Source organism: Dipodomys spectabilis, unplaced genomic scaffold, assembly GCF_019054845.1.
Source record: "Dipodomys spectabilis isolate Male_0828 unplaced genomic scaffold, ASM1905484v1 ptg000361l, whole genome shotgun sequence".
Lineage (NCBI taxonomy): Eukaryota > Metazoa > Chordata > Mammalia > Rodentia > Heteromyidae > Dipodomys > Dipodomys spectabilis.
The window spans coordinates 2,731,186-2,803,274 of NW_024871038.1; the positions used below are offsets into that span (position 1 = coordinate 2,731,186).

General features: G+C 38.0%; 1 protein-coding gene and 2 non-coding genes across 3 annotated transcripts; 1 reads left to right on the forward strand and 2 right to left on the reverse strand.

Moving 5' to 3' along the window:
- The first annotated feature begins 12,566 nt into the window (after positions 1-12,566).
- On the forward strand, positions 12,567-12,671 carry LOC122095794. Its single transcript, XR_006145203.1, has one exon. It is a non-coding gene; the product is annotated as a U6 spliceosomal RNA (small nuclear RNA).
- Positions 12,672-28,785: 16,114 nt separating this feature from the next.
- LOC122095770 (tripartite motif-containing protein 43-like) lies at positions 28,786-30,060 on the reverse strand. Its single transcript, XM_042666128.1, has one exon. It carries the CDS (start codon positions 30,058-30,060, stop codon positions 28,786-28,788), a length of 1,275 nt encoding a protein of 424 aa, XP_042522062.1.
- A 7,771-nt stretch (positions 30,061-37,831) lies between these two features.
- On the reverse strand, positions 37,832-37,993 carry LOC122095785. The gene has a single exon (XR_006145201.1). It is a non-coding gene; the product is annotated as a U1 spliceosomal RNA (small nuclear RNA).
- Between the last annotated feature and the right edge of the window lie 34,096 nt (positions 37,994-72,089).

Below are 72,089 nucleotides of genomic sequence, written 5' to 3' on the forward strand. Positions count from 1 at the left end.
CCCAGGCAGGAAAGTACATGAGACTCTTATCTCCACTAACCTACTAAAAATATGAAAGTTATTCTTTTTATGCTTAATAAACTATTAATATGAATCAGCATCCTAGGATTATTGCAACCAATTTTAGACTAGACCAATGCAAGAACTACTATTTCAATTGGTATTCCTATGCATAGGAACGAGTCTCTTGTGATCTTCTGCCATTGGGAGGTGTCAGGATCGGGATTTCAACCCGATGTTGACAGGTTGACCTATGGTTTTCCTAATAGCCACCAGCCTTCAGCAATAGAAGGTCAGGTCTACTTGCAGCTGCGTCATTCTGACCCAGGATGGTCACCATGCAAAAAAGGCCCAAGTTACTCGACCTGATATGAAACTTTGGCAAAGTAGCAGGATACAACTGTAACATTATTATGGATGTTGTCTCTGGCATGGAATTCATTTCCTCTTTGATCTGACAAATGAATATGTGAAAGAACATAATTTCTTCAACTAAATATCAAGACCTAACTAAACATATAGTCAGAAAACCATCATGCAAGCCGTATTGCAAACTGGCATATAAGAAAAATCAGTCATGGGGCTGGGAAGTTGCCACAGTGGTAGCATGCTTACCTTGCATGCCTGAGGCCCTGGATTCAATTCCTCAGCACCATATAAGCAAAAAGAAAAAAACCAGAAGTGGTGCTGTGGCTCAAATGGTAGAGCTCTAGCATTGAGCTGAAGAGCGCCCAGGCCCAGGGTTCAGGCCCCACGACCGGACCCCCCCTAAAAAAAAGTAGAAAAATCAGTCATACAGATTCTGTACTTATTATAAAAGATGTTTCAATAATTTATTTCCTTCAGCTTGCGTTTTTAAAACACTTTGTTAAATGGTGTATATCTTGGTAACTAAATTTGGATGACTCCTTAAATTTTGTCTTTCTAAATGAGCAAAACCTATTTCTCCTTTTACTTTATCTGGGAAAAACTGAACAAAAAGGGGAAATTAACATATGAACCTATAACAACTAGAATGAATTTTTGTCTTTTTATTAGCTAATATTAATTTCACAAAGTATTTTATTATGTTATATACATATGTCCATATGATTTAGTTTGCTAAATTTTATTCATTTTATTAATTTCATTATCCTATTTTTATACTTTTATTATGCCATCATACTAAGTTATAAAGTATTTGAACATATATACTCCAAAATATTTCTCTTCATCTCCTCTCTTATTTTATACAAACTTAATCAGTTCCATCTTTTATACCGTGGTCATTCATTTTATTTTCTGGGTCTACAGTCTGCATGTGAGAAATCTAGAATTTATTTTTCACATTATGACATATTGCTTTATGCTGAATTTATGTGAGATATAGGATTCAAATAAAGGTTTTAGACCGTTAAGTTGGTAAATTGTTGTATATGTCCAGTTCGTGGAGTGTGATTTCAAGATCACATTTTGGTAGGTTTTATAACAAGTAAGTAGATGTTTCTAATCCAAAATCATAAGGAATGAAACAGCTACTCTGTTTCATAATCATTCAATCTTAGTACTCCAGACATTGTAATAAGTGGAAAAAATAATTGAAAATATGATGGGTCAGTAGTAAGTCTTTAGAAACTCCAGATTTTCCACAAAATCTTCAGATGTACTCTTTGGATATTAATTACAAATATATTTATAAACATCAGATATAATATGATCTTATATATGTAAATATATTATACATTTAGTATATTTATGTATATCATAAATATTCATTTATATTTAAATGTAATTCATTGCATCATATGTGTGTGTGTGTGTGTGTGTGTGTGTGTATATATATATATATATATTTTTTTTTTTTTTTTGGTCAGTATTGGGGCTTGGACTCTGGGCTTGGGTGCTGTCCCTGTGCTATTCAGCTCAAGACCAGTGCTCTTCCGCTTGAGACATAGCGCCACTTCCAGTTTTCTGGTGGTTTATTGGAGATAAGAATCTCATGGAATTTCCTGCTCAGGCTGGTATTGAACTGTGAACCTCAGATCTCAGCCTCCTGAGTAGCTCGGATTTCAGGCATGAACTACCGGTGCCTGGCTAAATATAATATCTGAGATTTGTTAGTGGAACAAAGGGTACAGAAGTTATTATTCTTATCATAAAAGGACTTCACATTCACAGGCATAATTACAAGAAGTAAAACGATTCACAGTGGCACAAAAATCCCTTAGGTGCCTAGCAAGACAACACGTTTTTCCAGACACCGCATGTGGTGTGAGCAGTTGGCAAACAAAGCTGCCATAGAATATATTGGAACCTAAACAAAACTGACAAGTGCATAAACTCAGCACTCTATGACAGATTTAGCAAGGCCTATCTTGGAGATTATTGTTAGGGACATGATGAAAAATTTAAAGTTTACACCTATCACTCACCCATTAACTATATTTAACATAGTTCCTTTTGCTCTAACTTATATTATTTTGGCTCAGGAAACTCTTTTTTTGTGAAAATTTGGGTGTTCACAACATAGACATGGGTTTTTAAACCTTTTGAAATTGCTGTTCACATAGAGTTCTATGAGATGAGCTTCTTTTTGACATATCATAGGAATAAATTTAACTCTGATTCAAACATGGACAGCAGCTAGCTTGTTCTCTCTCCTAGAAAACCATCTGTATAGACTTCTTTACATGTAAACAGATCCTGATTTACTTATAAATGTCTGTCAGTGAGTGAAATCTAACTCACCCAAGTGAGGTGAATTACTCTCCCATGCTTCCGTTAAATTAAAAATAGTAAGAACTGTTCAACAATGTGCATACTTTTTAATGTGAAGAGTGACTCCTATTTTCATAATGTGAATCAAGCATAAGAATAAGGTTAAGATGTGAAAAAGCCTTTCAAAGAGTCTTTGGCCTTGAAAATAGTCCTGGGTATGAATTTTTGGGAAATATCCATTTTCAAAGACAAAGGACTCATTTTTTTGGGGGGGGGGTCTGGTCCTCGTACCTGACCTCTGGGCCTGGACACTGTCCCTCAGCTCTTCAGCTCAAGGCTAGCACTTTACCACTTGAGACACAGAGCCACTTCCGACTTTTTTCTTTTTGCTTATGTGGTGCTGAGGAATCGAACCCAGGGCCTCATGCATGCAAGGCAAGCGCTCTACCACTGAGCTACCTTCCCAGCCCTCATTTTTTTTTATATTGCGCTGGTACTGGGGTTTGAACTCCTGGCCTTGAGCTCTATCTGTGTAAGATCTACTCCTGGATGGCAAGCAGACTCTACCCTCCTCACAGCAAAGTCTCTGCCCAGTACCTGTGTTTCTTAGGCAACTGGCATACCTAGAAGAGGTCACATCTGCATCTGCTGAGGTCACAACTGAATTTGATGGGGCCACACATTTCTCCACCCATACCCTAGATAAGGCCTAGCCCAGGACCAGATGATCTCTTTCCCAGGTCTTTCCCAGGCCTTTCCCAGATGCGTGGAGGGCCAACATGGCCTGGTGCCAACCATAAAGATGAATAAACCTACCACTTACCTCAATACCACGTGCATGGTGTGGCTTTTACTCGGCAACTTCTTTTTAAAAACCTAACATAAATGGTGGCGGTTGAACCCGGGAAGGGCTTAAAGTCAGGATAGGCAGTGGGATTCCTCTCATTTTTTTTCTTTGTTTTGTTTGTTTTTCCTTTTTTTTGCTCAGAGGAATACCACAGTTCTGATGGCCCTTTGGGAACCGGTCTGTCTGCTGTAGTCAGAGTGCATCAATTCTACTGCTGGCCTCTGTATCCACCATGCTTATACACATTGGTGAGTGAACTACTCTCTAAGGCTTCTCTGTTGCTCAGTCTCTCTCCAGATATGGTACCACACCGGAGAACCTGCTAAGCCTTTAACTGAAAGGCTGGTCACCTCTGGAGCCAAGGACACTTGACTCTGATTGCTTGGCCACTCCTCTTAGAGGGCTAAGTGGTAAGTTGGGGTGCCACTTCCATCTGATAAGCCCACCTTCACTCACTGATTTTCTTTCTCTCTTACGCCTTTAATGGAGAGCTGTGTGTCACTCCAGTGCTTTGAAACCACTCTGAAATGCCTCCTGCGCTCCCTGGAAAGACAGAGCACCTAATTTTTTATGCTCTTCTCAGCTTTAGACTATTTTTGCCTTTGCAATAGTAAATGGTCAGAAGTCTATTCACTTTCAGGTTCTCTTTGCTCTCTGCTAATCATGTCCAACTTTCTCTATCTTTCCATTTCTTTTCAAGAACTTTTTTGATTGTGCCCTAATGTGTGTGAAGCAGCCTGGGTCCCAGGGACTACCTCTAGGTTTCCTACCAAAGGCTAGCCAAACTAGGCTTGATCTATTTGTTCAGGCTTTCTTGCATTTTTTCAGAAATTCGACATCTTGAGTTTGCAATATTGACCTTAACCCACATGGTGGGTTAAGGGTTTGGCCCCATCTGACCCATACCCTTCCACCAAGTTTACTACTACTCCATCATCTGTTCTAACGCACCTTGCTAACAAGTTGCTCTTTTCACAGACCCTGGTAACTGAGGCCCAACCATCTGATGTGCTTTGTTAGCAAAGTTGTCTAAACATTATTTTAAAAAATTTTAGGTTTTGAGTTTTGCCTTTTTTGTTTTATGTTGTATATTCTAATGCTGAGCACGTGATTCTAAAATATTGGGCATATCAATGCTAAAATTCTCACATCTAATGAGTTTTGTCATTACAGAATATTTCTTGGTCAATTCTTGATAACGACAAAGTAAGCTCTAACGACCAAGTAAGCTCTAATTATTCTATTTGATCTCCTTGTTGTTTAATTGGAAATAATAAAGGGTTTTTGTGACAAAGATTGCAATTCAAAGTCAGCCTGGGTTGAAAAATCCCTAAGACTTCACTCCCAACTAAACTGCAAAGAGTCAGGCTGGAAGCATGGCTGAAGACTCTTAACTCTAAGCAGTCAAACACTGCAAGTGGCACTGTAACTCAAAGTGGTAGAGCACCAGCCTTGAGCAGAAGTGCTCAGGGACAGTGTCTAGACCTTGAGTTTAAATCTCTATGAATACTAAATAATACAAGCATCCTAGCAATGAGCACCTAGACTCAGCCAGTCTGGGGAACAAGGGACCATGGAGAGAAGTAAGAGGAGATGATGTAATATCAGCCACATTGTGCCTGCCCTTTCAAAATTAACCAGAGCCGGGAGGTCAATATATTAAGAAGCCTGCCCATCTAATGTCCATACTTGTCTACCTTTTAACTGGAAAACAATTTACATTCTTACCTGGAAAAGAATTTACATTCTTACCTTTGTTACCTGAATTCTCCTCTACCTAGTCACCAGATAGGGACATTTCTACCAACATTTTTCAGCCCCAAATCCTTCCTCTTGCCATTTATTTGCTCTCTAATATTTTTTCCAGACCCTCAAAGCCTCATGAGACTTTCTCCAGACTTCATCCAAGAGACTTGTCTCCTCCAGACTTCATCTATGGACTCACGCCCACCAAGAGACAGCTGCAGCTCACTGCCTTCTCTGGGAGGGAACAAAATTCTAGCCTTTTACTCCTAATTTCCCACCCCTTGTTAACAGGAAGTAGCCAGAGAGAATCCATGCCCTATTTCATGATTACTAAAAGGCTGGAATGTAAGGTCTGCTCCTGGATGGCAAGCAGACTCTACCCTCCTTGCAGCAAAGTCTCTACCTAGTACCTGCATTACCTAGGCAACTGGCACACCTGGAAGAGGTCACATCTGAATTTGATGTCACCATATCTTTTCCACCCATACCCTAGATAAGGCCTACCCCAGGCGTAGTTGCTTTCTTTCCCAGGTCTTGCCCAGGCCTTTCCCATCTGTATGGAGGGCCAACATGGCTTGGTGCCAGCCGAAATGATGAATAAACCTACCCCTTACCTGAATACCACGTGCATGGTGTGGTTCTTACTCAAACTCTCTTTACAAACCTAACAATCTGGGCGTTAATTTTGAATGTTTACTCTATACCACCTAAGCCACACCTTCACTTCTTCCTTTTACTACAAGTGAAGAATCTCTTAGGTTTATCTATTGGGATAGCGTCGAATTGCAATTATCAAATTTGAACCTACCTAGTATCTAGCTGTAAGCCACTGGTGCTCTGCTAGAACTCACTTCTTAAGAATAAATATTCACAAAAAGAGGAGAAAACATATTTTTTCAATTACTTACGTGTTGTCAGATAAACCAAATCACTTGCTACTGGAAGAGAAAAAGAGAGAAGATAGGGATGAATATGGAGGAGAGACCCTCAAAGAAAGAAGAAGGGAAGGGAGGGTAAATGAGGGGAGAGGAGGGGAAGGATGAAGAGGAAAGGAGGGGGGAGCTGAGTAGAATTTTCTACTCCTCACTAAGGTATTGTTGAACAATCAGTGCCTTTATATAAAATATATAATATATAAAATACCAATTTACATGTAATAAAATACCAATTTACATGTATAAATTGGTATAAAATACCAATTTACATGTAATAACCTGTTAGTGTGCTTACTCCTGCACGAAGGAAGCCACAGTTAGGTTTCTGTTACAGAGAAGGCAAAAGTACACAATTTTAAGTGATTCTCAGAAACAATAACTGATATGCCAGGAATGCTACCTTACCCAAGCATTACTCTTGTTCCCTGCTCCAGTCTTCCTCTCAACAAGAATAGCAGAAACAGAAGAGGAAGGAGATATCTGAGTAACGATCATCTTTCTGTTTACCCTCATCAATTTACCCTCATCCTCTCAAACACTAAAGCCAAAGGAGACTTAACCTGAAGTAGTGGGGGAAATTGGAGGGGGGAAAGTTCATTCTAAATGTGAAAGAGTTTAAATAATTGCGACAGCATTCCAAATATTGAAATAAAACCTTTTCAATTATTAATAAAAAGTAATTCTAAATTTATTGAAAATTTAGAAGACTACAGGGCTCACTACATAGTGGGATCTGCATAATTTAAACTGACTCCTGCTTCTATCATCAAAAATTGAAAATCATCCCTAAACTTCCAATGCTAGGTAAATTACACTTAAACTATGTGGATATAATGCAAAAACATGACTTTAAATTTAGACTGTTGAAGTGATAAGTGATGGAAATTAATGATGGATAGCATAGTGTTGAGAGCATGGAAATTATTTTCCTTCCATCTACAGTGTGTAGAGAAGAAAAAAGCTCTATTGGATGGTCCTGAAGGTCCAATTCTAAATTTAGGACAGAAGGTGAATAGTAAAGGAGACCTGTCTCAGCCATTCATAGATTAGAAATATAGAGAAATATCCTCATTTATGTAGTTCAAACATGGAAGTGAGGATGTGGCAAGCACAAAGCCCAATCCCAAAGGCAGAGATATTTAACAAAATACCATGAAGTTGAAATAAGTCTTAAATAAGGAGCTGGGCTTAAAGGGAGTAGAGCAGAAGAATGGAGAAGGAAATGGTGGACTCATATACTCATATCACTCAATGTACATATGTGAGAATATAAGTAGGAAACTTGAAGGGATAGGTGGGGTTGGGTTAACGGAAGGAAGAAAATTGGAAGGACTGTCAATGATCCAGATGTATTGTACATTGAAATGTACATACCCTCTATTCCACACTGACATGATGGATCAAAGCCCATTTGCACAACTAGCTAAAGAGTAAAAAAATTTTGGTTTTAATATTAAGAGACCAGAAGCATAAACATTTAGAGATAAATAAAAGGATATCATTGACATATTGTTGAGGCTAGTGCACTTTTCAATATACAAATTGTCAAGCCTGCTGAAAATGAAATTTTTATTTTGCCAATTCTTTTTGCAAATTGCTTAAAATATAGAGAACCAAATTCCAGCATCCCTTCACTTTCAATAAAAGTGTTATAGGTTTCTCGGTTGTTTCTAAATTTCTTAATGTAATGCATTGGAACTAATTTCATTCCACATTTAAATTTAAATTTTAAATCACTGAAGTCTTTTTAAATCCTCTCACTCAGGCACAGGTATGGATAGATAACTGATGTGTGCAGAATCAGAATTATTCAGAAGGCTGTAAATGGATACTTACCTAGTTTTTTCTCTGCTGTATCATAGAATACAGACTGTTCTAATTGGAAAAAGTTAGCTGTCCCAGGTTTTGTGCATATAAACACTCCATCAACATTTTGTTATTAGAGGATTATTCAAGTTTAGCTATATGTTGATTAGATAATGACTGAGAATGACAGAAAGGTGAGGGAAAACCATTTACACTTCAGTGAGGTGCTGACTTGTGTTTCACAAAGTGTTATGAAAGCTCTCCATGAGGAATCTAGCAGCTGCATTTCTAAAAAGTCCTTGGGTTGTTACACTTTCTGATGATGTATCAATTCAAGTACTTCTCGTTGGAGTTCCAAACTATTCAATGATGCTGAATTAGTTCTTTGTTACATTTTGCAGACCGGTCTTGGTGATGAAATGTGTGCTTTTCAATATTGCTCTCCCAATCCCATTCACAAAACACAGACAAAAACTATGTGAAAAAAGTTGTATTTGTTGACAGTGCATATGCTTTTATTTTTATTACAAACAGAATATAGTAAAAATTTTCATAGCAATTACACTGCACTAGGTTGTGGGCAGATTCTAATGTTAGTAATATACTGTGTTCACTTGGAGAATTTGAGTATCCAAAGTTTTAATATGCCTGTGGTCCTAAAAGCAATACCTTACTGATATTGAGTGACAAATACAACTTCCTATAAGTACAGAAGTTTTCCTTGTATCTTTTTAATATACAGATGGGTTACAGTTACATAAGTTATGAGTACACTTCTTTTTTTTTCTTTATTGTCGGTCGTGGGGCTTGAACTCTGGGCCTCAGTGCTGTCTCTCAGCTCTTCAGCTCAAGGCTAGTGTTCTACTATTTGAGCTACAGCACGACTTCCGGTTTTCTGGTGGTTTATTGGAGATAAGAGTTTCATGGACGTTCTTGCCCGGGCTGGCTTTGAACTGCGACCCTCAGATCTCAGCCTCCTGAGTAGCTAGGATTACAGGCTTGAGCCACCGGCGCCTGGAATAAGTAAATTTCTAATTGAGCGTTTTTACCCCCTCCTTTGTTTTCCCCTTACTATCCCTTCTCTTCAGAACACCCCAACTCATCCCTCCACTCCGTCTCTGATAAAGTGTCTTGTACATCTCATTGTTACAAGGAGTCAAATTGTATCCTTTCCTTGTATCTTAAATGAAGAAATGCTAGCTTGATTTATACTGATTCTACTTGTGTAGACACACCTAAAATCACTCGCTAAGTCCAAGAGCATATAAATGAAATGCACATCATTTATTGTCAGTCGGTATAGTTGTGTTCTACACATTTATTGAGAGGTAACAAATTATTCTCAAACTTTACTACATTAAAAATATTTTCTTCATTTCTTATTTCCTTGGCCAGGAAATCAGCAAGATCTCAGTCAGCATTTCTCTCATAGGAGTTTTCACACAGGTTGGTGAAATGTTGACCTGAGCTCCAGTCTTCTGAGGACTCACTCATCTGCTTAGGAATTGATGCTGGCTGTTGGAAAAGAGTTCAAGGAAGGATGCCTTAAAGTCTTAATATTTTATTCTTTACCTGTCTTTAAGAGCAAGCATTCCGTGGGGAGCAGGGAGACACCATATGATTTTTACATACTGAGATTTCTGAGTGACTTGATATCCCTTGTACTGCATTTTGCAATTCGAATCTACCAGAACCTACCAGTTTTAAGAGATAAGAGGAGTAGTAAAGGAACTCTTAGAGAAAAAGGTATCTTCAACATAATTTGTTCCGAGCGTTCCATCTAAGGCATATTCGACAAATAGTGAAACTTGTGTTGCCTGTAACTATGTATCTTTCTTTATGTGTGCATGTATACATATGTTTACATATGTGTGTATTTCTGTGTATAGTAACATACATGTGTACATATATAAGGGCAAATGAAGACATATATGCATATATAAATATACATATATAAATATATGTACAAGAATATATATATATATATATATATATATAAAGTGTTCAGTGATTTAATCTATAGTTCCCAGCACATTGTCATTCTCACAAAGTGTACATGATAAACTGCTCTGAGGATCTGTGCTCTATGATGGGCATCCTTTGTACTCACTTCCCCCATTACCTTGTTTTTCATCCCTGTGAACAACTTTGGTCTACTTTCCATAGGATAGCTTTGTTTTCATTACATGTAGTTACTTTTGCAGTCTCAACTCTCTAATAATGCTGCTTCAGCCTAGGGCTAAGATTTTAGGTGTGGACATTTAATATCCCTCCTGATTCAGACTGTACTTGATGTTTTTTTTAAATAAATATTTTGTTCTTCAATGAAAAAGGTTGTTTGTCAAAGAAAAAGAACTTTTAGGTCACAAGTTAAAATATCTTATCCATCCCAATGATTCTTATGAGATAAAATTTGTAATAGTATTAAAAATGAACAGGAATTCCAGATCTGTTGTTTTGCCATCTAGAATGGCAAAGAATAACATCACATCACTCTTATAATTCTTAAAGAATGCAAGGGAAACTGTTGGTCCCTATATGTTCCCACAAATTCAGTAGATCTTGAAGGATAATAGTAGACAGCAGAAATTCTAAGTAGCAGACATGGAGAATGAAAGAGAAAGAGAGGAATGAGAGAGTGTGAAAGAGGGAGAGAAATATCATAATACTGAAAGTACATAACAGATAAACAAGAGATGTATGAGAATATTCATACTGCTATCTTTAGATTCTACATGTATATTTGAAAGTATTTCATGTATGATAACCCATCAATATAAAATATAAAATGATTTTGATAAAAAAATAAAAATGATGCAGAAGATATTATAAATGCAAAAACAATCTTCACAGAAGCAAACTCTAAGAAATATCTCAAAACTTTGAAAAGGATAAAGTGGCTGAAAGTAGAATAAATTTAGAAGTATAACAATTCAAAAAAATATAAAAGATATCCATATATTTCAGTATATAACCCAAAGCAGAAAGCAAATGTTGTTTAGCTGATTTTTTTAAAACACAGTCTCTCAGGTGCTGGGAAGGTGGCTCAGTGGTACAGTGCTTGCCTTGCATGCATGAGGCCCTGAGTTTGATTCCTCAGCACCATGTAAGTAGAAAAAGACAGAAGTGGTGCTGTGGCTCAAGTGGTAGCGCTCGCCTTGAGCTCAGGGACAGCACTCAGGCCCCAGTGTTCAAGCCCCATGACCAACAAAATCAAAATAAAAAACAAACCAAAACAAAACACCGTTTCTCACTTTTGTGGCCTCAACTCTGTAATGATGCTGCTTCAGCTTAGGGCTAAGATTTTATGTGTGGATATTTAATATCCCTCCTGATTCAGACTGTACTTGATATTTTTTTAAATGAATATTTTGTTCTTCATTTTCTTTTTTGTAAATTCACATGCACCTATAAAAAATGATTTGGCCATCCCAGTAACCTTCTCAATGTACCCCCGATGACGACTTACAAAAAGTTGTATTATATTACAAGGGAAACAATGCTACAAGTAAGAAAAACAATATCTAAATATTAATGATTAATAAAATTAAAAAACCAAACAGTTACCAGTGTTTTCAGTATTTGAAGTGTACTACATAGCAGATTTTACTATTTTCTCATATTCCTGTACATTTAAAACTGGATAAGATTATGATGTTTAACAAGAGTTTTATAGGCTATAAATAGTCTTTAAAGTTATCCACTAAGATTATTTTATATGACTCATCTCAGCATATGGCTTATATCACCATTTGTTCCTCACTAACATATAAAGTAAGGAAGCCCTAAATTTAACAGAAACTGTGTAATTAACAAAGTTTTAACTCTTCACTCTGCTTCTTTACACAAATACTTTGCAACTTCTCATTAGTAATATTTCTTTTTTTGTTTGTTTGTTTGTTTTTGTTTTTGTTTGGTCCAGTCGTGGGGCCTGAACTCTGGGCCTGGGCGCTGTCCCTCAGCTCTTCAGCTCAAGGCTAGCGTTCTACCACTTGAGCCACAGCGCCACTTCCGGCTTTTTTCTTTTTGCTTATGTGGTGCTGAGGAATCGAACCCAGGGCCTCATGCATGCAAGGCAAGCGCTCTACCACTGAGACCACTTTCCCAGGCCTCAGTAGTAATATTTCTATAAACTGAAATGGACATACTTAGTTGCATATGTCTGCTACTATAAATCTTAAATACTTTATAGAAAAGTTTTATGACCTGCCAAACAGTCCTAATTTTGGCATATGTAAGCAAATTCCCAAAATTAAATACTCTAAAACATTAAAACTTTTTAACAAACCTGAACACTTGCTGCAGTGTTCATTGTGACAGGTGCCTTGTATAGAATAATTGAATTCCTCCTCCTACACATCTCTTGAACAACAAATATCTGGAATTATTTTGTTTTTGACATGTGAATCTTGACTATTCTTAAATGTGTGCTTATGTAAGAAATACATTGTTCTAAAATTTCACAAGAATTCTTTTGAATTTACTTCTTTTGAAGTTTAAGAAAATCAGTTCCAGTTTACATATAAAAATGTACTGTGCACAATTCAGCAGCACATTAAAAAAATGGAACAATACAGAGAAGATTAGCATGGCCTCTGCACAAGGTCGACATGCAAATTCGTGAAGCTTTTCATATTTTTACAACATCAGACGCTGGAGAGGATGTGGCCACAAGGGGACCCTATGGCATTCTTGGTGGGAGTGTAAACTTGTTCTACCATTTTGGAAAGCAGTATGGAGGCTCCTCAAAAGACTCCATATAAAGCTCCTCTGTGACCCAGCAATCCCACTTTTGGGGATTTACAAACAAGACCATACTAAAACTACCAGCACAACTATGTTTACTGCAGCATTATTTACCATAGCTAAGATATGGAGCCCACCCCGTTGGCCCTCTGTAAATAAATGGATCATGAAAATGTGGTATATATACACAATGGAATTCTATGCCTCCATCAGAAAGAATGACATGGCCCAATTTGTTAGGAATTGGAACGACTTGGAAAAAAAATTAAGTGAAGTAAATCAAGTCCAAAGAAACATACGTCCCATGGTTTCCCTTATTTTCAATACCTAATATATGTCTGGGATAAGCAGAAAAGATCAAAAGCTATGTGCATATGACCAGATAAGATGCTATTAAGTGAAATGAACCCCAAGATAGCGACACAAGTGTTTTTATTTTCTTTCTTGCTCTTGTTTCTAACACACTTATAATGTGAGATGTGATTTAACTGTTTCTCTTTATGTTCCCCCCCCTCACGCTATACCCCTGTTTTCACTGTATTTGGAGTTGGTACACCTACATCCTGTGTATACGTTTCTCTAATTTGGTGAGAGGAAGGGAAATACAAAATGCTTAAATAGGGTTACAGGTTGACCCCTTGTAACAATGAGATGTACAAGACACTCTGTTAAAAAATGAACTTAACAATTTAGGCAGGGGAAGGGGGAGGGTAGTGTATTGTGGAGTTTGGAGGGAAGGGATGGTGGGGGAAAACAAAGGAGGAGGTAACAATGCTTGTTAGGAAATGTATTCATTATTTGCTCATGCAAATGTCCTCTGTACAGTATTTTTACAATAAAAAGTATAAAAATGTTCTTAGATGGAAGAGTTTATTTTCTCTATTTTACCCATATAATATCGTTAACAAAGAAATTGATGCAGAACACTGATATGAAGGTATTTTGAATAAATGTGCTGCTTGTGGAATTAAGTTATCTCAGAACAGCCACAAGGCACCACTGGGATGCAGAAGCTTGCTATGTTTTGAGGCTAAGAGCAGGGCTAGGTCTCATCCCTTTTACTACCAGCATTGATAACACACTCAGATTTACATTTACTTTGCCCTGATTGGCTTCCAACAGTTATCCACAGATCTCAGGCTCCTGAATAGATATCCAAAGTAGATAGGATTACAGGTGTGGCCAGCCAGCACAAGGCTTTCAGAATAAATTTAAAAGTAGAAGAAAATTTACTTCATCTTCTTTTGAAGCATTTTGGAGTGATTATATGTGAATTTATTTCGTTTTGGGATTCTTAAATGACATTATGTGAGGGTATTTAAAAGTTTTAGTACTTTTTTAAAAAAGGATACTGGAGCTGTGGGACAGAAGCCCCCTTTTAAAACCAAGAGTCCAGAGTCATTTTTGGAAAACAAGGTAAAATAGATAAAATAATTATTTTTTTTAAAAAAGCATAAAAACAGGTTTGCAAGTGTGGAGATTGCATCTGTCAGAGATAGTTACAAGACTAAGCCTTTTGTGTCTGTTTACAAAAATATCCCGTTAGTTAAAAAAAAAAAAACGTAATTTTGGTAAATTGTCCTGGGCTATTGTCTAAACAGTCTTAAAATCCAAGGGTCCAAAGCCTGCCAAACCTATGCAATGTATCCTTAACCAGTCTGTGTAGGAATTTGCAGCCCAGCATGAGGTGAGACACTCCCTTGGACCCACTGAGAGATTCTGCTGCTGCTGCTGCTGCACACCCTAATGGGTAAAGTTTAAAGACAGCCTGACAGTCACCTGGAGGAAATCTACATTGTCACATAGACCACCCCCACCATGGTAAAAGAAGACTGACCTCCTGCCTGGCTCCATCACCTGAGACTGCATGCCAGTGGAAAACTCAGATCTTGTGGGACCTTCATTTTGGTGAAATCCAAAAACCCTCTCTATTCCCACAGTGGATATTGGGGGCAAAGATATCACTGTCTTGCTTGCCTCAGGCACTTCAGTGCATAGTGACTGGAAATCCACTCTATAGTCACAGCCTTGTTTGGCTCTGGTTTGGTAATACTCTGAGTGTGTTATCAATGCTGGTAGTAAAAGGAATGAGACCCAGCCCTGCTGTTAGCCTCAAAACCTAGCAAGCTTCTGTATCCCAGTGGTGCCTTGTGGCTGTTCTGAGATAACTTAGTTCCACAAGCAACAGGAAAAAATGGTCAGTGTTAAACTCTAGCCACAAACAAGCTCAAGGAATTGTAAAAAAGAGAAGGGTAATAAAGAAAGCTTTAGAAACAACTGGGAAAAATTGGTATCCTCTGGATTAAAAAAAATGTACGGGCCTTTCGTACTGTTAATTTTGTTACTCATAATTGGATCTTGTAAAAAGAGATCAGGACAGTCCATTTTTGGTTCTGAGATCCCAATACCAAACCGTAAATATAAAAGACTGTGCCAATTAGGGGACTAAGATTGGTCCACGATGCTCTAGAAGAGGAGGGAATGAAGAGCTAAAGTGACTCCATTTTAAGATTAACCCCACCGACTTGTAGCTGTGCTGCCCTCAGAATAACCCTGAATGAGGAACAGTTCTCAAAAAAAAAAGCAGGTTACCATCAACCCTGCCCACCCTTAAGGAACAGAACAGTTGCCTAATTGTTCCATCATAAAAAGTTAAGTGGGATCAACCCACTGAACTTGTGAACTTGCTTGTGTGGAAACCCCCTAGACTTGTTTGTTTGATACCATAAAAGCTGTGCTACTTTTGTGCTAGGGGCCTCTTAGAGTCACCGGTTACAGAGTGCGTGGAGGACCAAGCTCAAGCTTTTAATAAACGTCTTTGCTGTTTGCATTGATTGTGATCTCTAGTGGTCTGTGAGAGGGCAACTGAAATCGGGTACTTCATTTCCACTGGAATTTCTTGAATGTCTTCACACTTTTTAAGGAATATTTTCTTATGTATAAAGTATGTAGCTAAAGGATTTTATTTATTTCCTGTTATCAATTTTTATATTTTTTATTTAACCTTTTCTACAATCTCGTTATTGCCTCTTGTTGCTAAAACCTCATGAGTTTCTCACTATTTGAAAGACCTATTTTGTTCTCTGGGTAAATTTCCATTTTATTTGATTTCTGAGCTGCCCAAATAATACTTTTTAAAGTTCATGACATATACTTCTGGCTGCTTTGTCATGTACACTTTTCCATTACAGTCACAGTCCTGTTTGAATTGTGGTAATAAAATGCTTGTGGCTGGATAAATGATGAAACAAAGAAGGATATTCAGCTCACATCATGGTGAATATATAGTCCAAACCACATGGTTCTATCAAGGTAGGTGGCAAAAATAGGGATCAGCCATGTTCACAAAAGGGAAATGGGCTGGGCACCAGTAGCTTATTCCTGTAAATCTAGCCCTGTGAGAAGCTGAAATCCATAAGATCACATATCAAGGCTAGCCTGCACAAATTTTTGCTTGCTTTTTAATCTTGTGCATCATTTTAGTAATTTAACAAATGTTCTGACAGGAAGGAGGCAAGAGGGAAATTAAAATTTAATGGACTGCATTCTAAGGTATGGTTCCATTAACAAGTTTCTTTTGTTGTTGTTTGTATTGCTTTTTAATTATTTTTAATAGTTGTACAAAGGAGTTCCATTTAACAAAGCAGTTTATGAATACAATAAATTTTTGATCAGTGTCACAGCTTTGAACATTCTCACTCATCCCTTCACTACTCACTCCTTCCCGTACTCTTCTTAATTTATGAGGATATATAGTGGAAACTTGACTGTCTTCTCCCCCTCTTCTCCTCTTCATTAGTAGAACCTCTTCTTCTCACTTCCCTTCCCCACCCACTTGAGTATCACTTCCTGGCATTTATTTTGTTGAAATTTAAATTAGCCTTTCAAAGGAACTATATTTTTTGAGATCTCTCATGAATCTACCATACATGTAGAATTTTTATATGTATTTCTGATTTATGAAAACAAAATTATCATTTGTACTATCTTCTATCATAGACAAAGAAAAAAGTTACTGTTTTGTATGGTAATGTCCTTGCAACATTGTTTTTCTTTTCTTTTTTGGGTACAATTTTTATTGTAAAAATGCTGTACAGAAGGATTACAGTTACATAAGCAAAGTAAGTACATTTCTTATTGATCATTGTTGCCTCCTCCTTTGTTTTCCCCCATCATCCCTTTCATCCCACCTGCATAACTTATACTGAACCCCTCCAGGCTGAAGTTGTAAAATTCGTTTTCAACATAGTGTTTTGTACATCTCATTGTTACAAGAGGTCAACCTGTATCCTTATTTAACCATTAGGGACACAAATATCTTTTTTACTTTCTAATATATTGTAATGTACCATGTGATTTTTTGTTGTTGCTTTGTATGTTCCTTCCCCATGTTATACTTCCTATTTTCACTCTATTTGATGTCAGTGTCCTGCATCTTGTATATATGCTTCTCTAATTCAGGGAGGGGAAGAGAAAATACAACATTTTTTATCTTTTGTAATTTTTCATGTGCTTGTTTAAGTTTGTATTTTTAAGGTTTTTAAAATTTTAATTGTAAAAGTGATGTACAGAGGAGTTACAGTTACATGAGTAAGGTAATGGGTGCATTCATTGTTTTTTTTACTTTTTTATTGTAAAGTTACTATAGAGAGGGATTACAGTTACATGAATAAGGTAATGAGTACACTTCATATTGATCATTGTTGTCCTCTCCTTTGTTTTCCCCTGCTATCCCTTCTCGCCCCACCTCCCCAACTCCTCCCTCCCCCAATACCAAAGTTGTAAAGTTTGTTTTCAACATAGTGTCTTGTACATCCCATTGTTACAATAGGTCAACCTGTCTCCTTGTTTCAGCATTTTGTTATTTCCCTTCCCCTTCCCAAATTAGAAAGATGTATTTACAAGAAACAGGGCACTGGAATCAAATACGAGTTATATCATGGGGGAAGAACATACAAAAGAAACAAAAAAATCACATAATACATTGTAAGTACATTAAAAACAACCGCAACAAAGATGAAAACCTCTTGTGTCTCAATTATGGCAACTCTTTTGTTTAACTATTTAAAGATAAAAATATTTTTTAAAAGTCAGAATCATAGCCAGGTGTCAGTGGCTCACGTATGTAATCCTAGCTGAGATCTGAAGATCACTGTTCAATGCCAGCCTTGGCAGGAACATCCATGAGACTCTTATCTCCAATTAATCACCAGAAAATCAGAAGTGGTGCTGTGACTCAAGTGGTAGAGTCCTTGCCTTGAGCTAAGAGCTCAGGGACAACACCCAGGTCCAGTGTTCAAACCCTATGAACAACAACATCAGCAATGACAACAAAGAAGAATCATGATACTTGCAAATAATAGGAACTTAAACATGTATAACCTGTCACACAATAATGAAAACTTTGCATTATACTGTTCAATATTTTTACACACACACACACACACACACACACACACACACACATGGTTCTACGTGTAACCCAAAAGCTAATCAAATACCTTAAACATTAATTATTGTTGAGGTACATTTTATCTCAGATATCCTTTATACAAAAACAGCTGTGCCTTTCAAATTCTAATGAAAATATTTTTGAGGAATAAATACTACAAAAGGCTTTCATATATTCCTGATTATTAATGTCCTTATTAAACTACTTAAATGTGACAAGTTAAAACTTTTTATAATATTTCCTTCATTTTTTATTTACCATAGAAATATACTTTAAAATAATGATTTTTAAAGTACAGTATTTAATGTTCTCTCTTTAATTGTGATAAGAACACAACATAAAATCTATTCTCAGCATTTTTTTTCAATGTGCAGTATCATATTGTACATTAGAAGCAAAATATTAGACCACTGGTTTCTGGAACTTTTTATCTTATGTAACTTAAACTTTATTCTCCTTTCTCAACTTTGTTTGACTTGTGTCTAAAAATATCTGTATGTAACTTAACCTTTTCTTGCTTTAATTATTACTTACTTGCTATATGGGAGGAAGTAGAGAAGTTTGGAGCCATTCCTGTGTTTTTTAAACTTCTGTCTGTAACTTGATCTTTGAGAAGATAGAATGACAAAGTATTTAAAGAGAGTGCATTTTTATGAAAACATTCTTCGGAATTTTAAAACTTTCTTCCCCTAGTTTTGAGTTTTATGTTTTCTTTTTGCTATTACTGGGGTTTGAACTTAGCGCTATATATTCATTTGGTTTGCTTATTTGACTGATACTTCATCCCCTGATCTATACCTCCAGCATAGATTTTGTTGGTTGTTTTGGAGATGGACAACTGAAAGATGTGTCATCAGGGTCTCAAATAGCAATCCTCTCAGTTGTAGCATCTAAGAAGGGATTATGATATGAACTACAAGTGACTCTCCAAATTTTCGATTTTGTGCTCAGGTAAATTTAATAATGTCCAGTTTCAAAGCATATGTTTATTTAAATAGATGCTGTTTTTGAATTGACAGATGAAATTATATTCCATAAAATATTCTATTGGGAATGTCTGTTTCATATTAATTGTATTAACTCTGTCTACTTTTAACATTTCTGACATTTTATTTCCTTGGGAAAAAGTTGATTAAAAAGTAACTTGAAATTAACAGCATTCTTAACCTGGTCCCAAAGCCTTAATCAGACTGTGTATGTCCTTGACTATACTATGGGCACCAATGTTGACAGAACCTTTTTTTCTGAAACAGAAGGTAGGTATATATGATCCGTCTTCAACATTTTCTTGATGCCCTTCCCCCCAGTCCCATCAAGCACAATATTTGAAGCAAAAGAATCCTTGCTCTGGGATTATCCCCTGGGCCAACTGGATAAAATGAGCAACAAAGGCAAAGCTGATTGGTGACACTGTTGAGGTTTGGAAAGAAGGCAATCTTGGATGATAAAATTTGACAAATGCAAGAGACTAGTCTAGGAAGAAGACTTCAAAGGAACATTATCCCACTTCTCAGGTAACTCTCAGGCCAAGGCCACGTCCACTGATACAATTATGTCATCTGCTGGATTAATAAATGATTGCATTGAAGATAGGTGTTAATTTATAAACCTGGTCTTCAACCAGAGTGCCAAGAACAAGGAAATCTCTATCTCTTCAACAATTTTTGCTGGGAAGGTTGGATATCCATTTGATAAAAAAATAAAATTTGATCCTATCACCTATCATAAACACAAGTCAACTCAAAATAAAAACTAACCAAACACAAAACCTGTAAACTCTTAGAGAAAAGCCACATGGAGGAAAAGCTCATTATCATCAATGCTGACAGTGATTTCTTTTGTATGACACTTAAAGCAGAGACAAAAGCAAAATAGTCAGATGGGACTAAGTGGAACTAATGTAACTTCTGCACATCTAAGGCAGCAATCAACATGAAAAATATGACTTACGCAATGATAAAAATATGTATAATTATTTAACACATAATATACATTCATGTCCAATACACATAAACAACTCCTACAACCCAATAGCAAAAAGAATGAAATAATTTGATTAAAAATTACAGATAATACATTTGAACATAATTTCTTACAAGGAGACATTCAAATGCACATTACATATGCAAAACTATTCCTACCATCACTAATCATCATATTAACAAGAATGGGGTTGGGTTTGCAAAATTAAATTTGCAAAAGGAAATTCAATCAAGTGCATGAAAGCATAATATTGGGAAATGTTAGGATGTTACATTAGAAAAGCAGTATAAGAATCATAAAACATGATAAAGCATTTGTAAAAAAACTATAAAGTACATGCATAGACAATAAACATACATGAATTTTCTAGGAAAATGGTCGCTTTCTTCTTTCTTCTTAAAAATAGTGTTCAATATATTGAATCTATGTCAGGTGTAATAAAAACTGAAACACTGAATTTTAAAGAGTAAGAATTTTAAGTGGATAAGTATTAATGAGAGACAAATTAACCAAGAAAATTAACTAGGAAATTAAAAACAACGCACACAGATCCTTGTGGTGTCAACGTGAAAATTCTGTACCATTCTGTGTACTTCCTAGAAATGTCATAGTTGGCCCATATTTTGTAGGTAATCACTAGATTTTTTTTTTATTAATTCTGTTTAGTACCAAGAAATCATCCTTATTGTCCAAGAGGTCCAGGACCTAGACTGAAGTAAAGTCTTAGTATACATCACTTGTTTTAATAAATAAGCAAAACAATGAGCAATTTTCCTCAATAATTTGAGATTAATAATCTATATTCAAGTCATTGTGAGGGGAAGGGCTTTAGTCAAGAGACTTTAGACTTTCTTTAAGGCTTCTTTGTTGAAGAATCTTAAGAAAAATAGTTGAACATAGATGCCATTAAGAAACACCTGAAGCAGACACCCTGAAAACATTACAGAATGGAATAGGAGAAACTCTAGACCTCCTTGGCACAAGCCAAAGAATTTTCTTAGTAAAGACCCAGAAACACAAGTCAATGAAAAATCGAACAATGAGATTGTATTAAATTGCAGAGTTTTTGTATGGCAAAGGACATAGTTAGCAAGATCAGTAGAAAGCCAATGGACTAGGAGAAGATCTTCACTTTCCATACAACAGACAAGGGTCTAATATCTAAAATATACTTGGAACTCAAAAATTTAAATCCCCTCAAAACAAATCCTCAACGAAACAACCACCACAGTAATAAGTGGGCAAATACTTAAAGAGAGACTTAGCTGAAGAAGAAATAAGAATAGACAATAGACACATGAAAAAATGCTAAATTTCTCTGGCCATAGAAGAAATGCAAATCCAAACATTTGGATGAGATTCCACCTCATCCCAGTTAAAATGACTATAATCAAAAATCTCCTAACAACAGATGCTGGAGGGGATGTGGCTAAAAGGGAGCCCTACTGCATTGTTGGTGGGAGTGTAAAGTTGTTCAACCAAGTTGGAAAGTAGTATGGAGTTTCCTCAAAAGACTACACATAGAGCTCCCTTATGATCAGCAATCCCACTCTTGGGCATTTACTCAAATGATCACAAACAAGGCCATACTAAATCTACCATCACAACTATATTTATCACAACATTATTAACCATAGCTAAGATATGGAACCAACACAGATGCCCCTCAGTAGATGAATGGATCAAGAAAATGTGGTATATATATATATATATATATATATATATATATATATATATATATATATATATATATATATATATACATACAATGGAATTATATGCTTCCATCAGAAAGAATGACACTGGAAAAAAAAAGACTTAGAAAAAAAGCATAGTAAGTGAAATTAGCCAGGCCCAAAGAAATATAGAATCCCTTAACATTATTCTCGATGCTCTTTAGAAAGCAAATATATTTCTGTTCCTGAATAAAACAGAGAATTAAAGATTTAGATAAATTACACTGAATGCTGCCAGTGGTGTCTCCTCCAGTGAATGTAAAAATACATTTAGCATGAAAACTAGGACCAGATGTTACCTTAACAATCATCTTTCAAGTGTATCCAGTGAGCTGCCCTGCTCCCCAATGCTCTTTTGACTTCTCATAATGAAGATGGTTTTCTTATGGCTATGAAAGCATAGAAAAGGTGTGACTGGCAGTGGTGATTTAAGACATAATCATGTTATGAACTTCCTTTGTGAAATTGGATAGCAATTCACCAACATACAAAGAAGCTGGAGAATCCTGCAGTAGTAGATTTCTTCTCTTCACCCTGTCGCACAGAGATAGGGGAATTTTCTTGCCATGTATTAGGCAAGAGGAAAACAAGGGACATAAAGAGTGCTTGTGATTCCATTCTACTCCATTTAAAATAAGCAACGAGGCAGAGAATTCTAGGGGGAACACAAGCTCTGGTGACAGGATTTCATCTATAGTTGAAGTGTTAAGGAACCACTCCACTGGGAAGAGTGTCATTCTACAGGACAGACCTGAGGGTCTAATGGATGACTTCATCCTGTCAAGTCAGCCCAGACAAATGGAATTAAAGTGTTTTCACTGATGGAATCCAAATAGTGCAGGTTCACAAGATAGCACCCTTCCAGGACTCAAGCATCAACCAACACAGATAAAAGAAAGAGCTTTGAACCAATCGAATACTACATAGGTGAAGGATTCTGTGTGGACACAATTAATATGGATTTGCTTTCTGAATCAAATTTGCCTCCCTTATATAGTAAACAAAAATATGCTGTCAATTTTAAAATAAGGGGAAAAACTTTTTTAATGAACCACATTTGCGACATAATCAGGCTAAAATGTGAGTTATAATAGGAGTTTGACTTCAGAAATATCCATGATTTAATGTCTCATCCAAGAATTTAACATAAAATTATGTTGAATTCGATGTGTGCTTCCTTGTTGCTCTTTGAATCTTCTCCGCCTTCTCATTTAGAATCTGCTGATATCAACTTCTTTGCAATCTTCCAGATATTTTCTTCAGACTAAAATATATTTCCTACCCTCTGGTTCAAGTGTCCATTTCTTGTAAGTGGTCACCCTAGATTACTCTAGAAATCTAGAGTTACTTCTCTTCAGGAAACCTGTGGATGGGACATCCTTCCAGAACCAGAAATGTCCTGCTGCCTATCACCCACGTCCTTCATGACTAAAACCAATAACAATGGTTTCCTCCCATCACCTCAAAATTAATTGTGTGATGATGAGTGAATGAATGAAGTGCAGATTGAAAATAATTCTTATTCCAAGTCCTTTCAAAAGTGTTCATTCGGGGCTGGGAAGGGGACTCAGTGGTAGGTTGCTTGACTTGCATGCCTGAGGCCTTGGTTTCGATTCATCAGCACTACATAAGCAAAAAGAAAAAAGCCGGAAGTGGCGCTGTGGCTCAAATGGTACAGTGATAGCCTTGAGCTGAAGAGCTGAGGGACAGCGCCCAGACCCAGAGTTCAGCCCCCACTACTGGACCGAAAAAAGAAGTGTTCATTCAAAGTAAGAGGGAATGTATACATTTTTCTTTAAAACAAAAATTACAGCCATTGTTTTTTTCAGCACCTCATGAATACAGCACTGAAGGAATCTGCTGAGGTTAAGTCAATAATTTTGGTGTCACACACACCTGGTGTCCCAGTGACCAGGCTATGTGTTAAAAAAAATCTACTTTGTGTGTCAGCAATTAAAGTTGAAAACTGCAGAAGGGACTGTAATTCAGGGGAAGAATTTAGATTTCCTAAAATAGCGAAATTTCACATGCAGAAAACAAAAACAGATTTTAAAAACTCCCCAAGAGCAGCAAGAATAGGATATGTGATAGGGGAGGAGAGAAGGATTTTACTAAAATTCTGTCCAGAAGTGACTACATAATGTCACAAAATGAACAAGTCTTCACACATCAATACATTCAGAAGTCTGTACCCCCATCTATGATGTGGCTCAGGACTTACATTGCTTTGCCATTACTATTGCACTGAAAGTGCATTTCTTTTACTGCCTTTTAGGTATGCAGGAGAACAACTTAACTTCCTTATTACTTCCACCCTAGCTGGAGGAGCATTTAGAAGAAACATTGAGAAGCTATTCATTGATCTACTTAGTTTTGAATTTACTGTGTGGTTTTGTTGGCAAAAGTGAACATACTTTTATACAAAAATGTATGAACCCCTAGGAAAATGAAAACCACCTTTTTGCCCCCTATCAGCACTCTGACCACTAGCTGTCATGTCCCCACAGGACGGCTAGTGTTATTTAAAAGACTCAAATATTTAGATAATACAATTTTCTCTACTTTAATATTATCCAGTGGCTTTCTGAGGAGCATTATGTTCTATTTTTCTTCCTTGTTAACTCTTCTTCCTTTAATGGCAAGCCCTTTTTGGCCACATACCTCCAGAGCAAGGCTTTTGCGAAGACAGAGATTTTTTTTTTGCCTTTGCTGTTATCTTCAATTTGGATTTTCTCTCCAACATAGGTTGGCTTATCTCCCTTCATTTCCCAACTTAACTAGCACTTCTTCTGGGAGTCCATTTCTTGAACATTTTTTCTGAATATGTAACCATCCATTTTAGTCTCATGTAGGATTGTCCAATTTAATTTCTATCATTAAAAGTTTTTTTCCTCAAATTATTTGCTGAGTTCACTTAAGGCTTCCATTCTTAAGTAACTGAAATTCTATGAATAAAACCATGCACATAATAACTATTTTTAAAAACGAGTTAATAAGCCCCTAAATATACCCTAGAATTTGCAAATATTTTGTTATTTACTTCAGGTAGTTCTGTTCTAGATTTCCCATGGAACAAAAAAATCTACGATCTACCAAGAGCCAAACTGGCATCAACTCTCATCTTTCTTCTTTACCACTAATGGTCCAATCACTCAGATATAAGGCGGAAGGATTCAGGCAGCTGTTTTAAGAAGGTGATTAAGGCCACATTAACATCAACAATATGATGGCTTAAGAGGCAACATTTAATATTTGTAGAAACGATTACGTATAATGGTAACACTCTTAGTCAAAAACACCAGAAATTTTGTGAGAGGAATGAGAACACCACAATAAAAATGTAGACTGAAACAGAAAACAGCATGAAAGTTGAACATTCGTGTTGCCAGATTTCTCTTTATTGACTCATCTTTGATAAAAGTGTAAACAATGCTTTCGTTTGTACCAATTTCTTATAGGTCTCTTAAGTAAATTTCACTCTAGTACCACTAAAACTAACATTTACTTCATGAATACAGAATGTGTTCATTGTGTCCGTACTAAGTAATTATTATGTAATTTAACATTTTCAACAGCTTGTCAAGCTGCAAAGTAGATCCTCATGGAAGATTGTAGCCTCAGAGAACCTGAAATCTCCCAGTTGCTGTCTGGTAAAGCCAGTATTTAATCCCTGGTTAATTTGTCGCCTGATCCCATGGTTAACTAATTTAATTGTTTTATTTACTCTCAAGCTGAAAAATAAATTATGATATGTAAATGGAAAATTGGGCTGTTATCATGTAGAATTAAGTGATAATTCCACTTGTACCTTATATTATTTTCAACCTAAAAATACAATAAAAATTTTCACATTTTGAGCATCTATTAGCCCATAGTACATTATTAATTATATTGTATGTAATCTATTGGCTCATTATGCATGGGCATTCATTTTGATATGTCCATATGTGCATAGAGTGTACCTTGTTTAGCTTTCTCCTTTCCATTTTTTTTTCCTTCATCCATTCTCCCAGCTTTACAAACAAACCTCAATAAGCTTTATTGTTTCATTTTCATACCTGTAGGAAAAGAATATCTACCATATTTATTTAAAATAAATTTCAGACTTACTATGTTGCTATATCCTTGTCTGATTTCTTGGTTGACTGAAACTTTGTTAATGCCTAAACCATTTAGCTTGCATTAGTTTTCAATATAGCTTCTACTTTATGGAGGTATGAGTGGTAAAGATTTCAGAAAAGCATGTAATTTGCACCAAGTGAGCTATCTACTGATTTTTCAAGGTTATAAGAATAATATGTAAATTGGAGAACAAAATTGGTCTTAACATGTACTTGTCTACAGAAAAGCATGAACAGAAAAGCATAGAAGATCAAGTGATTGGAGTCATTCCTTCTAAAGTTATAGATTTAAGTAAGAGACTCAAGAATAATATGTACACAATTTTTAATTACAGGTTAGTGTAGGAATATTTTTAATCAAAATGATCTGATAGAAAAATGAAAATATCTCCAATGTTTGTATAAAAACAGTTTTATAAATTTTGCTGGTTAAATTGATCCATATTCGCATCTTGACAAAGATATAATCACCAAGCAGGGCACTGGTGACTCACACCTGCAGCTATTCATGAGGCTGATATCTGAGGATCTCATTTCAAAGACAGTGGGGTGGAAAAGTCTGTGAGACTCTATTCTCCAATAAACAACTCAGTAAAAGCCAGAAATGGAACTGTGCCTCACGTGCTAGCTTTGAGCACAAAGATGCGCTGTGACAGCACCCAGCCCCTGAGTTCAACCCCAGGGTCAGGAAGATAGATAGATAGATAGATAGATAGATAGATAGATAGATAGATAGATAGATACATCACCATTGAGTGATTTATCCTCCTGTTAATATTATTGTGATCTTGCTTCATTCTGACATCATGGTGTACTAAAATACCAGATTTCTTTCTGTATGGATGTGATAAGATTGCTTTGCTTGAGCCTGGGGTACATCTCAATGGTATGGTGCTTGCTTAGCATGTCTGAGGCCCTGGATTTGAGCACTAGCTTTACAAAAAAAAACAGAGAAAAAAAGAAACAGCAAGGGTGGTCAGGCAGTGTAGCTCAAGTGATGGAATGCTTGCTTAGCAAATGGAAGACCCTGAGTTTATAACCCACTTCTGCCAAAGTGAAACAAATCAATGATGACAAAAATCCTCTAAATAATTTTGTGATGAACATATTTGACAATGTGAGCAAATTTCTTAACACTGTTTGCGGCCTATAGTAATACAAAACATTTTTCCTTAAGTCACCTTCATTCTGAATCTAATATATAAAAAGCTAAATTCAATTTTCTCTAAGATGTAAAAGTAAATAATTCTATAATTTTAAGATAACCAATGAGGAAGACAAACTAGCCAGAAGAAATATTATGGAGTTACTCCACTCTAAAAAATGAATATTTTGGGAAGGGAAAAAACAAATCATTTAAATAAGGATACAGGTAGACCCATTGCAACAATGAGATGTACAAATCGTTATGTTGAAAAACGAATTTACAACTTTGGGGGGGGATAGGGTGTGTGGAGGTGGGGGGAGTATGGGAAGGGATGGGAAAGGGAAACGATACTCTCATACACACATGTAATGTATCCCAATTAAACCCACTCTCTCCATTTCTTTAACTCACAACCCCTCCAAACAGCCTCTATCCATAACCAAAAGGAAAACTTTAAAAAATGATCTCACTACAGGAATCTGGCTTGCCTATAAAAAAAAAAAGTGAACCCTAATAGGCTTGAAGGAGGAAATTAAATATTCCTGGCACTGAGGGGGGTTTTGCCTTTGTTAAACTGAGCACAGTGACACACGATTGGATGTGAAGAGATGCTTTGTAGGTAAGCAAGCTAAATTTAGTATGATTCATTTCTAGTACTGTGTTCGATTTAATCTTGCAAAAATCAATAAGCCAGTTATCTTTTTCATTCCCTCCTGAATATCTGCCTCATGCCATTAATCTGAGTTTTGTGGGCACAGTAGCTTAAATGGATGCTATCTTTAAAGCAATAAGATGGCTCTTCCTTTAACTAATCTCTTTGCTTGGGAAACATCAGAACTTCTTCTTTCTTGAGACATCATGAAGACATAGGTAATGCCTAGTGTCTTATGGCCCAGATTTTCTCTATGGTCTGCAGAAAGATGTCATGCCAACTCTGCTTTTGTTCTTCAGGGAAGTAATATCATTTGTGGAAATGCAGAGGGAATATGGAAACTCCTAGCTACTGGTGTTAGAGATGAAGATGAAACAATTAAGAAATAAGCTACTTATAAGCCAAGTTTCATTGTGCCATCCACTGTTTATTATAGTGTTTATCATATGTCAGAATCAAAATTAAACATGCATGCACTAACATTTTTACATCTTGCATTTTATTTTAACTCTATATTTCATAACAAAAATGTAATTACATTACAAAGACAAATAAGAACAGCATAAGTTATTTGCTTCAGTTGAGAAGGGTTCTCTGGTATAGAGAGTTCCCAACACATAGGAAGTCTCTTTACTAGCTGGTCACAGGTGGCTCATGTCTGTAATCCTAGCTACTCAGAATGCTGAGATCTGAGACTCACAGTTCAAAGCCAGCCCTGTCAGGAAAGTCCGAGAGGCCCTGATCTCCAATAAACCACTAGAAAACCAGAAATGACTCTGTGCCTCAAGCGGTAGAGCACTCACTTTGAGCGGAAGAGCTCAGGGATAGTGCCCAGGCCCAGAATTCAATCTCCACAACCAAGAAAAAAAAAGAAAGAAAAAAAAAGGAAATAAAAGCTCTTTACTTATGATTATGGGTTACCAGGAGAAAAAACAAGGCTTGACAGGATACTGGAAGGAGTTAGTTGGGTATCTCCAGATAAAGGAATTCTTAGTAGCATTCACAAAACTCACATTTCCATTTTCGAGATCAAGAAACACACCAATGCGGCCCACTGGTCTCTCTATAAAGTGAGGAAGCAATGGAGCGGTGGTAAAGATACTATAATGAATGTTCCCCTTGCCAGAGAAAAGAAGAACAATGTCCTCAGATTCATTCAGAAAAAGGTTGCTCCCTATTGCTGAATTTCTGAAGACGCCCACAGCCCAGGTGGAGAAGCCTTGGACACTGAGCTCCCAGTAATGTTTCCCAGAGCTGAACTCTTGGATTCCTGAAAGAGCAACATAGTTGGATTCTTCATGATTCTGAATCAAATGACAATAGGTGATCTCCACTCGATAATGGTTGAGGTTATCCATCAATCTAGGAATGGGAGGAGGGCTGAGCTCTGGCTTCTTCAGCTGGGGCATGAAGAGCAAGGCACTCTCGCATCTTTCCAGGGTGTCTTCTAAATGCCGCAGGAGTTCCAGGTCTAGCTTTTGGTAGGTTTTCATCAGCTCCTGATATATGTTTCTGAGGTTACTGCTTTTCTGAAGCATTTGGGTTTCCATTGTCCTGAGTTGCAGAAAGATGACTCTTCCTTTCTCTTTGAGTATCTCCGAAAGTCGTATTTCCTCCTCCTGGAGACCCAGATGCAGTGCTGAATAAAAATCTTTGGTCATCTCCCTGTGTAGATTCATGTACCAAACCCACTGGTTGATGATGTTCCTCTTCTCGTATATATTGCTCTGGTTTTCTTGTATCTTCTCCCATATAGTGTCCATTTCCTTTAAAATAATCTTCCGTTTGTCTGCAGCAATACAGTCGACAGGTTGGTGTCTGTGAGCCTCATGTTCCCGAGACGGGGAGCAGTGAGGACACAGCAGGCTCTTGTCCACTTCACAAAACATCTGCTTGGTCTCCTTGTGTGTGCAGCATGTATGCTCCTCGGAGCTCAGGAATTGTCGAAGGCTGATTTGTCGGCTGATGGACACCAGACTCTGTAGGGCAATGTTGGTTTTGAGCTCTTCTTGCTGAGAGGGTTGCCTGCACACAGGGCACCTGGCTGGAGTCTCAGCTTCTTCCCAGAGGAGGCGCAGACACGGTCGACACAAACTGTGCCCACAGTGGATGGTGACTGGGTCGATAAAGGTTTCCATGCAGATGGGGCATCTCAACTCTTCCTGGAAGGCTTGGGCAATGTCCCACTCCATCTTTCCAAACAAAGAGGATGGAGAGAGCTGATTCTCCTGCTCTGGTCCTCACCACTGGCAAGCTCTCTCCAAGTGCTGTCCATGGCAAGGCGGTGGGATGTGCGGAATAGCTTGATTCCCTAGTTCCATTTTTTTACACTTGGGGTGGGAGGGCTTAGAGAAGGGTGTGTAGAGAAGGGTGTGCAATTCATTTCCATATCAATTGGAATTGAGATTAAAAACAAGGCCCCACCCTTTTACTGTTGCTTTCAGTGAATTTCTGGTACAAGTTGTGTTTGTCCTTGTTATAACTATGCTCCGAACAACCATTGGAGTATCAAAGTTTATCTGATTTGGAAAAGGGAAGTGGAATCATAGATCAACCAAGGGGGAAGCAATGCAACAGTGATACTCACTAGACACTGTGTTAGAAATGAGCTTTACAACATGGGAGGGGGCAGTCTCGAGAACCGAAAGCAGGAGAAAGGGAGGGGATAACACCTTAGGAAAAGAAATATACTTGGTACCTTTTGTTTGTTACTATAACCTTTCTGTGCATCACCTCTATAATAAAATAAAATAATGGTAAGAAAAGAAAAAGAAAAAGAAAGGAAGAAAAAGAAAGAAATAAAGGACAGGAGAAAGAAAGAAAAAAGAAAAAGAAAGAAAAGAAAGAAAGAGAATAAAGGATTGTCTCAGCAAGACAGAAAATATTTCTAGGTGTACCATCAACCAAAAATCGTCAAGCAAACACATAGAACAGGCAGGCTGCTCCCCTATTTATCCTGACTGCCTCAGGCCCTGCCCCTCTGCTCAGATTGGCCAAGCTCAGGTTCACAATTTGCTCAATATTGGCTAGTTTAAATAGGGTAAAATATATTTACATAAGGTGACTTTGAAATGTGGTGAAGGGTACACAAGAAATCTCAAAATATACCCACACCCTCTGCTATTTCCGGAAGAGTCTAGGGTGTGTCTTACTCCCATCATGTAAAGAAACCTATTTAAGACCAAAGCAGTTCCTCTTTTACTCAACAGGAGCCAAACCACCAGACCAAAGCAGGAAATTTTTAGCAAGGTTCTCTGACAATTCTCTTCTCTCTCTCTCTTTTTTTTTTTTTTTTACTATTTTTTTCTTTTAACTATTTTAATACTAGTCTCCATGTGATTTAATTCACAACACCCAATTAAAAATATTTTCCAATCCCAAGAATGAGAGATTTTAGAACTGATATCTGCACTCTTGCATAGCAAGAAAGCCACTTCTGAACTTTTAATTTGTGGTCCTATACAACGTAGTATTTTTCGAGGTGAAATTACAAGCTTTTTAGAACACATGCTCTTCCCCCCTTTTCCTGCTAGAATAATATCAGGAGCGGTCCAATTTTCCCATGCCATCTTGCTAAATGAATTCAAATGTCCTTGGCCTTAATGTCACCAGGAACTCCTCCTTGAATCCTGAAGACATCTATGTAAACCTGGAGTTCCAGTTGAAGAGTTCCTACTTTTTGAAATACTAGGGTGAAAGGATTGAAGACGCCTTTTTCTCCCAGGTCAAGCAAAACACCAGGTGAGTGCTCTCGTGCTTGACTGTGAGTCATTCCAACCTGGTCTTATCAGAAAAGTTCCCTGCCGGACGCAGAGCGTTCTATTCTGAGCCTGACCAAGAGCACACGCCCTTGGCCCCTCTGGGCCCCCAAGAGACCATATTATGCTTCGTATTTTCTGTTTGCTTGTTAAGACCAAGATAAACCTGAACCCTACTCCACCAACTTGCATAATATTCTATCCTGCTGGACGGTTTGTCTGCCCCTCCTATGTTGAAGACCAAGTTGGGCCTGTCGGTATTTTCTTTTTCCTAACACAGGTTCAGCTCTATTTGTTCAGAAAAGCCTGAAGAAAATGTGCCCCACAATACTACTGGATATCAGCTGTAGCAATTCTGAGAGGTGGAACTTTCACATCTCCTCAAATGCCTGGCTTTCACTCTACCCAGATATATTTCCCAGGGACTCGACTTCTACCCTGCCTAGCAAGGCATGGGGTGAAGTTAACATTATGGGACAGGAACTTAACCAACTGATGTAGCTTTAATTGATCATGGGAGACAACAGTGAGACTGTGCTTCAGGACTTGTTACCCTAAGACATCTTGCCTTGGAAGCAGAGTTTCAGGCACACTGTACTGACAGGATCTGTGGTCCATCATGGAGACAAGGGGGACAATATGAGTTCTTGTCCTACCTGTATTTAAAGGGTAATTAGAATATTTTATGCATTGCAACCAGGCATTTGTTTGACCAGACCCATTTTCAACAGTTATTTTTAGGAAACTGAGTTATGAGGGAGTCAGAATAAAGAAAGAACAGACAAGTAACTCAACACACTAGATGAACTTTTTTTTTTTTTTTTTTTTTTTTTTTTGTCGGTCGTGGGGCTTGAACTCTGGGCCTGGGCGCTGTCCCTCAGCTCTTCAGCTCAAGGCGAGCGCTCTACCACTTGAGCTACAGCGCCACTTCCGGTTTTCTGGTGGTTTATTGGAGATAGGAGTCTCACGGTCTCTCCTGCCCGGGCTGGCTTTGAACCATGATCCTCAGATCTCAGCCTCCTGAGTAGCTAGGATTACAGGCTTGAGCCACCAGAGCCCGGCCACTAGATGAACTTTAATGGAAAGTTGAACAGTAATGCCATGGTCACACACACACACACACACACACACACACACACACACACACGTATAAATATATTAAGAAACTTACATCGTGATTTTCTCCTAAGACTATCCTCTTTTAGGCTCCCTATATTTGAGTGTCTAGAATCCTGTATCATTTGTCATATCCCATTCTGCTTTTGTTTGTTTTTTGGGGGGGGGTACGGTTGTGGGGCCTGAACTCTGGACCTGGGCACTGTCCCTCAGCTCTTCAGCTCAAGGCTAGCACTCTACCATTTTAGCCACAGCTCCAATTCCAGCTTTTTTCTTTTTGCTTATGTGGTGCTGAGGAATCGAACACAGGGCCTCATACATGCAAAGCAAGTGCTCTACCACTGAGACACCTTCCCAGCCCCCCATTCTGTTTTAAGTCTATCTTTCATATATCACGGAGAATATGTGGCATTTCTCTCTCTGATCTTGGCTTTCTTCACTTAATATGATTTGTTCTAGTTCCACGCCATTCCTGATGGATGAGGCTGTGTAAAATTCCATTGCATAGAGCTACCACATTTTTTTTGCATCCATTCATCTATTTTGGGGCATCTGCGTTGTTTCAGTATCCTGGCTCTTTTGAATAGTGTGGCAATGAACATGGGTGTACAGGAGTATTTATCATATTGGGGTTCATGATGCTTAGGGTAGATGCCTAGGAATAGTGTGGCTGGGTCATACAGAAGGTCTGTGTTGAGATTTTGGGGAACCTACTGACTGCTTTCCACAGTGGTTGTATTAATTTACATTCCCATCAACAGTGAAGTAGGGTTCCTTCTCTATCTCCCTGCCAGCATTTGTTGTGGTCAGAGTTCAAAGTTTTCGCCAGTCTAACTGGGGTAAGATGATATCTCAGGGTTCTTTTGATTTGTATTTCCTTTTTGGCCAGGGATGATGAATATTTCGTTATGTGTTTTTTTTGTTTGTTTGTTTTTTGTTTTTATTTTTTTGGCCACACTCACCCCTTCTGAAACGTCTCTCCTTAACTCCATTGCCCATTTAGTGATTTGTTTATTAGGTTTGGGAGGGGTTATTTCTTGAGCAAAATGTATTTGTTGAGTAGTAGGCCTTTGATATATTGCTGGTAATGATGTTTTCCCAATTGGTTGACTGTCTTTCTAGATTATTAGCTATGTCCTTAGCTGGTCAGAAACCTTTTTTTCAATGTAGTCCCACTTGTTGAGTCACTCTCCTATCCATTGTGGCCCTGGGACTCTATTCAGGAAGTTCCTGCCTGTCTGTACCTATGAGTTTTCATGTCATTTTACAGTACTTTAGAGTTTTGGGTCTGACGTAATCCACTTTGAATTGATGTTAGTGTGTGGTGACAACTAGGGATAAACTTTTAGTTTTCTGCATATGACTGTCATGTTTTCCCAACACCAATAAGAGGCTATTTTTTTTAACTGTTTGCCTTTGGCTCCTTTGTTGAATATGACTATAAATATGTGGTTTTATGGCTGCATCTTCTAATCTGTTCCTTTGAGCTATTGAGATGATCATGCGATTCTTGAACATGGCTCTATTGATGTGATGAATTACATATATTGATTTAGCTATGTTAAATCTGAAAGGAATCCTTCAGATCCATCCCAGGGGAGGATGTGGAGGCTGGAGGCAAGCAGACACAGGAGAAAGATTATTATAAGGTTATTAGAGGGGGCATATTTCCAAGGAGAGGAAGCACAAGGCATCAGTTCCACTCCAGGTAGCTGGAGTGTCTGGGGGCAGGAAGTGAGGTAGGTGCATGCTCAGGTGAATCTGGAAAGAGAGAGGGAGTGGCCAGCTGTTTGGCCAGAACTCCAGGGCAGGGCGGTGCTTAGGTATGTGTGGTGCTGAGGAAAAAATATGGGGATAATACTAACAAAATCAGCCTTCATCTTTAAGATGAAGGCTACTTAGTCATAATGTAAGATGTTTTTTAGCAGTTTCTAGATTTTTTTTGGCTAATATTTTATTGAGGAGATCTGCATTAGTGCTCATCAGAGAAATTAGTCAATTGTTGTCTCTTTTTTTTTTTTTTTTTCAGAGCCTTACCTTATTTTGGGATGAGTATGATATTGCCTTCATAGAATTAGTTTGGGATTACTCCCTCTACATCTATTTCCCGGAAAAGCTTGGGGAGTATTGATATTAGTTCACCTTTAAAAGTCTCACAGAATGCAGTGGTTAGTCCATTGGGCCTCGGCTTTTCCTTGTTGGAAGACTTCTGATTACTTCATCAATCTCCTTGTATGTTATTTGTTTGTTTAGTTGTTTAGTTGGTTCAGTTTAGGCAGTTAGTATGTTTCTAGAAATTCTGCTTGGTTTTCCCTCTTTAGTGAGTGTAGATTTTGAGTGTAGTCCTTTATAATTATTTGGATTTCTTGGGTGTTTGTCATAATATTACCTGTGGTGTCTCTGATCTTGTTTATATAAATTTCCTCTCTTCTTTTTATCATTAATCTCACAATTAGTCTGTCAATTTTATGAATTTGTTTTCCAAAATATTCCCAGCTTTTTGTTTCATTGATTTTTTTCTTTTTGGGTCTGGTCATGGGGCCTGAACTCTGGGCCTGGGTGTTGTCCCTCAAATCTTCACCTCAAGGCTAGCACTCTACCACAAGCCACAGTGCCACTTCTGGCTTTTTTTCTGCTTATGTGGTGCTGAGGAATCAAACACAGGGCCTCAAGCATGCAAGGCAAGTGCTCTACCACTGTGCCACCTTCCCAGCCCTTGTTTCATTGATTTTTATGGATAGTTTTTTTTTTAGTTTCTGTTTTGTTGATTTCTGCCCTAATTTTTGCTATGTATCTCCAGTTAGTCACTTTAGATTTGAGTTTTTCTAGCAGTTACAATTGCATCAGGAGGTTATTTACTTTAATGTTTCCATTTTTTTCATATGTACAATTAGTGCTATGACCTTTCTTTACAACATTGCCTTTGTTCTATCCCAGAGGTTCCATTGTGATGTGTTTACATTTTCATTGAGTTGTAAGAATATTATAATTTCTTCCTGAATTTTTTCTGTGACCTGGGTGTTAGTCAGTACTGTGCTGTTCAATCTCCATGTTTTTGAGTAATTTCTAAAGTATGATTTGCTCTTAATAATTTGATTGATTCCACTGTGTTTGGATATAATAGTAGGATTTATGCCAATCTCCTTGTATTTGCTGAGGTTCTTTGCATGTGTGATCTATGTTTGAGAATGTTCCATAGGCTGCTGAGAAGAAGGTGTATTAGGTCATTGTTGGGTAGAAAACTAGATGTCTGCTAAGTCCATTTTTATTATTGTGTCATTTAGTTCAGAGGCTTCTTTGTTTATATTTGTTTGGTTGATGTATCCTCTGAGGAGAGTAAGGTGTTAAAATCTCCCAATATTATTGCATTTGAGTCTATTTTGTTCGGTAAGGCTGAGAGTATTTGTTTAACCTGTTTAAGCACTCCATTGCTTGGTGCATAGATATTGACCACTCTGATTTCCTCTTCATGCATCAATCACTTTATTAGTATGTAATGTCCTTACTTGTCTCTGTATTTATTTTAGTAAGTCTACTTATCAGATAGTAATATGGCTACTCCTGTTTTCTTGCAGGGTACATTTGAATGGAAGATCTCTTTCCAATGCTTTGCTCACAGTTGGTTTTTATCTTTGGCTGTGAGATTGGTCTCTTAGCAAAATCAAATGAATAGATCTTTAACTTTTGATCCAATCTGCTTTTCGTTTTCTTTCGTTGGGGAATTGAGTCTGTTAATGTTTAGGGTTATTATAGAAATGTGTCCATTTTCTTGCCATTTACTTATTTTCCTGTATTTTGTTTCTTTTCCCGTGCTTACTAAATTTGTCTTGTGGTGGTTTCTGTCTGATATGTTTCTTTCATTTTCTTTGGTTTTTTTTCAGATTGTATTCCTCCCTTTAGAATTGTTTGTAATGCCAGTTTGATGTTCATGACTTCCTTTAATCTTTGTTTGTCATGGAAAGTTTTAGTTTCTCTGTCAAATATAAATGATTGCTTCAATGGGTCACAGTTTGGTTTGGCAGTTGTTGATTTTCAGGATTTAGATAATATCATTCCAGGCTCTCCTTGCATTGAGGGACTGTGTAGAGAAGTTCGCAGTGATTCTCATTTTATTTCCATTGTAATATATGTCCTTCTTTGATTTTAGAGCAATTAAAGCCAATTCCTTGCTATTCAAGTCTAATATTTTTACTATGATGTGTCTAGAAATATTTCTCCTTGTATCCTGTCTGCTAAGGGTTCTATATGCTTCTGTTTGTGGGTGAGATTTTCTCTCTTAAGATGGGGAACTACTCTGTTATTATACCAAATAGGTTTTCCATGCCTCTATTAAATTATGCTCCCTCGTTGATTCTAATTATGCATAGATTTAATTTCTTGGCTGCTTTGGCCAAATCTTGGATTTCCCTTTGGAATGTTCTAAGTGTTTTTTTAATTGTGAAAATATCATACAGAGGGGTTACAATTACATGGGCAAGATAGTGAGGACATTTCTTATCAAGCATTGTTGCCTCCTCCTTTGTTTCCCCTTTTATCCCTACTCCTCTCCATCCCCCCATCCCACGGCAAAGTTGTAAAAAGTTCGTTTTTCGACATAACGTCTGCCTTTGACTTTCTGTTCCAGTTCTTCTGATTTATTCTTGACTCCTGATATGCTATTTTCCATTTCACTTATTCTGTTAACTATGACTTCTACTGGTGTTTGCATTGTGGAAAATGAGCCCTTTATGCTATTAATATCAGTTCTCCAAGTATTAATTTCATCTGTTAATGAAGGGTTTACTGTGTTTTTTATTTTCTTTGTCGGTCGTGGGGCTTGAACTCTGGGCCTGAGTGCTTTCTCTCAGCTGTTCAGCTCATGGCGAGTGCTCTACTACTTGAGCTACAGCACCACTTCCAGTTTTCTGGTGGTTTATTGGAGATAAAATTTCAAGGACTTCCTGCCCGGCCTGGCTTTGAACCATGATCCTCAGATCTCAGCTTCTTGAGTAGCTAGGATTACAGGCAAGATCTGTTGATGCCTGGCTTAAGAAATCTTGGAATTCCTTTGTCATGTGTTCTTTCTTTTTCTTTTTTTAAATTTTTTACCAGGAGAGAGCACGAATGTCATTCCCCACTACTGCAAATTATGCAAGTGAGTTTCCCACTTTGGGGAAATCACAAGGCTCAGCACATCTGTAGTGCAATGGATAATCCTCGCCCTGGGAAAACCACCTTCGTGATCATGGTATCTCCCCTACCAGGTAAATATTCATGTCTTCCTTCTCCTATTGATACTTTCACATTTCCCCCTTTATTTCTTTGGCCAATTCCATCATCATTTCTTTAATGGTTCTTTTGTCCTCCATCTCTTCTTCACTTTCACTGGGGTCCTTCCCTGGGTTGTTGTTAGATTTGGGATTTGGTTTGTTGTCCTGATAGTCCATGAATCATGTCTTCTTTCATTGTGATTTACACATTTGGGTCCCGGGATTGTGGGGGTCGTGACCTGAGCTTGGCCTGCTCACACCAGAATGATGTGACAGCCCTCACTTGCCCCGGGCTAGTTGACACTGGGTAGGCCAGCCCATGCCAACAAGCACATGTGCATGCGCTGTCTCCAGCTGGCTGAGAGGAGCATGGTCCCGTCTGCAGTGGGGGATGGCAAGGTTAGAATCGGGACTTCAGGAGGGTTGGGCTACCCACATGGGCACAAGATTTGTTTGTGCCTTGGCCCTGGGTTGGGTCTGTCCCCACAAGTGGTCTATGCTTGGCCTCCTATGGCTGGTGGGCACATGTGCATGCTTGATGTATCTGAGGATGGGATCTACCAGAAATTGTTCCATTGGAAATGTCTGCTGCACAATTATGGAAACAGTAGATTCAAGACTCTGAGAGACAGGCATGAGGTTTGTGGAGAGGCAGGCACCCTAGAGGGGAACTCTCTGCTAGCAGCTACAGCGTGATTCCTGGCTTCTGGTAGGGGCCTGTGAATGCATGAGTTTGGGCTCCTGATGGGGGATTGCTCTACCAGCGCCAGCAGGTGCTCACGATAGGGGGTTGCTTCTCCTGTAGCTGGCACTCATGTTCACTTAGCAACTGCAGCTGATGAAATGCTTCTCCTGCAGCTGCCATTCAGAAGCCTTTCATGGTTCCTGAAGGGAGAGGCTCTGTGGGTGCGGGGACGTTTGTTTTCAGACCAGCATTGTTATCCCCTGATAGCCAGGACTGTTGAGGACACCGAGTCCTGGCGCCCAGCACGTGTGAGTCCCTAGGACCTCCTGCTGGAATCCAACATGTGGGATGTGGGCAGTGAGGAAGGGCTGGGACTTCTTTGACATCTTCAAGTGTAATGTTCCTTCATGAGTTGGAGGGAGAGGGGTCCGTGTCACGATCTGTGGGTAACCACCAGCTCTGATCTCCTGTGGGACGGGAGGGCTTCACCCCAGCAGAGAACTGGTTGTGAGGATGACCAGCAGTGCTGTGGCAGACCTCTGTGTCTTTGCGAGGAACTCTCAGGTTGGCTCCCATATCCTGGACAGACATGGAGCTGCTCCTGCAGCTCTTCTGTGTTAGTTGTGGGCTGAGCCATGGTGACAGGGGAGCTCTCTGGGTATGGGTGTTGTGGGGCCTCACCTCTGGTCTCTTCTGGGTATGGCGTTGTGGGAGTATTCTGTGTTTGGATTCTGCAGTCTGCTGTTAGTTATGGAGCCAGGGTAGCCACATGTTGTTTTCCTAAACTTCTGTATTTACCCTTGTTTTATAATGAAGTAGGGATATTAGGTCAAAGTAACATTGTTTTGTCCTCACCGTCATCATGGAGTCTGGATGGGTCTTGGAGGCTTTTTACCCAGCTCTAAAAAGCCTAGAGGGAAAACAGGCCATTCTGGGAATATTGGTGTCATGCTGCTGGGTCCCTAGAGAGCTCTGCTACATAGAATGCTCGACCCTGATTGCTCCCCTAGATGGTTTGTTTTTGTTGGGCTTGGGTCTTTACCCCAAACATGTGATTATTTTGTCTTTACAAGCTTTGTGCAAGCTACATTATAGTCCGCAGGTCTTTTAGACATGAGTCCTTCTGCAGTCACCTGCTTTCTAATAAAGATTCTCAATTTGAGCTCTCAAAGTCTGGCTTGTCTGTTTCTCATGAACCAATTCCCATATAAAAATTTTAATGACTATTTCCAGTTGAACATTCCACATCAGTCTTAACCATAGCAGGTCAGATACTCTCTTTCTCGGGCTTTGTCTTGAAGAGAATGCTGTTTTACATTCCTCTGTCTCTCTGTCATCACAGAGAGCAAGTAGCTTTTTAACCAGGTGTCAAATCCCCATTTCAGGCTTTTAAAAGCAATTTCTTACCTCCAGATCTAGAAGACACAGACCACTGTCTTCCCTCAGAAGCTCTGGTGACCCAAGTGTAGCAAATCCATCCTTTTCTGTGGTATGAAGTGTCTTATCAGTGAATAGCACTAGATCAGCTGGAATTTCATCTTCTTTTAACTCTTGATCAGGATGCAATCTTTAGGCTTACATTAGTATTTGGAAACTCAAGATGTGGAGTCAGCAGTCCTTGTTGCCTTGAGGGATGAAAAGGCTGAGGAAATACTGAACACATGTTTTTAGAGGAATTGAGAGAGACCAAAAGACCAGTACAGATAAGGAAGAACATCAATCTGAATCCTGGGTTTTCCTTCCCTGAGATGATCCTTTAAGGCCTAAAATCCCTTGGCACACATATGTTCTGATAATATCACACATACCTGTGTCTCCCAATGGCTCTGGCCTATGTTCCGTAGTGGAGCTTCTATCTGAGAGATAAAGGCAAGAGCTAGCCATATGGCATGCGTTGGCATCTTCAGGCAAATATTACCCTGTTTCTCTGCACTCAATCTCTTGTGAAAATCTGTTCCACTTACCACAAACCCACTGGAGATTTCTTGCACGATCCAAGGTTGATTTACCAATATTTTAACAGACTCCTCTCATTAATAAGCTGAAACATGAACTATCATAATTTCATCAGGAGAATAAGCACTGTTTAAATTAATCTCTCAGCCCACATTTCCCAAAGATATATATCACATTGAATGCATATATATAGTCCATATACATTGTTCCCTTTTTTCTTTTAATATCTTTAAAGTCTGGTTCAGGGCAAACAATTCACAAGTCTGTGTAAAGTAGTTATTATGCAATCTCTCCAATTTAACTCTTAATTTAACAGAGGGAGGATAGACTAGGAAAGATAAGGTGAGTGGCAGCCAGGGATTTAGAAACAGGGTATTTAGAAAGATAGCACTATCTCCGTTGTTTTAAACCTTATACTCCTTAATCAGGTGTAGTTTTTACACCAGGGGAAACAAAATAACAAGAACTTCTTTCTACATATGACCTTGCCTGCTGTCCCCAATTGGTGTGCTCTAAAAGCTGAGAATGGACATCATAGAAAAAAGACGTATCCTGGAGAAGGAAACACTTGGAAAAATGGCTCCTCCTGGCAAAAAAAAAAATTGCTTATCATGAAATATGGCTACTGGGCCTAAGTAATGCCATCTTGTCCTCATTACTGTTAGGAAAATGAAGGAGAATGAAAAAGGATTAGAGTGGATTCTCAACAGGCTAAAACTGTTTATTGCCAGTGAGAAGCACAGATCTTCCAGTGATTGTGTTTATTTGGGGTTTGGTTATATGGGCCTTAACAAAGAAGCCGAAGACAAAAAAAAAAAAAAGGTTATGGTCTCTTGGGTGTTCAGGGCAGTGTCCTTGGCCAGGCCTGGAATAGATACTGCTTGGGTTGGAGACAAGGACAAATTGTAGGCTATGGTCTCTTGGGGGTCAAGACTTGGACAGACACAGAATGGAATGCTCTGCCTAGAGTAAGTGGGCTTTCAGCTAAGCCAAGGTTGGAGTGGCCTGCTTGCAGATGGGCACGTGAGTGCCCACTTGGTGTTTTGCTTGACCTGGGGAAATATGGCAGGAGTCAATCCTTCAGTTGCATCTTGACACCTTAGTAAGTAATAGGGAACTTTCACTTCGAAGAACTATAGATTGGGCATAGGCCATTCTGAAACCTTTGGGTATATCACGGATTGTTAGGCTCTGGGAAGTCTCTACTCCTGTTTATTACCCCTAGATAACTATTATAACCACCTTGAACATGCTCTAACTGCTCCCTTACTCCCTAACTGACCTGTTTTTCTTCTGTAAACACACTTTATTAATCCCCATACCATACAGCATTTGCCCTGATGTGGTTTTTGTCTTTATAAGTTTTATGCTAGCTACAAAACTGCAAGTTTTGGTGGGGGAGGGGATGAGTCTGCTTGCAGTTGCTGGCTTTCTAATAAAGACTCCTGATTTGACCCCTCAAACTGTGGCTTCTCTGTATCTCACCATATAAGACTTAGAAGCCACAGCCAAATCCCAGTGCCAAGGGGCTACTTAGGTTCCTTGAAGCCACTGGTGGACAGGAACTGCACACAGGAGATAACTTTTGAGATATCCCAGGGCCCCATGGACTTTCCACTGCTCAGAAAGCCAGACTCTGGATTCCTCCCACACCACTAAATCTTTTTGGAATCATTCAGCCGATCTCCAGAGGTGAGTATGATTCTGCTTCCGATTCTGAAGATCCATCTATCTGGACTAGGTGGAAGTGGATCGCTTGTAGTCACACCCTCCTCCCCCTACCTCCAACAGCCTCTCTAAGGCTGAAATGTCAGAAAAGAGTTTTGGATTTTTCAGGAACTGGTACCAGTCTGCTGTATAAACTCTTATCTTCTGTGACTTTGTTCTTTGTTTTGTGCCTGTTGGTGAATTTTCTTCACTCCTATTTTTCCTTGCCAGACCTTTGGTGAGTTAATTCCTTTCACTTGTCCTTTGGTGAGTTAACTTGTTTGGTTTGCCTGAATTTGGTTTTTGGGGACTATTCTTTGTCAGATGGTCTGGGCCTGACAAGAACATTCATTCGATCTCGCAAGACATGTGAGGTCCTTTTGTCTGTCTGTTCCATGCATCCACTGTTCTTGCATCTCAGTCTCTAGAGATATAGTTCGTCCCATAGTAAGACTTCTGTCCCCCAATGTCTGCTTAAAGACTTAATAAAAGACAGTTTAAGAAGAAAAAGTTAACCTCTCTGTGTAATATAATGTGGCTTTAATATAAGTTGATATAAAAAGTGCTCTAGTCTAAAAAATGTGGTGAAACACAGACTAAGGCCATTGTTTAAAATACCTGGTTAAAATTGTGGAGACTATAAAAATAGCTCCTAGCAAATTCAGAATCCTTTGTGAGTCAAAATGCCCACTTTGGGTGTAGGATGTGGGTCATTAGACCCACCTTAAGCTTCTATAATATTTATAAAATAATTTGGGAGAAGTGTCTGTCTCTCGCCTGAGGAATCCCAGTAGGGCACTTTCCCTCCCCTAGTAATTTTTGCAGGCCCTCAAGATTAAGGACCTTCTAGGAAGTATTACAAAGTCAGTTCATATGCGAGTGTGTCTCATTACCAAAATTGTTTTAAAAGTTTTCTATTCTTTGTAATCTGTTTAAGACTAGAGATTGTGTTGAATTCTGTTTGTGGTTGGTTATTGGAAAAAGTTCATCTTTGTTTTCTAGCTGACCATGTGGTTCTATATTGCTAGCAGCCTAATGACAGAACTTAGAACACAATCAGCTCAGAAATTTATTGCAATAAAGACTAAAAAATCCTATGCCACAGAGAGTGGAAATATCAAGAGGCCAACAAGAAACACAAGATCTACTAAGAACAAAATATTAAGAAAGACAACAATAAGAACTCAACTTTACATTAGCATGCTGTATTTAACACTTTTTCCCAAGGGACTAATAGGGAAATGACCAAAGGAGCCTTCTTAACTCAGTCTTTGTTGCCTTGCTCTCTGTTCTATTTCCATTTTTGGCAGGTTTCTAGGCCTAAGATTTCTGGTGCACTCAACCTTCTTTACTGGAGTTTTCTTGAACACCTTCCCTACTCTAGGTTTCTTGAAAAACCTTACACCTAATCTTCCTTATTGGAGGTTTACTATACAACAAAACCTGGAGATTACCTTGCAAACTAGATGCTCAATCTCCCAAAGCTAGACATGCCTCACAAACTAGATGCCAAATCTCCCAAAGCTGGAGTCATGTTGTAAATTAGATGCTTAATTTCCTAGATCCCCAAGGAATACTGTACCAATCAAGGGTGTTGGTGTTTCTTGCCTTGCTTCATGCACGATTTTGCTTTGTTGCCATGGCACTTGCTAGAGTTCCCTTTTCCTGAGAAGTCAGGCCTGGAACTCTTTAATGCTTTGCTTGCTGTTAAACTTAGGTATAAGTTAGACCTATTTATCATAATCCTCAAACTGTGCTGTCCATTCAGTCACACCTTCCACCACTGTCTTCTTGCCCAGGTGATCCCATTTTCACTCTCCAAGTTCTTCCCCTTTAGGGATTATTTGTCCACTTCCCACTGATCAGAAAACTTTCTAAGTGTTTACCATCAATTCTCAGGAAGGCCAAGTACTTTTCCTTTCTTGGGTATTCTTCTTAAACTTAGATCAGAGTTTGATGCCAATAAACCTCATTATAAATTGTATTACACTAACTAAAATGATTCCTTTGATTATTATATTTTGGCAAGACTGGGATTAAACCCTGAGCTTCATACTTACTAGGCAAGAATTCTATAATTAATCCATGACTACAGCACTTTTGTGCATTGATTATTTTCAGATAGGTCTTAATCTTTGACCAGGTCTCTATAACATCTATAAATCTCCCACTTTACATTTTTTGTCTTAGATGAGACAACTCCCACGCCCAGATTCTTCCATTGAGATACTGTCTCACAGTCTTTTATGTTTTCTGGTCTGGAATTATGAACTTTCTATCTAAGCCTCCTTCATAGCTGGAATATCAAGTGTGTGCTACCACATCGGGCTGTTGATTGAAAGAAGGACTCATGAAAATTTTGCCTCAGTTGTCCTTAAACCATTATCCTCTCGATCCCACAGTAGCTGGGATTTCAGGTCTAACCCACTCCACTAACATCTCATTCAAAAAAAGTCACTCTGAATGTCCTTACACAAGTGCATTCTTTCCTTTAAGTCCAATTCTGTCTGAATCAGGGTTGTGCCCCAGTATTTGTGTATTTTGAGTAGAAATTCTATTATATCTTCACTTCCTCGTTTCTGATAATGAACAAGGTTGGAACAAATGAATATTTACATATCAATTTAAACTTATCTAATGAATTTTCACAAAATTAAAAATTATATATATTTAAACTTATATTTAGGTGTGTTATAGTGTAAATATATTACTATTAGTATATAATTATATATTGTATACATATTATATACATATTTAATTACACACTGCACAAATTTCTATATATACATTTGCATTAAAATAATGAAATCCATTCTAAGATGTTTTATATTTGGACTATGATTTATAACTCTCTAAAAAATCATTGTCTCAATATTTTAACAACTATTCTTTGGCTATATGAAAACAAATATATCTATATCTTTGTTTTACATTTTTGATGGTAATAGTATTTGAATTTAGGGCCTCATGGTTGCTAAACCAGCATTTTATCTCCTCACCCTCCTTCCCCCTTTTTTTGGTGCCTGTCCTGGGGCTATCCTCAGGACCCAGGCACTGTCCTTGAGCTTTATTCTCAAGTCTAGCTTTCTACCACTTCAACTCCACTGCTGGCTTTGTGGTATTTGATTGGAGATAAGAGTCTCACAGGCTTTCTTGCTTGGATTGGATTTGTACCTCAATCCTCAGCCCTCAGTTTCCTGAATTGCACAGATTAATCATGAGCCACCAGTACCTAGCTTCTCCCAGTTTTTTGAGCCCAGCCTCTAGCTCTTTTTTGCTTTAGGTATTTTGTAGGTAGATTTTGCATTTTTTTCCCAGGACCAACCTCAGATTAGGATTCTCCTACTTTAGGTCTCCCAGGAAGAAGTCCATGCTACCCCACTTGGCTTGGTTATTGAAATGGGGGCCACACTACACTCTCTTAGCCCAGCTTCAAAATTCACCTCTTCAATCTCTGTCTCCCTTGTAGCTGAGATTACAGGTATAAACCACTTCTCCATTACTAAAAATAAATCCTTCCTTTTGATTTAATTAGACTAATTCAACTTCTTTTATAAGTTTTGTTCAAATAGTTGACCTTTAGGCCAGCTGTGCATCAATAGGCCTCATAATTCATGTTTTTAAATTTTCATCTTATGTAGTTTAGTAGGCTGGCTCTGTATCTAATAGTTTTCTCTGGGGTTTCTGAATTGTTTTACCAAGTATATACCCACAGGAATATTTTCACAAAAGATACATGCAGGGAAAACTTTCTGAATAGAATTCTGACAAGAAATTTTTTCTTTCTCCCACTTGAATTTAATAAAGCATGAAATTCTAGAGAAAATTATCGTCTTTCCTCAGGGAGTTTTAGTATTAAATAAGACTGACAAGCTATGTAGACGAGAATGACTTTTCCTAAATATTTTAAGGATTCCTTCTCTTAATTTTGGATGGAAAGCAGAATAGAGCATATCTGGCTTTGTATCTTTTCCTCAGTCATCAAGGCTTTTCAATGTGAAGATGTCTTTTTTGTTTCCCCTAGTTGGAAAATATTTTCCAAATTCTGGATAATAATAATTTTCGATATATGTCCTATGTCTTTTCATTTGCTAACGTGATTCAGACTGATAGCTGTCATTCTGAGTTCTGAATTGCTCTTCAGTCTCTTTGCTTTCTTACTGTGTCTTTAAATTCTGTTATTTTACCATAGACAATTTCATTTTATAAAGTGTTTTAATTTTTAATCGTCAATAATGTTTCTTCTTAGCATGGTGTCAATGCCTGATGCCTGTAATCCTAGCTACTCAGGAAGCTGAGATCTGTGAATTGTAGTTTGAAATCAGCCCAGACAGAAAAATCTGTGAGAGTCTTATTGACCATTAACCAGCAAAAACCTAGAAGCTGAACGAATGTTTAAGTGGTAGAGTACAAGCCTTGAGGACAAAAGTTAAGCAATACTTTCAGGTCCTGCATTCAATTTCCATTATCAACATCACGGAAAATTTAATGCTGCTTCTTTGAACACCAACAACCAATCTGTTCTTATTTTATATATTTCTTTCCAAGAACTAACATTTTTTACAGTCACTTTTTCCTCTTTCAGGATACTTTTTTTCCATGGCTTATTACTTTTGATGAATTTAAGTTATTTCAATTTTGCATTTATAATGAATAATTGGTTTGACTAACATAGGTAGCTTTCTGATTTTACTTGCCATCCATTGCCTTTTTAACTCATGTGAGTCTCTGGGTAGATTATTTCCCACATCTTTTAGTTAAAGTAGACTGGTACTCAGTTCAGTCTTCTCCAGTTGTCCAAGAGTGGAAGGGGTTGTCTGCCATTAAATCTCGATGTCAAGTCTAAGAATTTCCAGGACAATTATTTCAGTATGCTAATGAATATTTTTCTATCTCCACATTTTATGGGGGCGGGGCTGGTCCTGGGCTTGAACTCAGGGCCTTGGCTCTGTCCCTGAGCTTGTCTGTACTCAAGGCTAGAGTCTACAATTGAGCCACGGTGCATTTCCAGCTTTTTCTGAGTAGTTTTTTGGAGAGTCTCATAGACTTTCCTTCCTGAGCTGGCTTCAAACTGTGATCCTCGTATCTCAGCCTCTTCAATAGCTAGAATTACAGACGTGAGCCATCGGTACCCATGTAAATAACACTTTTAAGTTCTCTTTGGACTTAGAGACTTTGCATGACTATAGGACTTTCAACTCATCACTAGATGTGGAAAGGCGTCCATGTGTAATGCTTAGGGAAGAACACATCAAGAAAGAGCAATAGGTAACACAGAACCCAAATTAGCCAAATCTAGAATCCAAACTAGGAACAAAATTGTCTGAATAACCATAAAATCTTTGAGCCCCTTTGTTCTGAGTAGCTTGTTTAGGAATCCCTTGGTATTTGGATGTTTTTCTCTTCCTGAAGGTAATAGTCCAGGAAGAAAAGTTTTCATATATTAAAGACAAGTAGTTGTCTAAGGTAACACATACTCTTTCCTTGAACACAGTGATCTAAGGAAGAACCAGAGAGATTTAAATCTCCCGTTTGAATAGTTTTATTGTCAATACATCTTGGAAAATAGTCTGTGGAATGTTGATTTTTGTTTTGCATTGCAAATGAAAATACTTGCATTATTAGGTGTCTAGTCATGTGAAAACAAAATTAAAAATTCGATATTATATGAAAAGACATTGAAAATATTGTTTAAGGTTAGCTTCGGAGGAGTCCTGTGCAGAAATTCAGGGAGAATTTAATGAATGGAAAGACCTCCGTCTTCTCTCTGCCATGGTCTGGCCACATGGACTTCAGGGCCTCATTTCTTTCTACTCAATGAGCTTTCGAGTCTGCTTCATAAAATGGGGTTCCTGATGCTCAACTCACAGAATTATTGGGGAAAGAAAGGGAAATGAGAAATGGAAAATACTCAGTAGGATCATCGTATATTATTAGGGTTTCTTTATTCTGCATTTTCCACTTTAATTCTTCCTAACATGCAATCTAATTGATAAATCATTTTAAGTTTCTTAAATTATTAATTGCTTCAAATTTGTTAGCAAGTTTTACAATTTTGTGATAATTATTCTATTAACGCAGATGGTCTATGGTGGATCATGCCTATAACCTTGGTACTCAAGAGACATAGATCTGAGTATCACAGTTGGAAGCCAGCCTGAGCAAAGAAGTCCCACTGATACTCTTATTTCCAATTAACTACTCAAAAACTGGAAGTAGTGCTGTGGTTGAAGTTGTAGGGTACTAGCTTTGAGCACAAAGAGGCTTTGGGACAGCACCAGACCCTGAGTTCAATCCCCACAACTGACAAAAAAGTAATGAAAAACTATTTAAGCATGAACAAATTTCATGGACAAACTGAACCTAAAGATTAGAAAATCTATGATGGAATTGAAATTAGTCACTGTGGGAGAAAGCTGTGTTATTTCAGTCCACAGCTAAAATCAATGGAGAAACAGAAAAGAGACAGCCTGGTGTAGGGGATTTGGTGCTTTCTGTGTGGACAGAAATCATGATTGATTTCAGGCCATCAGTGTGATGTTACTTGGTCCAAAGAAATCTTGCCATTAGCAGCATGTGGAAAAGCTACGAGCCAAGGATAGCCTAGCTCAGTCTTTTGTTAAATGCAAAAACGTGAGCAAGTCCATTGGAAGCCATAAAAGGAGCTGCCTTTTCAACTCACATAAAAACACACTATAAAAGTCATTGTTTGAAGCTAAATATTAAGTTAATCAGTCAAGCAGTTAATGAAACGGACAATAAAAATAAATTGATATGTTGTGGTCTCAATCTTAAGACTAAAAATTATGTTTAGTAAACAAAGAAATACAGTTGGTAATATATGACCTTTTCTCCAAAATAGATGGCAAAAATTTGTGTGTGCATGTGTGCTCTGTGTGTGTGTGTGTGTGTGTGTGTGCTGATCCTGGGGCTTGAATTCAGGACCTGGGTACTGTTCTCAAGCTTTTGTATTCAAGGCAAGTGCTCTACCACTTGAGCCATACCTTCACTTCTAGCTTTTTGGTAGTTAGAGATAAGAGTCTCATAAACTTTTCTTTCCTGTGCTGGCTCCAAAGTGAGATCCTCAGATCTCAGCCTCCTCAGTAACTAAGATTACGGATGTGAGCCACTGGCACTAGGCTCTGATAAAGATATTTCTATGTCAGAGAAATCCATGAGAGTCACAGCTTCTCTGGATTTTGTACTACCATGAAATAATTTTCAAAAAGAAATGCATGAGAGATGATTTGCAGATCTGTTGTCTCACTTGATTTCTAGCACCAATTCTCCAAGTAACAGTGATACCTCTTTATGTAAGCAAAATAATGGGCTCATCAACAAGATAAATAAAAAGCCCAAGAATTGGGAGAAGATCTTCACTAGCCATACAAAAGACAAGAGTCACATATCTAAAATATACATAGAGTTCAATTAATTATATCTCCTACATAAAACCTTCAAATAAACAACCACCCCATTACTGATTGGGCTAAATAATTAGAAAGAGACTTCTCTGGAGAGAAAATAAGAATAGAAAACAGATATATGAAGAAATGTTCAACATCTCTTGCCATAAAAGAAACGCAAATCAAAATCACCTTGACTTCCACCTCACCCCAGTTAGAATGGCCATTATCAAGAAAACAAATAATAATAGATGCTGGTGAGAATGTGGCCAAAAGGGAACGTTACTATGCTGTTGATGGAATTGTAAAGTGGCTCAACCACTCTGGAAAGCATCATGGAGGTTCCTCAAAAGATTAAACATATAAATCCCCTATGATTCAGCAATCCCACTCCAGGAATTTATCCAAATTATCACAAGCAAGGCCACACTAAAGCTAACATAACATTGCAGTATTATTGACCATAGCTAAGGTATGGAACCAACCCAGATGCCTTTCAATAGATGAATGGATCAAGAAAATGAGGAATATATGCACACTGGAATTCTAGACTTCCATCAGAAAGAATGACATTGTCCTATTTGTAAAGAAATGGAAAGACTTGGAAAAAATCATTTTAAGTGAAGTGAGCCAGACTCCCAAAACATAGGCTCCATGGTTTCCCTCATTTGTAACAATTAGATTATGTCTAGGATAGTTCCTAGCACAGGAACACACTAGCTCAGTAGCTATGGACATAGGACCTTATAAAATGATGCCTATCAAAATGAACTCCAAGATATAGAAACAAGAGGTCTATTTTTTGTGTTGACTTTGCTGATATCAATGTATTATATCAAGTTTTTCTTCTTCTTTTCTTTTTTTTATCCGCTTTGGTTTTTTTAAATTTAATTTTATTTTATTTGTGAACATACTGTACAGAGGGGTTACAATTACATGGGCAGGATAACGCATACATTTCTTACCAACCATTGCAGTCTCTTCCTTTGTTTACCCTTCACATCCCTGCCCAACCTCCCCCCTCCCCCCCATCCCAATCCTTCCCCTTCCCCCCCGCTCCACACAGAAATTGTAAAGCTCGTTTTGGACATGACAACTTGTACTTCTCATTGTTGCAACAGGTCCACCTGAATCCTTAAACGAATTGTTTTTCCCCATCTCCTCCACAAGTTATACTGCCATCAAATATAGTGAAAGCAGGGGTTATACTGTGCGGGAAGGACATACAAAGCAACAAAGAAATAATCTTATAAATGCATTAGAAAAACATGCATGAAAGAAAAAACATTAAAATACAGATCTAAGGGTTCATTTTCCTAACATCACATAATCTGAGCTTTTCCGCTTGACTCATACATATACTAGATATTGCAAATAAGGGAAACCATGGGACCTATGTTTCTTTGGGCCTGGCTTATTTCACTTAATATAATTTTTTCCAAGTTTTTCCATTTCCTAACAAATGTGGAAATGTCATTCTTTCTGATGGAGGCATAGAATTCCATTGTGTATATATACCACATTTTCTTGATCCATTCATCTACTGAGGGGCATCTTGGTTGGTTCCATATCTTAGCTATGGTAAATAATGCTGCAATAAACATAGTTGTGCTGGTAGCTTTAGTGTGGTCTTGTTTGTAAACATTTGGGTAAATGCCCAAATGTGGGATTGCTGGGTCATAGGGGAGCTCTTTGTGAAGTCTTTTGATGAACCTCCATACTGCTTTCCAAAGTGGTTGAACAAGTTTACATTCCCACCAACAATGAAGTAAGGTTCCCTTCTGTCCACATCCCCTACAGCATCTGTTGTTAGAGTTCTTGATTGTAGCCATTCTAACTGGAGTGAGGTGGTATCTCAAAGTTGTTTTGATTTGCACTTCTTTTATGGCTAGGGAGGTTGAGCATTTCTTCATGTGTCTATTGGCCATCCTTCTTTCTTCTTCAGAGAAGTTTCTCTTTAAGTCTTTCGCCCACTTATTTATTGGGCAGTTGATTCTTTGAGGATTTGTTGTTGGGGGATTTAATTTTTTGAGTTCCAAGTACATTTTAGATATGAGACCCTTGTCCGTTGTATTGCTAGTGAAGATCTTTTCCCAATCCATGGGCTTTCTATTGATCTTGCTAGCTATGTCCTTTGCCATGCAGAAGCTCTGCAACTTTATGCAATCCCATTTGTCCAACCTTTGTTTGATTTGTTGTGTTTCCGAGTCTCTATTGAGAAAATTTCGGCCTGAGCCAAGGAGACCTAGGGTTTCTCCTATTCCATCCTGTAATGTTTTCAGAGTGTCTGCTTTGACTTCGAGGTCTTTGATCCATTTGGAGTGGATTCTGCTGCAGGTTGATATATAAGGATCTAGCTTTAGTTTTCTACAAATAGTTAACCAATTTTGCCAGCACCGTTTACTGAAGAGGCCATCTTTCTTCCATTCTATTGTTTTAGCTCCCTTATCGAAGATTAGATGGCTATAGGTCTGTAGGTTCATTTCTGGGTTTTCAATTCTTTTCCATTGGTCCTGAGGTCTGGTCTTATGCCAATACCAAGCTGTTTTGATTACTATGGCTTTATAGTAGAGTTTGAAATTTGATATTGATATTCCTCCAGCAATGTTCTTTCCATTGAGGAGCGTTTTTGCTATTCGGGGTCTTTTATTGTTCCATATGAATTTTTGGATTGCCTCTTCTATTTCCTTGAAGAATGAGGTTGGAATTTTGATAGGTATCACGTTGAATTTGTAGATAGCCTTTGGAAGTATTGCCATTTTCACGATGTTAACCTTTCCAATCCAGGAGCAAGGGAGGTTTTGCCATTTTTTAAGTTCTGTGTTGATTTCCTTTTTCAAGATTTTAAAGTTTTCATCATAGAGGTCCTTCTCTTCTTTGGTTATGTTAATTCCTAGGTATTTTAATTTTTTTGATGCTAGAACAAATGGAGATGCTTTCCTAATTTCAGCCACACTTTTCTCATTGTTGGCATACAGAAAAGCTATTGATTTTGGGGGGTTAATTTTATAACCTGCTACTTTGCCAAAGTTTTGAATCAGCTTGATTAATTTGGGAGTGGAGTCTATGGGATTCTTTAAATACAAGATCATGTCGTGTGCAAAGAGGGAGAGTTTTATTTCTTCTTTCCCTATTTGGATCCCCTTTATGTCTGCATCTTGTCTTATTGCTGTAGCTAGGCATTCTAATACTAGATTGAAGAGAAGTGGAGATAGTGGACATCCTTGTCTTGTTCCTGAGTTAAGTGGAAATGGCTTTAGTTTTTCACCGTTAAGTATAATGCTGGCTGTAGGTTTGTCATATACAGACTTTATTGTATTGAGGAATGTTCCATGGATTCCTAATTTTTCCAAAACCTGCATCATAAAGGGGTTTTGGATCTTGTCGAATGCTTTCTCTGCATCTATTGAGATAACCATGTGGTTCTTATCTTTGCTCCTGTTGATGTGATGCATAATATTAATTGATTTGCGTATATTGAACCAGCTTTGCATCCCTGAAATGAATCCTGTTTGATTGTGGTGTATGATTTTTTGGATGAATTGCTGAAGTCGGTTGACAAAAATTTTGTTGAGAAGTTTTGCATCAATGTTCATCAAAGAATGGGTCTATAGTTCTCTTTTTTGATGAGTCCCTGCCTGGTTTTGGGATGAGGGTTATGATGGCTTCATAGAATGTGTTCGGTAGTGAAATTTCTCTTTCAATTTCATTGAAGAGTTGGAGGAGTGTTGGTGTGAGCTCTGCTTTGAAGGCCTTGTAGAATTCCGCTGTAAAACCATCCGGTCCTGGACTTTTCTTAGCTGGGAGGTCTATTATTGCTGTTTCTATTTCAATGCTTGATATGGGTCTGTTAAGGTGGTTTAACTCATCTGGTTTAGTTTTGGCATGTCAATTTTTGCTGGGCAAAGGTCAATTTCTGTCAAGTTCTCAAACTTATTAGCATAATGTTTTGAGAAGTATTCCCTTATAATATTCTGAATCTTGGTTGTTTCCGTGGTGATGTTTCCATTCTCATCTCTGAGTTTACTTATTTGGGTGTGTTCTCTCATTTTTTTGATAAGATTTGCTAAGGGTCTGTCAATTTTGTTAATTTTTTCGAAGAACCAACTATTTGTTTTGTTGATTCTTTCTATAGTTTTTTTGGATTCTAATTCATTTAATTCTGATTTAATTTTAATTATTTCTTTCTATCTATTGGATTGGGGTTTATCTTGTTGCTCTTTTTCAAGGAGGTGTAGATGTGTAGTTAAATTGTTGGTACAGATTTCTCCAATTTGTTGATGTAGGAGCGCAGTGCTATAAACTTGCCTCTGAGTACTGCCTTTGCTGTGTCCCAGAGGAGCTGGTAATTTGGTGTTCATTTATGTTGAATAGCATGAACATTTGAATTTCCTTTCTAATATGTTCCATGACCCACTCATGATTCAGCAGTATGTTCAGCCTCCATATGTTTCTGGACTTTCTTTGGTGGCTTTTGGTGTTGAGTTCTCATTTTATTCCCTTGTGGTCAGAGCGAATGCAAGGTATAACTTCAATGTTTCTGGATTTAGACAAGTTTGCTTTGTGGTCTAAAATGTGGTCTATTTTAGAAAATGTTCCATGTGCTGCTGAGAAAAACGTGTATTCTGATGCTGCTGGGTGAAATGTTCGGTAGATATGTGTTAAATCTAGTTGATCTATGCAGCTGTTTAAATCTGCAGTTTCTCTGTTGAGTTTTTGCCGAGTTGATCTATCTAGTGGGGAGAGTGGTGTGTTAAAATCCCCAACAATTAATGTCTTTGGATTTATATAGGATTTGAGGGAAAGTAATGTTTCTTGGATGAATTTGGGTGCTCCATTGTTTGGCGAGTGGATATTTAGAATTTTAATATCCTCCTGAAGTAGAGATCCCTTAATTAGTAGGTAGCGACCTTCTTTATCTCTTCTCACGAATCTTAATTTGAAGTCTATTTTATCTGATATAGGATTGCAACTCCTGCCTGTTTAAGCGGCTGTTTGCTTGCTAGATTTTGTTCCAACCTTTAACATTGAAAATGTGTTTGTTTTTACGGACAAGATGTGACTCCTGAAGGCAGCAGATAGAAGCGTCTTGTTTTTTAATCCAACTAGACAGTCTATGTCGCTTAATTGGAGATTTCAGTTCGTTAACGTTAAGAGAAAGGACTGAGAGGTATTTGGGAGTTCCCGCCATGTTATCCACCTTCTTGGGGGCTGTGAAAACTGGGTTCTTCCTATGGTTCTTGGATTCTCAGTTTGGTGCATTCCAGGCTCTTCTTGCTTTGATTGTCTCTGTTGAGAAATCTGAGGTGATTCTAATTGGTTTCCCTTTATAGGTGATTATCCTTTTCTCCTTGAGGGCTTTAAGGATGTTTACCTTGGTCTGAGTTGATCCTGTGTAGATTATAATGTAACGGTGGGATGTCCTATTCTGGTCTGGTATGTTTGGAGTTCTAAAAGCTTCTTGTATCTGAATAGGCCTATCTTTTTGCATGTTTGGGAAGTTCTTTGCTGTTAAACAAATTTCCTTGACCATTAACTTCTGTTTCAAGGTGCTCCTCTACACTCATTATCCTTAGATTAGGCCTTCTGATGGTGATTTCCAAGTGTTGGATAGATCTATCATATTTCTTAGACTTGTCTTGGATGGTTGTATGTTCTTTCTCTATAATATCTAGGCTGTCTTCAATCCCTGAGATTCGATCCTCTGCATGGTCTAACCTGATGTCAAGGCTTTCTACATTGTTTTTTATCTCTTTTCCTTCTAGTTGTTCAGTTTTGATGGCTTCGAATTCTTTGTTGAAGCTTTGTTTTAGATCTTGTATGAACTTCTTTACTTCTTTAATTTGATGTTCAGTGTTTATTCTCAAATCATTTATTTGATTGATTATGGTTTCCTTGGACTCCCATTCCTTCTGTTGGGTTCCATTCAGCATTCCCTTTGTGGTCTCCCTTACTTCCTTTAGCTCTTTTTTAATGGATTTCATGAATGCCTTTAGTGATCTTTTTGTATCCTCTTTCTGCTCTCTCAATTCCTGCATTACTCTTTGGTTAGCGTCTTCCTGTTCGTGGGATTCCTGTAGTTCTCTTTGAGTGTTCTCAGCCTGCTCACGCCATTCTTGCCTTTCTCTTTGAGTATTCTCAAGCTGCTCATGCATATCCTGTATCAGTTTTTGAGTAGCTTCCTCACGCTTATGATATTCCTGTATAAACTTCTGGGATGCCTCCTCTCTCTCCCTATCACGCTCATACAGAGTCCTTTGTATGCTTTCAATCTTTTCATTTATCATGTTTGCCAGCAGTGTTTGTAGAGCTATTTGGGAATTCTCCTCTGGATTATTCATTATCTGTTCTGTCCCCTGATTATCAAGATTGGGAATTGAAATACCCGGATTTGCCATTTTTTCTTGTGTTTTTCCAGCTTACTCTGCCCATTTGAGATGAAAATAGCACCAGTTTTTTGGTAGAACACTATCTTAAGGCAATCATCGACCCAAGTCTGAATTTGCACAGTCAATAGTCTACAGTCTACAGATACAATCTAGTTCAACAGATACATCTATTCAACATCAAACAACTATACGTTAATGGGCTATGAACTGCAAAGAAGAATTTGGAAGACCAGGAATTATTAGGGTTAGGGAGCGATGTGGGTAAAAAATAGGAATAGATTGATGTGGGGAGGCTCAAGAGAGTTAACTATGTCCTTATCTCAAAGCAGGAAATAGGTTGGGTAGGATGAAAGTAGAGAGAGAGAAAAAAAGAAGAAAGGGAATGGGAAAAGAAAAGAGACCAGAAAAATAGAAAGGTAAAAATTAATAAAATTATGTAGAATCGATAACAACCTATTTAGATAAAAACGTGAATTTATTGACAGAAGGGGAGGGATATAAAGGAGATGTGAAAAACTTAAAAATAAAAATGCTTAAAATATTACATAGGTATAAAGAGGTAGTACTGCTGTTAAGGAATTTAAGTCTCAGAGGTTTTCAATTGAGTAATAAATTTGTGGATTATGTGTGTACACACTGGGGGATAGGGTCTAATATTCAACTATGGGTTTATCTGAGGATATGCAGGACAAGAATTAAGTCACATAAAGAAGAACGAAAGAGAAGAGAAGGTGAAAAAGATAAGAAAGGAAGAAGAAAAAGATGAGAAGTTCAGTAGAGCTAAACAGAAAACAAAAAGATAATTAAAAAAGAAAAAAAAGAGAAAGAAAACCAAAAAAGAAAGAGAAATGCACACTCCCGTATCCCCAAAACAAAAATTATAAGAGGAAAAAAAAGTTTCTGGAAAACATTTTTTTTTTTCAAAAAAGGCAAAAATTAAAGATTAAAAAAAGTTTTAGAAAAGAAAAAAAATTTTTATATAAGGTACCAACAATAAAAAAAAGCAGAAGAAGAAAAAAAAAAGTTCTTTGATTTTTTTGGGAGGAGTGGGAAAAATCCTGTATCTCCATTGTGTCCGTAACCAGCCTCTTGTTGGAGTTTCTGGTCTGCTTGTGGTCCTGTGGCTTGGTTGGTTTCTTAAGTCAGTTTGTTCGAACAGGTAGAAAAATGCTCTGCTTTACCCAGGATTTGGCGATCCTTCTCCCAGGCTAATTCATTGGGAGGGAGATCTGATTTGAGTATCACAAAAGAGGGGGATGCAGTGATGAGGCTAGGTTCTTGGTAGAGTTGAGACATTTCAACAGACAGTAGCTTTTCCAGGGCTAGTTTGTGAAAACCTTACAGAGCCCAGCCTGGAGCCATTCTCAGGGTTTCTGTTTACTGATTTTCAATTGATTTTCCAGGCTGCTAGTGGGAGGGGCAGCCTCTGGCTCTGATTACCCACTGGAGAAAGCCACTCCTAGGGCTGGCGCCCGAACTGGATGACTTTTCCCTGGGTGGAGCTGAGTCTGGCAGGTCATGCCGTTAAGTTCTTGTGACCTGCTAAATGACCCTAGTTTTATTCCAAGGCCTGAGTTGGAGCTAGCCACTCAGCGGAGCTTTGTCGGTGTCCAAGATGGAGATCTCCGGTACTGGGGCGGGATTGGTGGCCTTCCCTCTTCGGCTCCCTGAGAAGGAGTGAGGACGTCAGGCTTCTACTCACGCCAAGTCTTGGTTCCTGGGTTGTCTCTGGTCTGCGAACAGCAGTATGAAGATGTCTGCTCCTTGTCGGTTCTTGCTGTTGTTGAGTAGAATCCGCTTGTCCACTGTGTCTGGCTCCTTCATCCCAGACTCTCTGTGGCTCAGCTATGGCTTGCCTGCCACCGCCACAGCTGCCACCACCGCGGCAGCTGCTGGCAAGAGCTCAGAAGTGTCTCCTTGCCTGGGTTTCCCCTCTCTGGCCTAACTCTCTGTCCTGTGATGGCACACTTGGTGTGATTCTCTGGCTTAGGACTGTTCACTGCAACTCTAAAACTGCTTTCTATGCGAGAGCTTACTTACACTCCAGCTTCTCCTCCGCCAACTTCCCGGAACCCCCTTCCCTTTGGTTTATCCCTGGTCGCCACTGATTTTTATTCTGGTACACCTGCATCTGGTATATACATTTATCTGATTTGGGGAAGGGAAGGGAAATAACAAAATGGTGAACCAAGGACAAAGGGTGAACCAATGCAACAATGATACTCACAAGACACTATGTTGGAAATGAACTTTACAACTTCAAGGGGTAGGGGATGGGACAGAAAGTAGGAGAAAAATGAGGGAGGGGGTAACAATGTTTGATAAGAAATGTACTCATTACCTTACTTATGTAACTGTAACCCCTCTCTGCAACACCTTTGCAACAAAATTAAATTAAATTTTAAAAAATGGGCTCATAATGTTTGTGTAATTTTCCTAATTGGGAATTAAGAGAGAAGACAGTAGACTAGTTTTATTCTGAAGGTCCAAAACATACTCTTCCATTCTACCTTACTGTCTACTCATTGATGTATTTTAAAAACAAAAATGTGTTTTAAACAAGAACTATCCTTTCACTAAGCCCCTATGAATGCTTCCTCTACTATCCTTAGGTATCCTTCTGGTTCATCCTTTGAGATAAGTCCCTAGGAGCTACTGCTAACCCGCTTTTTATTATGATTTTATTTGTTATTAATGAGGAATTGTATATTGAAGAGTTCACGATTGGTGAGAACCTGTGGGAGTTTAGCATGCAGTTAAAACTATCAGCCTCACATTTTGGAAAGCTCTGCATATTGATAATAACTGCCCCAGGCACTTTTTAGCAGTAAAGCACAGCACTTAGCTTATAATGATAGCTAATAGAAATATTCCCCAATAAATAAGATGTAGAACAACGATTTTTCTCTCCGGGAGCTTGTGGGCAATCAAGCAAAGCGTTTGGATAGACTTAACGCCTATAGCATTATGGATTTCTTTTCCTAATGAGGATGAAGAGCTTTTAAAGACTATGTTCAGAATGCATCTATTACTAGGGCAAACTTAAGTTAATAAATACTCATGGCTTTTGCAGCAAGTAAAAGTCAGTTGACTGTAACCAGAGGTGCTAGAGTTGTGGCGGAGGGACTGCTGGCTAAGAATGTAGTAGAGTACAACACCATGAGGAGTGGGATTAATTCATCTCTAGTAACTATTAAAGCAGATGATCTTTATTTCAATGGGATCATGTGGAGATTGAATGCCCATCTTTGTGAAAATGATGGTGAAGTAGGTTTTCAATCACTGGAGTTTGATTCCTTGCGCATAAAACTTGGCATTCTAACTACACATGGGTCTGAGAACAGAGGATTGCAGTTTGAAGCCATCCAGGGACAGGAAAGACTGTGAGACTCTTCAACAAACTACCTAAAAAGCTGTTCCTCATGGGGTAAAACATTAACCTTGAGCAGAAAAGCTCAGAGACAGAGCCTAGAAACTGAATTCAAACTCCAGGGCCTACACACACACACACACACACACACACACACACACACACATGCACGCAAAAGTAACTCAGCCAACATCATTGGGAATGAAGGGAACAGTGTCAAAGATTTTGAAGTATTGAATAATTCTTTCCTGAGAGAATTTATATAGAATTTTTACCCAGGGCTGGTTTAGACCATGGGAATGTATAGAGATTGGCAAAGAAAAGGGAATACACAATACAACAAACAAACAACAACAACAAAAAGCACCATACCTTTTATACAGCTACAGTGCTGCAGATTTGACCTTTAGTTGTCAATCCGAAGCCATAAGAAATGTTACGTTGCGTCCACAAGGTGGCGCTCCTGTTACCAGCGTAGGATGTAGAAATGTCTTTGGAAAGGTCACAATAAAAACATGTAATAAAGATGTATGCCAAGAATGACAGAAATTATATAGAACTAAAATGTCCAAATTTTCATGCCAGAATTAATATTTTCCTTCCATGATATTTTCTGTTAGGTTTCAGCAGTAAAAGAATAATTCCTTTCACAAATATATACATATGAACATAAAATCATGCATAAACTACAAATTAACCTTGAAAATATCCTGTCACCTTAGCTTTACCTTAATTATTTTCAAATAAAATCTCACATTTTTTCCCAGCCCACAATTCGCAATTATGTTGATGGCCTCCTGCATGGCTAGGATTAAAGATGGGTTGAGATGTAATCTGGCTCCTTTCTTATAGCAAGTCTTAAACGATGTTAATACTGACCTCTGCCTCCTGAAAAATTGGGATAGCAGGCATGTGCTACCAAAGTTGGACTGATTAACTTTTCCACAAAAACATGTTCTACATAGATAAAATATTTCTGAAACCAGACATTAGGTAAATGAAGCCTGATATCCTATTAATGATATCATTAGTGTAGTCTAACTTGGTTGGTGAATAGATCCCAATATTTATAAAGAATGAAGTACACTTGATGTGTAATGTTTTTGACCCTATATTTGCAGAGACCAGGTTAAATGCATTGTGGTTCAATAAGTTAGGATTCAGACTCTGGGGTCTCTTCCCTACAAAGCAATGATTTAGGTTTACTAATCTAGTATTACTAGTAAGTTTAGAGAACATAATTGGCATGAAAAACAGCTAACTGTACATCTTGTTTCTTTAATGAGTGATGTTTTAAACATTGTCTTTTATTCAAATGAATACTTAGGTTTACTTTTCAAAGTAAATGCAATTGTATCTCCTTTCAGAACAAGTACTTTCCCTGCAATTAAATGTATTAGTATATTTAGTATTTAAAAGCTAAATGTTTGTTATGTAGCTCTACATATTCAGAATGACATGTTTTTTCTATTTGTAAATGTGTAAACTCTGGGGTTTTTGCTTCATTAATATAAATTATTTCATAAAGTTGTGAAGTTTCAAGTAAAAGGTATTGGCAAAAATATTTCCTGAATTCTAAATTTTAAATCTAATAATTTTAGCCTTTGATTATATCATTCAATGTCTCTTTAGAGCAATTAAACTAAAATAAATACTACTTTTAAAACATTTCACTCACATTGTAAATAATATTAACATAGCTGACATAGAGATTAATTATTTCAAATTCACCCCATATTTGATGAACTTAGTGTGAAGAATGTAGAGAGTAAAAGGTCATAATACTAAATAATATTTTTGGTTAAATTAAATCAAATCATACATCTGGAGTTCTAATTTGGAGGTTAATCACTTGGAAACAGGAAAATAATTTAAAAAAAGATTATTTTGCAACCATTTTCTTAAAATTATGCAGCAAAAATATCTCTAAGAAATATATTTTTAATAAAATATTTGAAGCCTTAGGTAAAATGCATTATACTTTAACATAAAGTTTATCTCAAAATAGAAATTCCGCAAATAATCTAATGTATATTTTCAGGAACATAATGCTGTGACTTCTAATCTTGTTATGTGATTTTAATTATATTTTTAGTTGTAACATGAGTCCTATATACACTTAATACTAACTTCTGTAATCAGAAAAATCATGCCTGTACACACTAACTTACATAAGATAATATTCAAATAAAATTATCTGTTTTCCTGTCTCCCACAGTAAAGAGTGAGATGCTGGAGTATATTAAGTGAAATCACTCTAAAAGAGAGTCTTTATGAAATGGAAATTTGTAACGTGAGGATGGGATTATGAGCACTTTCTACTTGGATGAACAGGAATTCTCATTTCTACAATACTTTCTAACCTTTAATCACTCAGGGAAATCCACAAAATTTGAAGTTCATATGAAGTAATTACATTCCTAAAAGATGTGGTAACCCTGCCCAAAAGTTCTGTCTCATCCCTATTTCTTTGTGCTTGCTGGCTGATCTATTTCTCTATTGTATGTTTCATATTATTAAGCATATTAGTAATTCAGCTGTGAGTACATAGCAGGAGACTCCTGAAATCACAGCTATTGCTGGGTAATATTCAGCAGAGAGGAAAAAGGTTATATTAATCCCCAATTCCTCTCTTTGGCCTTCAATATACCAATTAATTGTCAAAACAATCATGAACTATGTTAGTTTATCTTTCTCTTTTTAACTAGGATTAAGCAAGTGTTTTTCGCAGTAAAAAGTAGTATCAGACAGTAGTATCAGAGCTCTGATATGAGCACCTTATCCCTAACAAGTAATGCTCTATGGGCTGTAAATAAGGAAGCCATACTAAAATTCTCTCTTTCTCTCTACACACACACACAGACACACACACAGACACATACACATACACACACACACACACACACACACACACACACAAACACAGCTGCGACTCAGACACATCAGAGATCAGTTCAATTCCTTTGTAATGATAGTTGATTGATGTTTGCACCATTGGTCTTTCTTTTCTTGAGGATCTTGCCTGGACCTGCATCTTTCTCTGAAATCAAGTCCATTGCTCTTAGTGTAATGTGTGTCTATGGATTCATAGTATGTTTGTAGCTGCTTCAGGCCAATTAACAGTACCGCTAATACGGTATACTCACACTTGTCATTCAAGTCAAACTTCATGAATTCATACTACTATTCCAAAGTACTAAAGTTTATTCAATCTAGAAACCAAAAATATACCCACCTCGATACTTTAGTAGCAATTGACAACATGAAAGTAGAAGAATATTGATCAGGAACTGAGGTAAGTGGACAGGAGTATGTAGGAAAATGTAGAATACTGGATGAGTGTTAGAGATATAAAATCATCTTCTATAGGCTAATTTATTGTAAACTTGTGATCATATATTGAAATCTCAATTTAAATATACTGTTTTCCAGTTTCTTTGCTTACCTATCACTTCTTTTTTTGGGGGGGGGGGGGTCCGGTCGTGGGGCCTGAATTCTGGGCCTGGGCGCTGTCCCTCAGCTCTTGAGCTCAAGGCTAGCGCTCTACCACTTGAGCTACCTCGCCACTTCCTTATCTATCACTTCTGATCACACATCCTCTTAAGAGATTTTTATAGTATCTTTGAATAAATCACATGATTTGCAAGGACTGTCATCTTAAGTAAAGACAGTCTGCTTCTACATCTTTCGTTCTATGTGACAAACCCTTATTTTGTGTTTCTCTGTTTGCTGAATAAATGTATTCCTGGAAACACGATACTGACAGCAAATCTGGGTGTAATTTTCATTTTTAAAATTTGAAATATGATATAAACTTTGTTGAGACTAATCATTTTATAAAAATGAGTGATATCCATGAACACTAATATTTTAGTGGCTTTAATTAAATTGAGACTATATGTGGTACAGTAGTTCTTGGGTCTAATTGATTAACAATTAGATTATTCATGTATAAACATGTGCATTGCACATTTATATTTTTATATATAAAATAGTCCCCAAGGAAATACTTAAAGTGATAAAGGGGGGGTTGTCTTCATATTCCATACTTTGCATTTATTTCAATAAAAATACTAGAAGTACATAATGTTTACTGGAGCAATATAAAAGATGAGGACATATTTCTAAAGAGCATGGATTTATTGACTAAAACAGAAAAGAGTAAAATAGGTTTTTTGCTTGAGACTGCATAAATTTTATATGAATGTAGCTCAAGATGAGACTCAAATATAAAGTCATATCAATATTACTGAGATTTTCATCACAATATAAGCAATATAGGTATTTTAAGGAATTGGTACAAATTCAATGCAATACCTATTAATATTCAAACCTCATTCTTCAAGGAAATAGAAGAGGCAATCCAAAACTTCATATGGAACAATAAATGACCCCAAATAGCAAAAATGATCCTCAACACAAGGAACAGTACTGTAGGAATATCAATACCAAATTTAAAACTCTACTACAAAGCCATGGTACTCAAACCATGTTGGTACTGGCACAAGAACAGACCTCAGGGCCAATGGAATAGAATTGAAAACCCAGAAATGAACCGACAGACCTATAGCCATTTAAGCTTCGATAAGGGAGCTAAAAAAAAATAGAATGGAAGAAAGCCTCTTCAGTAAATGATGCTGGCAAAATTGGTTAACTACTTGCAGAAAACTAAACCTAGTCCTTATACATCACCCTGCACCAGAATCAACTCCAAATGAATCAAAGACCTTGGAGTCAAAGCAGACACTCTAAATATATTACAGCATGGAGTAGGAACAACCCTAGGACTCCTTGACACAGGCTAAAATTTTCTTAATAGAGACCCATAAACACAACAAATCAAAGAAAGGTTGGATAAATAAGATTGCATTAAATTGCAGAGCTTCTGCTTGGCAAAGTACATAGCTAGCAAGATCAATAGAAAGACATGGATTTGGAGAAGATCTCCATTAGCCATACAACGGAAAAGGGACTCATATCAAAAATATACCTGGAACTCAAAAAATTAAATCCCCCAAAAACAAATCTTCAAAGAAACAACTGCCCAATAAATAAGAGGGCTAAAGACTTAAAAAGAAACTTCTCTGAAGAAGAAAGAAAGAGGGCCAATAGACACATGAAGAAATGCTCAACCTCTCTAGCCAAAAAAGAAATGCAAATCAAAACAATATTGAGAGACCACCTCACTCCAGATAGAATGGCTATAATCAATAACTCTAATAACAACAGATGCTGGAGGGGATGTGGACAGAAGGAAACCTTACTGCGTTGTAGGTGGGAGTGAAAATTTGTACAACCACTTTGGAAAACAGTATGGAGTTTCCTCCAAAGACTCCACATAGAGCTCCCCTATGACCCAGCAATCCCACATTTGGGCATTTACCCAAATGTTCACAAACAAAACCACACTAAAGCTACCAGCATGACTATGTTTATTGCAGCATTATTTGCCATAGCTAAGATATTTAACCAACCCAGATGCCCCTCAGTAGCTGAATGGATCAAGAAAATGTCGTATATATACAGAATGGAATTCTGTATTTCCATTAGAAAGAATGACATTGCCCCTTTTGTTAGGAAATGGAAAGACTTGGAAAAATTATCTTAAGTGAAGTAAGACAGGCTCAAAGTTACATAGGTCCCATAGTTTTCCTTATTTGCAATAACTAGTATAAGTCTGAGTCAAGCAGAAAAGGATAGATAAGTTGATGTTAGGGAAATGAACCCTAAGATACATAGTCAAATGTTTTTTTTTTTTCTTTCATGCGATTGTTTCTAACACATTTATAGTATTATTTCTCTGTTGGTTTGTATGTCCCTCCCCTATGGTATAACCCCTTCTTTCACTGTATTTGATGGCGGTATAATTTGTAGAGCGTAAGGGACAAAACAAATAGTTTAAATAGAGATACAGGTAGACCCATTGCAACAATGAGATATACAAGTAGTTATGTCGAAAACAAACTTTACAACTTTGGTGGGGGGAGCAGGGAAGGAGGATTGGGTGGGGGGAGGAGAAAAAGATGGGGGGCAGAGGGAGAATTGGAAGGAATGGGAAGAGGATAAAAAGGAGGAGGCTACAATGCTTGATAAGAAATGTACTCATTATCTTGACCATGTAATTGTAACCCCTCTGTACAGTATTTTCAGAAAATAAAAAAGGAAATAACAGAGGAAAACAATTCAACATGCAGGTATTATGATTTTATCATACTAATATGAAAGAAATGGAGCTTTTGCCTTTCTGAAGGAGGAAGTTTAGCTAGTAATTTCAATGAAAGCATCAGTTGTAATGAGACTAATGTCTTTTAATCCAAGATATCCAAGAGTACTATACTCATCCTCTGATGAGTAAATAAGTAATTACTTTAATTAGCTTTGATTAATATTAATTTACTTGTAGCAAATAGGTTAAAATATCTGCTATATTTCTTTCAATGTAATAACATACATTTCATATTATTACTGTCACTTCATACAAGTCTGAAATCACTATTTCAAAGTAACACAAACAAAAAACAAAAATAACCTGATACAACCATCATGAATCCTAAATTATGTGAAAAAAAATCAACATTATATAAAATAAATCTGAGGAAAAAGAAAAACAATGGCAGAATAAAAACAGAAAATTACCCTAGCTCTCTCTAATGAAACAGAGATTTAGAGTCCTAGCAGGTACTCCACTTCTAGAGGGTCACACTGAGCCATCTACAATTATATACAGATATACAATTCAAAAAAAGATTTTATAGTCTTCACAAGAAAACTGAAGTCTATAAAATGGTGCCCAGCCAGGCAGGTGACTGTTGTGACTGTGTTGGCCAACATATTAAAAAACAGAGCTGCAGTTTGGAAATAAAAGGTCCACATGGGAAAAAAGCAGGAAGAGAAGTGTACAATGCAGACAGCCACATCCATACTCAGACAATTCAATATACCACTGGACAGACCGACAGTTATTGGAACCACCCATATTAACATCACATCATCTCAGCACAATTGATTTTTACTCTTACACTTAATAGTCTAGCCAAAAACCTAATTCCATAAAAACAAATCACAACAGCAGATCAAACCAACACCTGGCAAATCAACCAATAACATAGTCACCTATTAAGATCATAGATCCCCCCAAAAAAAATCCCCCAAGTGGTCAGAACAAATCAGAAAAATACAAGAAAAGTGATGTCAAGGTAGTATAATTCACACAGTAAATAACCAGGCATAAGAACAGACAATGAAGGACCTAGAAGATAGTTTTAACAATCCATTACTAATAATGCTGAAAAATATGATTAATGAAAAGATACAAAACCTCTACAAGGAAATTTCTGAACAAGATGAGACAAACCAAGTATTAGCAAAATAAATCATGGAGACTACAAACAGAAAAATAAATTCTGAAAAAGCAAAGGAGTCCAAGGAAAAAATGAATGTCTAGTTAAAAGATATGAGAGAGAAAAAGTAGCTCAGGAAGATGGTGATGGGGCAGTAGAGAAACACCACAGCTCTCCCCAACCAAAAAGAGAGTTCGAGTTCCAATGCTTAATCTCCCCGAGACTGACAACAACAAAAAGACAAACACTCAGAGAAAAACAGGAGGTGGAAAATAAAAAAAAGAAAGAGAGGAAAAGAAGAATTTCAGAACAAAGAAGAGCGAAGACCCCTCCCCCAACCTTTACTGGATGCACAGCAGCACGCCAAGCCATGGCCAGCCAGTCGGGTGGGAGCTACCAGATTCCCAGAGACACAGGGGGCTGCCTGCAGATCACCAGCGCAGAAGCCGCATGATACCGGTTTGCAGACCCGCTGATGGCCACAGAGAAACCTACCAGCCGGGAGTCTCCACAAAGAACCTACCCCAAACCCTCACTCTCCATCCCAGCAGAGAGGCTCCATCCCGCCAAAGTCGCCCAGTACCAGCAGCATCAAGCCACTGCCAGCTGGCCTGGTGGGGGGCTGCCAGAGTCCCAGAGACACAGTGAGCTGTCTGCAGATAACTCTCGCAGAAGTCACCTGAGGTACCAGTGTCAGACCCGCCGATTGTGATAAACGGAGAAACCCCTGAGCCTGGAACTCAGCCCCATGACGGGAGCCCCAGAGCTACATGGGACGCCCACAGAACACCAAAGCAAAAGACCTACAAGGAACTGGTACTGATCCAGAGAGTGCAAACCACAGTGCTCAGATCCTGTACGGAGGCCCAGCCCCCCACCCCTCGTCCGTACCGTGGACACTGTGGACCCAACAGCTTCTACAGAGGCAGAGACAGAAGAGCATCACACAGAGCCATCACAGCCCAGCCCAACCCACAACCACCCCAACTGAACTCAGATTGCAACAGCAATTGACAACCTATACCACACAGAAACATCTAGCTCCAGGGTGAGTACCCCACAGGGACAGTGTATCACCCAAGGGAGACCAGAGCTGGAGGGAATCCCCAGACCCTGACCCAGACTCCCTACTCCAACACCCGGACCACAGGACCCACTAAAACTGGGAACTGTTCGAGAGCTCCACCAGCCCATGGAGCACACTCTGCAGGCCAGGCTCAAGCAAGAGCGCCTCTGGAAGGGAGCTTAAATGCCCAAGCCAGGAACAGTGCCCCTGGGTCAAGACAACCAACAGTAGAAGAAATCTGAATTGTGTACCCCAGGCTGAATAAGCTAGGTGGTATACACAGCAGCACAGGCTCAACCGGTGTGCCCCAGGTGGGGGGCCGGCACCAGGCCTGGGGATCCGGTGCCTGAACAGCACAACCAAATCCTCCCAACTGAAGTCAAAAGCTGAGCATATGCTTCAGCAGAGGGGAGAAAAACATAAAACTGCCCCCCCTGGGAAGCATGCCTATGAGAGCAAAAGACCTGGAGGCTCAGGACAAGAGAAGCCCAAACACCACCAAACCCCTACCCATATACTCTAGGCTGGGAATTGGGCAACACAGGCTGCCAGCACCTGATAGTAGGCAGGAGCTCAGGCTCGTAAGGTGGCTCAACAGTAGAGTGACAGTCTTGAGTGCATGAGGCCCTGGATATGATTCCTCAGCATCACATAAGCACAGAGGGTCAGAAGTGGTGCTGTGGCTCACACAGTAGGGTGCCCATCTTAAGCTGAAGAGCTGAGGGACAGCATCCAAACCTAGAGTTCAAGCCCACAAGCCGGCCAAAAAAAAAAAAAAAAATCAGGAGCCCATAGCAGACTCCAGCATCTGGGAGATTGCATCCAGAGCATCCGGTCTTGCCAAGAGCACCCGTAGGAGCAAACACCAGCAGTCTAGGCTGTTCAACCCTTCCAAAGGCGGGAATGGCCAGTGATCTACAGCAGAGAGCCAAGAATCCTATGTAGGTCAGACCAGCAGCTGGAGGTAGGTCCCCAACAGAACCCAGATCAGGCACAGACTCTCTCTACCAATACAGAATCAGCAACCAAGCAAACACAGACACACAAAAACAAAATTGAAGATTAATCTCCAATAATCCCCGAACCCCCATGAGAAAATCACATGGAAAAATTACAAGGTTTATCACCACCCAGGATAGCAAGCTATCCTCAGTAGCCAGCAGGCATGCAGGGGAGAGCACCAGTGTGAGCAAAGCAGGAATGGAAGACAAAAGCTATATCCAAGGGATGCTGGAGGCAATGACTCAAGAAATATAGTGAGAAATAGACCAAAAATTGAAAGAGCACAAGGATGAACTATCAAAGGAGATACAAGATATCATACAGGAGAAGCATGCAAAACTAGAGGCAGCACAAACCTCAGTAAGAAGTGAGATGAATGCTAAATTAGAGGCAGTACATATCTCATTAAGAAGTGAGATCAGTACTTTGAGAACCAACATCGAATCCGTAAAGGAGTCCATTTCCTCCATGCAAACCACAATAGAGTGGTCAAAAGTGTGAACAAAATGGAATATAGAGTGTCAGAGTGTCAGATACAGAAGACAGAATACACCAACTGGACCAAAAAGTGACAGATATGGAAAAATCACTCAAATTAAGCCAAAGAGAAATTCAAGAGCAAGCAGATAATGCCAAGAAATTTAACCTTCATATAATTGGAAGTAGACCAAGGTGAAGAATTTCAGAGCAAGGGAATGCAATATCTATTCAGCAAGATAATTGGTGAAAATTTTCCCCACCTCAAAAAAGAATATCTTACCTACATAATAGAAGCATATAGAACACCCAACAAGCAAGATCCCAAGAGAAACACTTCTTGACACATTATAGTAAAACTGATAGATTTGAATAATAAGGAAACAATCTTGCATTCAGCAAAAATGAAGAAGGAGCTATACTATAATGGGAAAAAATTAGAATCATTGAAGATCTCTCCACACAAACACTGAATGCAAGAAAGGCCTGGGAAAGTACTATACGAGCCCTGAGAGCCAATAACTGCCAACCCAGACTGATATACCCGGCAAAGCTAGCATTCACATTCGATGGAGAACTGAAAATTTTTAATAGCCAAGAAAAACTAAATGAATATATAAACATTAAGCTAGCATTACAAAGAGTACTAAGAGTGGTGGACACAACCAGAAGAAAGCAACCAGGAACTGGGACCTGCACCCAGACAGGCATTAATCAAAGTCTAACTGAGCAAGCACAGGAGGAAAGGAAAGAAGAAAAACTTAGGGAAACAGGGAATAACAAGGACAACAATGCATCTCTCTATACTTTCTCTTAATATTAATGGGCTTAATTTGCCAATCAAAAGAAAAAGAACTGCAGACTGGATCAGAAAACATGACCCATCCATCTGTTGCCTCAGGAGACCCACCTCTCAGCCAAACATACAAACAAATTTAGAGTAAAGGGGTGGAAAAGGATCTACCAATAATATGCCCCCAGTAAGAAAGCAGGTGTAGCTATCCTGATATCTGACTAAATAATCTTTTCATTAAAATCAGTACAGAAAGACAAGGATGGACACTATATATTAATACAAGGAACAATCCAAGAGGAGGATATTACCATCGTCAACTTATATTCCCCAAATATTGGTGCACTCAGATATATTAAACAAATATTCTGAAACTTACAGAATAAAATACATATTAATACAATATACTAGGAGACTTTAACACACCACTCTCACCAAAGGACAGGTCTACCAACCAGAGGATTGGCAAAGAATCTACCGAATTAAGTGAGGCCATACTTCAAGCGGAATTAACTGACATCTACCGAGTATTTCACCCAAAAACAACAAAGTACACATTCTTCTCAGCAGCTCATGGAACTTTCTCCAAAATAGACCATATCATAGTTCATGAAAGGAACTTAAGCAAATAGAAAGTGAACAATTTAATCCACTGTGTCTTATCTGACCACAGTGGAATCAAGCTAGTTCTCAATAACAAAGCATACCACAGAAATTCCTCTAATACATGGAGATTGAACAGCACACTTCTTAGCAATGCCTGGGTAACGGAAGAGATCAGAGAAGAAATAAAACATTTCCTACAACTCAATGAAAATGAAAACACCTCGCAAAGAAACTTGTGGGACACAGCAAAAGCAGTGTTGAGTGGCAAATTTATTGCTCTCAGTGCCCCCATCAAGAAAATGGAAACAGACCAAGTACATAATCTCATGTTGCAATTAAAACAGCTAGAAAAACAAGAAACCATGTAACAAAGTTACCAGACAGAGCCAGAAGACCAAATTAAGCCAGAGATTAACCAATTAGAAAATTATAGCCAAAATTAACCAAACAAAAAGCTGGTTCTTTAGAAAAATAAATAAAATTGATGGTCTGTTCACAAGATTAACTAAAAAAAGAAGAGAGGAAACCCATATTAACAGGATTAAGGATGCCATGGGAAAAATCACAACAAGTACCCAAGATATCCAAACAATCCTAACAGACTACTTTCAAAAGTTATACTCTCTAAAGGAAGAAAACCTGGCAGAAATGGATGCATTTTTAGAGAAATACAAGTTGCCCAAACTGAGCAAAGAAGAAGTAAACCAATTAAATAAGCCAATATCCTACAACCAGATACAGGAAGCTATCAAAATCTTCTGACAAAAAAAAAAGCCCAGGACCAGATGAATTCACAGCAGAATTCTATAAGAAATTTAAAGAAGAACTAATACCCATACTCCTCAAGCTCTTCAGAGAAACAGAGAAGAATGGAGCTATCCCAAACTCATTCTACGAAGTTAATATCACACTCATCCCCAATCCAGGCAAAGACCCAACCAAAAAACAGAATTGCAGGCCAATTGCCTTGATGAACACAGATGCAAAGATCCTTAAGAAGATTCTAGCTAACAGAATCCAGAAACAAAAAAAAATCATACACTATAACCAGGTAGGCTTCATCCCAGAGATGCAGGGATTGTTTAACATACATAAGTCAATAAAAGTAATCCAACATATCAACAGAGCCAAGGTCAAGAATCACATTATTATCACCACAGATGCAGAATAGGCCTTTGACAAAATTCAACATTCATTCATGCTAAAAGCTTTGGAGAAAATATGAATAGAAGGAACATTTCTTAAAACAATAAAAGCCATTTATGACAGACCAATAGCCAATATTATACTTAATGGGGAAA

Excerpts from the sequence above, each read along its gene's own strand:
- LOC122095770 (XM_042666128.1), bottom strand. The coding sequence starts at position 30,060 with ATGGAGTGGGACATTGCCCAAGCCTTCCAGGAAGAGTTGAGATGCCCC.